Raw genomic sequence first — 72,089 nt, 5'->3', positions numbered from 1 at the left:
AACAAGAGTAACTTCCTTATTCCATTTTTTTCTTTCTTTCTTCTCTTGTTTTTCCTTGCTGGTTGTATGACAGGTAGAAGAAGCGGGGCTTCAACTTCCTTTGATTCTGAACCTGAGAGGACCTTCCTTATATTAAAGAGGGAAGCAAGAGAGAAAAGAGTTATTGGTGCTGAGGAAGAGGAGGAGTATTTTGAAACAAACATGGAAGAGAACATGGAGAACCATCATGAAGAAGAAGCTCACAACCATGCCAGAGAAGGTCCAGTAAATCATGATGGGCAAGAGAGGAGAGTCTTAGGCGCCTACATCAACCAAAATCCAGGAAATTGTGGCAGCAGCATCTGAAAGCCAACAATTCATGCCAACAATTTTGAGCTGAAACCTCAGCTCATCACACTCGTTCAGAACAATTGCTCATATGGAAGAAGTGCCCAAGAAGACCCTAACCAACATCTCAGCACATTCTTGAGGATATGTGATACTGTAAAGTCCAACGAGGTACACCCCGACATCTATAAACTACTCTTGTAAAGTCCAACGAGGTACACCCCCGACATTCTTGGAATCATTCCCCAAGGATAGCCTAACTACATGGGAGGAGGTCGTGAACAGATTCCTTGCAAGATTTTACCCTCCATAAAGAATCATTAGGCTGAGAGCTGAGGTACAAACTTTCAGACAACAAGATAGAGAAACACTCTATGAGGCCTGGGAGAGATTCAAAGATCTGACAAGAAGATGCCCACCAGAAATGTTCAATGAATGGGTACAACTACACATCTTTTATGAGGGACTATCCTATGAAGCAAAGAAGGCTATGGATCATTCTTCAGGAGGCTCACTCAACAAGAAGAAAACCATTGAAGAGGCCATAGATGTCATTGAAACTGTAGCTGAAATGAGTATTTCTATGCTTCAGAAAGGACTCAGAAAAAGGGAGTGCTAGAGCTCAACACTGTAGACGCTTTGTTAGCTCAGAACAAAGCAATTGTAGCTCAAATAGCAGCTCTAACAAAAAGGATGGAGGCTAACCAAGCCTAGGTTATTTAGGACCAAACGCCCCAACAAGAAGGGAATGCACCAGTGCACTTGCTGGTTAGTTGTGCGAAGTTGTGAAGTTATGTTTGGACCATGGTATTGTGCACAAGTTTTTGGCGCCGTTGCCGGGGATTGTTCGAGTTTGGACAACTGACGGTTCATCTTGTTGCTCAAATTAGGTAACTTTCTTTTCGTTTTCTTTTCACAAAAAAAATTGTTTTAAAAAATCTTTCAATATATATATATATATATAATTTTCTTTTGTTTTCGAAAATTATTTCAGAATTTTTAAGAATGAATTCTAGTGTTTCATGATGATTTGTTGAATCCTGGCTGGCTGTAAAGCCATGTCCAAATTCCTTTGGACTGAGGATTCAACTAATCACTTCAATGCATGTAATAGCATACTAAAGCTTGGCTGGCTATTAAGCCATGTCTAACCCTTGGATTGGAGCTTTAGGCTAACATTGAAAGATTCCTGGAATTCTTATTAAAAATTTTTGAATTTCTTATTTTCTTTTTCCTATATGTTTTTCAAAAAAAATATACAAAAATCCAAAAAAATTTTATAAAATCATAAAAATCAAAAAAATTATTGTGTTTCTTGTTTGAGTCTTGAGTCAATTCTTAAGTGTGGTGTCAATTGCATTTTTTTCTAAAATTTTTATGCATTTTTCGAAAATTCATGCATTCATAGTATTCTTCATGATCTTCAAGTTGTTCTTGGCCAGTCTTCTTGTTTGATCTTCATATTTTCTTGTTTTGTGTCTTTTCTTGTTTTTCATATGCATTCTTGCATTCATAGTGTCTATACATGAAAAATTTCTAAGTTTGGTGTCTTGTATATTTTCTTTTCTTGAAAACTTTTCAAAAATAAGTTCTTGATGTTCATCTTGACATTCAAGGTGTTCTTGGTGTTCATCTTGACATTCATAGTGTTCTTGCATGCATTGTGTGTTTTGATTCATAATTTTATGTTATGAGTCTTTTTCATGTTTTTCTCTCTCATCATTAAAAATTCAAAAATCAAAAAATATCTTTCCCTTTTCTTCTCATAAATTCGAAAATTTGAGTTGACTTTTTCAAAAATTTTGAAAATTTAGTTATTTCTTATGAGTCAAATCAAATTTTCAATTTGAAAATCTTATCTTTTTCAAAATCATTTTCAAAAATCAAATCTTTTCATTTTTCTTATTCATTTTCGAAAATTTTAAAAATATTTTTCAAAAATCTTTTTCTTAATTTTATATCATATTTTCGAAAATATCATCAAAAATTAATGTTTTGATTCAAAAATTTCAAGTTTGTTACTTACTTGTTAAGAAAGATTCAAACTTTAAGTTCTAGAATCATATCTTGTGATTTCTTGTGAATCAAGTCATTAATTGTGATTTTAAAAATCAAATCTTTTTCAAAACTAATTTCAACCATATCTTTTCAAAAATATCTTTTTATCTTATCTTTTTCAAATATCTTTTCTAACTTCTTATCTTCTTATCTTTTAAAAATTGATTTTCAAAATTTGTTTCAACTAACTAATTGACTTTTTGTTTGTTTCTTATCTTTTTCAAAACTACCTAACTAACTATCCCTCTCTAATTTTCGAAAATACCTCCCTCTTTTTCAAAAATTCTTTTTAATTAATTAATTATTTCAATTTTTAATTTTAATTTTAATTTTATCTTAATTTTCGAAAATCATTAACTATTTTTCAAAATTATTTTCGAAAACTCCTCCCTCTCATCTACTTCTATTTATTTAATTACTTACTTACACTTCTCCTCATCTCATATATCTGCTATCCTCACCCTTGTGTTTGGATTCTCCTCCCTTCTCTTTCCTTACATTACATTCTTTTCTTCTTCTACTCACAGAAAGGAATCTCTATACTAGTCCTTCAATTGAATGAGGACTCCCTTGAGTTTAAAACTCAAGGACATCCTTCTGTAAACATGGAAAAGAGGCACAGTAAGCTTCTCTCAGTACAGAGTCAACCAGAGCCCCCACAGTCAAACTCTAAGTTTGGTGTTGGGAGGCCACAACCAAACTCTAAGTTTGGTGTTGAACTCCCATATCCAAACTCTAAGTTTGGTGTTGGGGAGTCTCAACAATACTCTGAACATCTGTGAGGCACCATGAGAGCCCACTGTCAAGCTATTGACATTAAAGAAGCGCTTGTTGGGAGGCAACCCAATTTTTATTTATCTAATTTTATTTTTATTTTTGTTGTTCTTTCATGTTTTATTAGGTTCATGATCATGTGGAGTCACAAAATAAATAGAAAAATCAAAAACAGAATCAAAAACAGCAGAAGAAAAATCACACCCTGGAGGAAGGACTTACTGGCGTTTAAACACCAGTAAGGAGCATCTGGCTGGCGTTCAACGCCAGAACAGAGCATGGATCTGGCGTTGAACGCCCAAAACAAGCAGCATCCTGGCGTTCAGACGCCAGGAATGCACACTGAGGAAAGCTGGCGCTGAACGCCAGAAACAAGCATAGAACTGGCATTCAACGCCAGAAACATGCTGCAGATGGGCACTGAACGCCCAGAACAAGCATCAATTTGGCGTTTAAACGCCAGAATTGCATGCAAAGGCATTTTACATGCCTAATTGGTGTAGGGATGTAATTCCTTGACACCTCAGGATCTGTGGACCCCACAGGATTATCTCAGCATCTGTGGACCCCACAGGATCCCCACCTACCTCCACTCATACCCTTCCCTCTTCTCAATGTTCATCCTCTCTTAACACCCTTCCCCAAAACCCTTCACCAATCACCTGAAGCTCTCTTCCCTATTACCTATTCACCACTCACATCCACCCACTCTTCCCCATAAACCTACTTCATACACCCCACCTACCTTCAAAATTCAAAATCACTTTCCCACCCAAACCCACCCTAATGGCCGAAACTAACCCCTCTCCCTTCACTATATAAACCCCTCCATTCTTCTTCAATTTCACACAACACAACCCCCTCCTCCTCTTCTTGGTCGAAACACATCTCTCTCTCCCTCTCCTCCATTTCTTCTTCTTCTTCATCTATTCTTTCTTTTCTTGCTCGAGGGCGAGCAATATTCTAAGTTTGGTGTGGTAAAAGCATAAAGCTTTTTGTTTTTCCATTACCATGGCACCTAAGATCGGAGAATCCTCTAGAAAAGGGAAAGGGAAGACAAAAGCTTCCACCTCCGAGTCATGGGAGATGGAAAGATTCATCTCCAAAGCCCATCAAGACCACTTCTATGATGTTGTGGCCAAGAAGAAGGTGATCCCCAAGGTCCCTTTCAAACTCAAGAGAAATGAGTATCTGGAAATCCGACATGAAATCCAAAGAAGAGGTTGGGAAGTTCTAACAAAACCCATCCAACAAGTCAGAATTCTAATGGTTCAAGAGTTCTATGCTAATGCATGGATCACTAGGAACCATGATCAAAGTAAGAACCCGAACCCAAAGAATTATCTCACCATGGTTCGGGGAAAATACTTAGATTTTAGTCCGTAAAATGTGAGGGTGGCATTTAACTTGCCTATGATGCAAGGAGATGCACGCCCCTACACTAGAAGGGTCAACTTTGATCAAAGGTTGGACCAAGTCCTCATGGACATATGTGTGGAAGGAGCTCAATGGAAGATTGACTCAAAAGGCAAACCGGTTCAACTTAGAAGACTGGACCTCAAGCCTGTGGCTAGAGGATGGTTGGAGTTCATCCAACGCTCCATCATTCCCACTAGCAACCGATCTGAAGTTACTGTGGATCGAGTCATCATGATTCATAGCATCATGATTGGAGAGGAAGTAGAAGTTCATGAAGTCATCTCCCTTGAACTCTACAAAATAGCCGAAAAGCCCTCCCCCTTGGCAAGGCTAGCTTTCCCTCATCTTATTTGCCATCTATGTTACTCAGCTGGAGCTTTCATAGAAAGAGACATTCCCATTGAGGAAGAGAAGCCCATCACTAAGAAAAGGATGGAGCAAACAAGAGAGCCCACTCATGGAGCTCAAGAAACACGTGAGGAAGCTCATCATCAAGAAATCCCTAAGATACCTCAAAGGATGCACCTTCCTCCACAGAATTTCTGGGAGCAAATCAACACCTTCCTTGGAGAATTAAGTTCCAACATGGGACAACTAAGGGTGGAACATCAAGAGCACTCAATCATCCTCCATGAAATTAGAGAAGATCAAAGAGCTATGAGGGAGGAGCAACAAAGACAAGGAAGAGACATAGAAGAGCTCAAGGACATCATTGGTTCCTCAAGAAGAAAACGCCACCATCACTAAGGTGGACTCATTCCTTATTCTCAAATTTTCTATTTTTCGTTTTCTTCATGTTAAGTGCTTATCTATGTTAGTGTCTTATTACATGATCATTAGTATTTAGTAACTTTGTCTTAAAGTTATTAATGTCCTATGAATCCATCACCTCTCTTAAATGAAAAATGTTTTAATTCAAAAGAACAAGAAGTACATGAGTTTCGAATTTATCCTTGAACATAGTTTAATTATTTTGATGTGGAGACAATACTTTTTATTTTCTGAATGAATGCTTGAACAATGTATATGTCTTTTGAAGTTGATGTTTTAGAATGTTAAATATGTTGGCTCTTGAAAGAATGATGAACAGGAGACATGTTATTTAATAATCTAAAAAATCATAAAAATGATTCTTGAAGCAAGAAAAAGCAGTGAATACAAAAGCTTGCAGAAAAAAAAAGAAAGAAAAAAATGGCAAAAAAAAATAAAAAAAAAAAGAGAAAAAGCAAGCAGAAAAAGCCAAAAGCTCTTAAAACCAAAAGGCAAGAGCAAAAAGCCAATAGCCCTTAAAACCAAAAGGCAAGGGTAAATAAAAAGGATCCAAGGCTTTGCGCATCAGTGGATAGGAGGGCCTAAAGGAATAAAATCCTGGCCTAAGCAGCTAAACCAAGCTGTCCCTAACCATGTGCTTGTGGCGTGAAGGTGTCAAGTGAAAACTTGAGACTGAGCGGTTAAAGTCAAGGTCCAAAGCAAAAGAAGAGTGTGCTTAAGAACCCTGGACACCTCTAATTGGGGACTTTAGCAAAGCTAAGTCACAATCTGAAAAAGTTCACTTAATTATGTGTCTGTGGCATTTATGTATCCGGTGGTAATACTGGAAAACAAAGTGCTTAGGGCCACGGCCAAGACTCATAAAGTAGCTGTGTTCAAGAATCAACATACTGAACTAGGAGAATCAATAACACTATCTGAACTCTGAGTTCCTATAGATGCCAATCATTCTGAACCTCAATGGATAAAGTGAGATGCCAAAACTATTCAAGAGGCAAAAAGCTACAAGTCCTACTCATCTGATTGGAGCTATGTTTCATTGATATTTTGGAATTTATAGTATATTATCTTCTTTTTATCCTATTTGATTTTCAATTGCTTGGGGACAAGCAACAATTTAAGTTTGGTATTGTGATGAGTGGATAATTTATACGCTTTTTGGCATTGTTTTTAGTATGTTTTTAGTAGGATCTAGTTACTTTTAGGGATATTTTTATTAGTTTTTATGTTAAATTCACATTTCTGAACTTTACTATGAGTTTGTGTGTTTTTCTGTGATTTCAGGTATTTTCTGGCTGAAATTGAGGGACTTGAGCAAAAATCAGATTCAGAGGTTGAAGAAGGACTGCTGATGCTGTTGGATTCTGACCTCCCTGCACTCAAAGTGGATTCTCTGGAGCTACAGAACTCAAAATGGCGCTCTTCCAATTGCGTTGGAAAGTAGACATCCAGGGCTTTCCAGAAATATATAATAGTCATTACTTTGGCCGAGTTTAGATGACGCAAATGGGCGTTGAACGCTAGTTCTACCCTGCAGTCTGGAGTTAAACGCCAGAAACACGTCACGAACCAGAGTTGAACGCCAAAAACACGTTACAACTTGGCGTTCAACTCCAGAAGAAGCCTCTGCACGTGTAAACTTCAAGCTCAGCCCAAGCACACACCAAGTGGGCCCCAGAAGTGGATTTATGCATCAATTACTTACTTCTGTAAACCCTAGTAACTAGTTTAGTATAAATAGGACTTTTTACTATTGTATTTACATCTTCGGATCATCTTTGATCATTTTTATGCTATCTTAGACTTTCATGGGGGCTGGCCATTTGGCCATATGCCTAGACCATTATCACTTATGTATTTTCAAACGGTAGAGTTTCTGCACTCCATAGATTACGGTGTGGAGCTCTGCTGTTCCTCATGATTTAATGCAAAGTACTACTATTTTCTATTCAATTCAACTTATTCCGCTTCTAAGATATCCATTCGCACCCAAGAACATGATGAATGTGATGATTATGTGACGCTCATCATCATTCTCACTTATGAACGCGTGCCTAACAAACACTTCCGTTCTACATGCAACCAAGCTAGAATGAGTATCTCTTAGATATCTAATACAGGGGACCAAGTCCGAGTTATTAGTATCTTCGTGGTATAAGTTAGAACCCATGGATGGCCATTCCTGAGATCCGAAAAGTCTAAACCTTGTCTGTGGCATTCCGAGAAGGATCTGGGAAGGAATGGCTGTGACGAACTTCAAACTCGCGAGTGCTAGGCGTAGTGACAGACGCAAAAGGATAGTAAATCCTATTCCAGTATGATCGAGAACCTCCAGATGATTAGCCATGCCGTGACAGAGCATTTGGACCATTTTCACAGAGAGGATGGGATGTAGCCATTGACAACGGTGATGCCCTTACAGAAAGCTTGCCATAGAAAGGAGTAAGACTGATTGGATGAAGACAGCGGGAAAGCAGAGATTCAGAGGAACGAAAGCATCTCTATACGCTTATCTGAAATTCTCACCAATGAATTACATAAGTATTTCTATCTTTATTTTCTGTTTATTTATTATTATTATTCAAAAACTCCATAACCATTTGATATCCGCCTGACTGAGATTAACAAGATGACCATAGCTTGCTTCATACCAACAATCTCTGTGGGATCGACCCTTACTCACGTAAGGTTTTATTACTTGGACGACCCAGTGCACTTGCTGGTTAGTTGTGCGAAGTTGTGAAGTTATGTTTGGACCATGGTATTGTGCACCAGTTATTGCGCCATTGCCAGGGAGAGAACGAACAACAAATTTTGCAACCTCAGAGTAACAATTTCGCATACCAGTGGGGAAATCAACAAAACCACAACTAAGACCACAACAAGCCTTATTCATCAAATCAGCATTTCAACCACAACCCCAACCATCAAACAGGGAACCATAGACCCTACCATAACTCATAAAACACATCATACCATAGTAACCAGCCCACACACAACAACCTCAACCAAGATGTACCATCCTCAACTATGCAACGATGTGAAATCAAGAGCAACTTTGAGAAGATAGAAGCTGCAATAGCACAACTATCCTCACAAATTACAGGATCAGTCTCCACTCTCATGGACAGACAAGCACAAACTGACAGAAGGATAGATGCTAATCAAGAAGAATACAAGTCAAATATGAAAAATTAAGGCGCAGCAATCTCAAAGTTGAAAGCACAAGTGGGGATTTTATCCAAGGAAATCTCACTTCCCACACACATATTTCCTAGTGATACTATGGCCAACCCAAGGGGGGAATGCAAAGCCATTACTCTAAGAAGTGGAAAGGTTGTAGAAGAAGGAACCCCAAGTAAAGACAAACATGAAGAAGTTACAGCAAAGCATGGGAACAAAGATGAAGAAGAAATCCCTGCTCCACCTCTACCAAAACCAGTCTTGAAGCCTTATGTGCCAAAGGCACCATACCCACAAAGACTGGGAAAAGATGGGAAAGATGGCCAATTTTCTAAGTTCCTAGAGATCTTCAAGAGGCTCCAAATAAACATACCATTTGCTGAGGCATTAGAACAAATGCCACTCTATGCTAAATTTTTGAAGGAGCTTATAACCAAAAAGAGGAACTGGGAAGCAAAAGAAACCATAATATTGACTGAAGAATGCAGTGCCATCATACAGAAGAAGCTGCCTCAAAAGCTGAAGGACCCAGGGAGTTTCCAAATTCCCTGCATCATAGGAGACATCACCATTGAGAAGGCTTTGTGTGATTTAGGAGCTAGCATAAATCTTATGTCTATGACCATGATGAGAAGGATGAAGATTGAGGAGGCCAAGCCAACAAGAATGACACTCCAATTGGCTGACAGAACATTTAAGTTTCCACATGGAGTGGTGGAAGACCTGCTAGTAAAAGTAGGAGAGTTCATCTTTCTTGCTGATTTTGTTGTGCTGGACATGGAAGAAGAGGTCAATGATGTGCGGAAAACGATCCGACACAAAACTCACCGGCAAGTGCACCGGGTCGCATCAAGTAATAATAACTCACGTGAGTGAGGTCGATCCCACAGGGATTGAAGGATTGAACAATTTTAGTTTAGTGGTTGATTTAGTCAAGCGAATCAATTGTTGGTTGAGTGATTTGTGATTAACAGAAATTAAATTTGCATGAAAAGTAAAGGGAGAGGGGTAGATTGCAGAAAATTTAAGAGAACGGAAAATAAAAGTGCTGAATCTTAAAGAACAAGAAATTAAATTGCAGAAACTTAGATTGCAAGAAATGTAAATGACTGAATCTTAAGTTGCAAGAAATGTAAATGGCTTGAATTGTAAATGGGTTAGGGATGTGGAATTGCAGAAATTAAACACAGGAAAGTAAATTGCAACAAGCAGGGAAGTAAAGGATGAATTTAATTGCAGTAGATCTCAAACAGAAAATGTAAATTGCTTGAAGAAGCGTTCAACAGAGAAACTTAAAATAGAATCTCCAGATCTCAGGACCCAAGAGACTAGATAACCAAGTCTAGATCTCAATGCCTTCCTAGATCCAAATTCAGAATTTAATTGCAAGAAAATTAAAGATGCAGCAGTAGAAGAAAAGAAATGGAATCGCAACTTCTCAATGATGCAGTAAATCAAACAGAAGAAAATCTCAAGGTGAGATTGAGACAGAATTTCCTCAATTCTCCAACCCAAGATTCAAAACAAGTGTAAATGAAATGTAAAACAAGAAAACTAAGAGGAAGAGAATTCAATTCTCCTTCCCCAAAGACTCAGAATCTCCCAAAATAGCTCAAAACTAAAAGCTCTCTCCCAAAATTACTCCGTAAAAACTCAAAAGAAAAAAACTCTCTAAAAACTTCAAATCCTAAGCTATTTATATACTTTCTTCAAATGATCATTAAGCCTTGAATTGGGCCTTTAGCCTTGATGGAATTGGGATGATAGTAGCCTCTGTTGATTGCTCTTGGTGTTGGGAGGAAATCCATTAGTGAACCAGGCCATGAACCATTCACGTTTGAGCCAACGTTTGAGGCAAACGTTGACTCAAATGTTACTTGAGTGAGGCATTATGTAGCTAGGCCGTGTGCTGTCTTCCACGTTTGGCTCAACGTTTGAGGTCAAACGTGAGCTCAAACGTGGACCTCCCTTCTTGTATGCTTCTTGGGGGCTACTTTGTCCTCTTGTCGCGTTGCCAATTTTGTGCCCAATAGAGACTATTATATATGGTTGGAAAGCTCTGAATGTCAGCTTTCTAACCCACTTGGAATCACCTCAATTGGACATCTACAACTCAAGTTATTCTTGTTTGAAGTATGCCCCTTCATGCTGTTTGGTGCCAACGTTTGACCTCACGTTTGAGGCAAACGTTGGCGCAAACGTTGCCTTCCCAGGAGCTTCAATTATCTTCTCTTTTGGAGCCAACGTTTGACCTCACGTTTGAGGCAAACGTTGGCTCAAACGTTGCTTTCCAGGAGCTTCATTCTTCAGCCAACGTTTGACCTCAACGTTTGAGGCAAACGTTGGCGCAAACGTTGGCTTTTCCCCAGGGTGTTCTTCAACTGCTACTCACGTTTGAGTTGACGTTTGAGGCAAACGTTAGCTCAAATGTGAATTCCATTTTCTCACACTCATTCTTGCAACCTTCTTCCATAATGTTGGCACACCTTTTGTTTCCTTTCTTCACCTACAAGTAATCAAAATAACCAATCAAAGTATCACAAAATTCACAAGGTTTATAAATCAATTAATTATCAACTAAAGTTGGCTTGAACCTCATGATTTTGTATCAATTAAAAGGTGGTTGATTGATTTAAGGAAACCAAGCAATTCCAATTCAAATGGCTAATTTATAATGCAAGAAAGTGCATAAAATTGAATGAAAATAAAAGAAAAAGGCTAGTGAAACTAGGCTAAGATGACTTGTCATCACAACACCAAACTTAAAGCTTGCTTGTCCCCAAGAAAGAAAAGAATTATGCTCAAAGGTTCTTTCAATTTTGAATGGATTTGAAGAATTACATGTTCTGTCCGGTGAGTGAAGTGATTAAGTGTCAGTGGGGTGAACTCTAAATCATATGCTCATGCAAGGGCTTCAGTGCTCACTAGTCCTCACATATTGGGAGTCTTAGGTCTTAGGATTTTCATCCAAATGGTATCATGGAGATCTCTTTATATGTAGTCACCTTGAAGCAGCTTATAGTTTCTTTGCTTTGGCCTCGACTCTAAGTATCATGTCTCAAAGCGGCTCTTTAGATAAGCTTTCAATCAATACTCCTAAACCAGTTGGTTTTAAGGTATTAGGTGTTAAAGCACCCCTAAGGATTTACTTGCTCAAGCCTCTTTCTTTGACACAACTCAACCACAAGCATTTACTAGGCTAACAACTCTTTGAGTTTTGTTTCTTCTTTCGTTTTCTACCTAGTAATTGATGCTCAGAGCCTTGGGCCATGTTCTTTTTGCTTTTGTATTTTCTTTATTTTCTTTTGTTTTGTTTGCTGCTTCTTGGATCAATAGATTTTTGAGAATCTCCACAATACTTCTTTGAACTTCATGTCCTGCCTATGAGCTCCCATGCAAGTTTTTACAAGCATGCAACCTCAATGCATAATCATACAACTAGAACCACCACTTCTCCTAATCTTTTGCTTGCCTCAAAATTGTTTAATTCCTCAATCCTTCTTTTCAAAGAACTTTCATGTGATGCAATTTTTGAACATTGAGTGCAAACAAGTTTTGAAGAGAAAAATGTTGTGAATGATCAAGCATCTTGCTTATTGAATTACAGAAAAAACTATGCTATGCAGGCAGGCAGGGGTATTATGTAACTTTCAATTTAGCAGCATCTGATACAAAATAATCACTGAACAATACAACCTTTTGGAGTTCGCTTGCTTTCCTCTTCCTCATCATCATTGCCGATCTTCACATTCCTCTTTCTTCCTTTTGATAGATGATGCTTAATCCTTCCAAAAGTTTGTATGGTACCCTGCAGTGATATTGAAAGTTGCTTGTTCCCCAAGCACTTAGAAACAATGATTAGCATGCATGATTTATTTATGGGCTTTTGTACTTACTTTGGTGTGGGAACACCAAACTTAGTACCTTGCCAATGGTTTTCATGCATCAACTTAACCATGTGTAAAACTCTTTTTTTCTTTTTCAGAAGCAATAAAACTGAAAACTAGGAAACAGCAGAATAGTTAACTAGTTCATCCAACATGCTTGAAGCCAGCATTATGCAGAAAGTGAGAATGTGTTTTATGATGGGATTTTGGTGGAACACCAAACTTAGAATCCTTCATTCTCCTTTAGATTGTTTTGGTGTGCAACACCAAACTTAGCTTCTTGCAATATAGATAAAACTAATTAACCATTTTATTAAAATAGATATGAAGAGATGGTTACCTCCGGTTGGGTTGCCTCCCAACAAGCGCTCTTTTATTGTCACTAGCTTGACATCTTGCTCTTTGATTATGGAGGCTGGAAGTCATAATGCCTCAGTTTTTCTCCTCTTGCTGTAGGATTCCTTTCCTCCATGACTTGGGAGATTAGTGGCAGAAATTGCTTCTCTTGTGTAAGCAGGAGCATTGCATAGAGCCAGAAATTTCCAGGAAGACTTCACTTTGTTGCTAAAGCGAAGTTTCAATTATCTCAGGCAAAAATTCAAACAGTTAGTGGGTTAATTGAAAATTAAAGAACAGAAAAGAAAAAGTGCTTGATCTAGATCTCCACATCACTTAATCATTGTCAATCTAATCAATCCCCGGCAACGGCGCCAAAAACTTGATGTGCGGAAAACGATCCGACACAAAACTCACCGGCAAGTGCACCGGGTCGCATCAAGTAATAATAACTCACGTGAGTGAGGTCGATCCCACAGGGATTGAAGGATTGAGCAATTTTAGTTTAGTGGTTGATTTAGTCAAGCGAATCAATTGTTGGTTGAGTGATTTGTGATTAACAGAAATTAAATTTGCATGAAAAGTAAAGGGAGAGGGGTAGATTGCAGAAAATTTAAGAGAACGGAAAATAAAAGTGCTGAATCTTAAAGAACAAGAAATTAAATTGCAGAAACTTAGATTGCAAGAAATGTAAATGACTGAATCTTAAGTTGCAAGAAATGTAAATGGCTTGAATTGTAAATGGGTTAGGGATGTGGAATTGCAGAAATTAAACACAGGAAAGTAAATTGCAACAAGCAGGGAAGTAAAGGATGAATTTAATTGCAGTAGATCTCAAACAGAAAATGTAAATTGCTTGAAGAAGCGTTCAACAGAGAAACTTAAAATAGAATCTCCAGATCTCAAGACCCAAGAGACTAGATAACCAAGTCTAGATCTCAATGCCTTCCTAGATCCAAATTCAGAATTTAATTGCAAGAAAATTAAAGATGCAGCAGTAGAAGAAAAGAAATGGAATCGCAACTTCTCAATGATGCAGTAAATCAAACAGAAAAAAATCTCAAGGTGAGATTGAGACAGAATTTCCTCAATTCTCCAACCCAAGATTCAAAACAAGTGTAAATGAAATGTAAAACAAGAAAACTAAGAGGAAGAGAATTCAATTCTCCTTCCCCAAAGACTCAGAATCTCCCAAAATAGCTCAAAACCAAAAGCTCTCTCCCAAAATTACTCCGTAAAAACTCAAAAGAAAAAAAACTATCTAAAAACTTCAAATCCTAAGCTATTTATATACTTTCTTCAAATGATCATTAAGCCTTGAATTGGGCCTTTAGCCTTGATGGAATTGGGTTGATAGTAGCCTCTGTTGATTGTTCTTGGTGTTGGGAGGAAATCCATTAGTGAACCAGGCCATGAACCATTCACGTTTGAGCCAACGTTTGAGGCAAACGTTGACTCAAATGTTACTTGAGTGAGGCATTATGCAGCTAGGCCATGTGCTGTCTTCCACGTTTGGCTCAACGTTTGAGGTCAAACGTGAGCTCAAACGTGGACCTCCCTTCTTGTATGCTTCTTGGGGGCTACTTTGTCCTCTTGTCGCGTTGCCAATTTTGTGCCCAATAGAGACTATTATATATGGTTGGAAAGCTCTGAATGTCATCTTTCTAACCCACTTGGAATCACCTCAATTGGACATCTACAACTCAAGTTATTCTTATTTGAAGTATGCCCCTTCATGTTGTTTGGTGCCAACGTTTGACCTCACGTTTGAGGCAAACGTTGCCTTCCCAGGAGCTTCAATTCTCTTCTCTTTTGGAGCCAACGTTTGACCTCACGTTTGAGGAAAACGTTGGCTCAAACGTTGCTTTCCAGGAGCTTCATTCTTCAGCCAACGTTTGACCTCAACGTTTGAGGCAAACGTTGGCGCAAACGTTGGCTTTTCCCCAGGGTGTTCTTCAACTGCTACTCACGTTTGAGTTGACGTTTGAGGCAAACGTTAGCTCAAACGTGAATTCCATTTTCTCACACTCATTCTTGCAACCTTCTTCCATAATGTTGGCACACCTTTTGTTTCCTTTCTTCACCTACAAGTAATCAAAACAACCAATCAAAGTATCACAAAATTCACAAGGTTTATAAATCAATTAATTATCAACTAAAGTTGGCTTGAACCTCATGATTTTGTATCAATTAAAAGGTGGTTGATTGATTTAAGGAAACCAAGCAATTCCAATTCAAATGGCTAATTTATAATGCAAGAAAGTGCATAAAACTGAATGAAAATAAAAGAAAAAGGCTAGTGAAACTAGGCTAAGATGACTTGTCATCAGTCAACACCTCAATTATCATAGGAAGACCATTCCTAGCTACTGCTGGGCCATCATCGATGTGCAAAAAGGGGAACTAGTCTTGAGGTTGCATGAAGAGAAAATGGTCTTCAATGTCTTCAAAGCAATGAGTTACCCCAAGGAATCCATAGGAGAATGCATGCTGGTAGACACCATGGAACAAATAGTTCAAGAAGTCTTGGAAGAAGAACAAAGTCAAGACACCATTGAGCTGGAACAAGCACCAGATGGAGAATCACCACAAGCAACCATGAGAAACTCAATCATGCCAACCATTACAAGCAACAAAGATGCAGAGCCACCAAAACTGGAACTGAAAGCACTACCACCCAGCTTGAAGTATGCATATCTGGATGCTGACAACACCCAACCAGTGATCATAAATTCAAGTCTGAGTAAGGAACAAGAAGAAGAGCTCATCCAAGTGCTGAGACAACACAAGGATGCCATAGGCTAGACACTTGCAGATTTAAAAGGGATTAGTCTTTCAATGTGTATGCATAAGATCCTGCTTGAAGAAGATGCCAAACCTTCAAGACAATAACAAAGGAGGCTGAACCCAACTATGAATGAAGTGGTTCAAAAAGAAGTATTGAAACTATGGCAAGCAGGGGTGATATACCCTATCTCAAACAGCCCTTGGGTAAGCCCGGTGTAAGTAGTCCTGAAGAAGGGAGGGATCAATGTTGTGGCAAATGAGAAGAATGAATTGATACCCACAAGGACAGTGACCGGATGGCGTATGTGTATTGACTACTAGAAACTTAACGAAGCCACCCGGAAGGACCACTTTCCCTTACCTTTCATGGACCAGATGCTTGAAAGATTGGCAGGACATGAGTACTATTGCTTCCTAGATGGGTATTCGGGCTACAACCAAATTATTGTAGACCCCAAGGACCAGGAGAAAACTTCATTTACTTGTCCATATGGTGTTTTTGCCTATAGGAGAATGCCCTTTGGATTGTGCAATGCACCTGCAACATTCCAAAGGTGCATGCTCTCCATTTTTTCTGACATGATTGAGAAGTTCATAGAAGTATTCATGGATGACTTCTCTATATTTGGGGACTCATATTCTGATTTCCTATACCATCTTGCTCTTGTGCTAAAAAGGTGTCAAGAAACCAACCTTGTTTTAAACTAGCAGAAGTGCCATTTTATGGTGACTGAAGGGGTGGTTCTTGGTCACAAGATTTCAAAAGATGGTACAGAAGTGGACAAAGTAAAAGTTGAAGTAATTGAAAAATTACCTCCACCTTGCAATGTCAAAGCAATCAGAAGCTTTTTGGGACACATTGGGTTCTATAGGAGATTTATCAAAGATTTTTCAAAAATTGCAAAACCCCTTAGTAACCTACTTGTCTCAAATACTCCCTTTGTTTTTGATAGAGAGTGCATGATAGCCTTTGATGAACTTAAGAAGAAACTCTCCTCTGTACGTATTATAGCACCACCAAGCTGGGATCTTCCCTTTGAACTAATGTGTGATGCATCTGATTTTGCTGTTGGTGCTATTCTAGGACAGAGGAAAGACAAGCTAGTACATGTTGTTTACTATGCTAGCAAGGTTCTCAATGAGAATCAAAGGAACTACACCACCACGGGCAAAGAACTTTTAGCCCTAGTTTTTGCTTTTGACAAGTTTAGATCATATCTTATTGGCTCAAAAGTAATTGTGTTCATTGATCATGCAGCACTCAAATACTTGCTTACCAAACAAGAATCTAAACCCAGACTAATAAGGTGGATCTTGTTGCTCCAAGAAATTGATATTGAGATTAAAGATAGGAGCGGGGCAGAGAACAAGGTAGCTAACCACCTCTCAAGGATCCCACAAGAAGAAAAGACGCAACAAGTAGCAGTCAATAAAAGCTTTCCTGATGAACAATTGATGATGATTCGAGTAGCTCCTTGGTTTGCAGACGTAGCCAACTTCAAGGCTATTGGGGAGCTACCAACTAACATCAATAGGCACATGAGGAGGAAGCTAATCAAGGATGCCAAACACTACATTTGAGATGATCATTATTTATTCAAAAAGTGTTCTGATAGAATCCTAAGAAGGTGTATACCCCATGAGGAAGGGCAGGAAGTATTATGGCAGTGCCATGGATCTGCATATGGAGGTCACTTTAGTGGAGAAATGACAGCAACAAAAGTGCTTCAATTCGGATTTTACTGGCCAATGATGTTTAAAGATGCCAAGGAAATGGTGTCAAGATGTGACGAATGCTAAAGAGCTGGTAATCAAACCAAGAGAAATGAGATGCCGCAGCAATTCATACTAGAGTTGGAGTTGTTTGATGTATGGGGGATTGATTTCATGGGACCCTTCCCAACCTCCTACTCAAATAGCTACATATTGGTGGCTGTTAATTATGTCTCAAGATGGGTAGAAGCCATAGCCACTGCAACAAATGATAACAAGGTGGTGATAAGCTTCTTGAGAAGGAACATTTTTAGTAGATTTGGAGTCCCCAGAGCTCTCATTAGTGATGGAGGGACACACTTCTGCAATAAACAACGCGAGGCACTCCTTATCAGATATGGAGTGAAGCACAAAGTGGCAACCCCATACAACACACAGACCAACGGGTAAGCTGAAATTTCCAACAGAGAGCTAAAAAGAATCCTTGAAAAGACTGTTGGAAGCTCAAGAAAGGATTGGTCTAAGAAGCTGGATGATGCACTATGGGCCTACAGGACAGCCTATAAGACTCTCATTGGGATGTCTCCATACCAACTGGTATATGGCAAGGCTTGTCACTTGCCAGTTGAACTTGAACATAGAGCATTTTGGGCTCTAAAGATGTTAAACTATGAGAAGCAAGCTGCTGGAGAAAAGAGATTAATGCAACTCAATGAGCTGGAGGAGTTTAGGAATCAAGCATATGAGAATGCAAAAATCTACAAAGAGAACACAAAAAGGTGGCATGACCAAAAGATAGCAAGAAGGAAGTTTACTGAAGGACAGAAAGTGTTACTCTACAACTCAAGACTCAAGTTTTTCCCTGGAAAACTGAAGTCTAGATGGTCAGGACCTTTCACCATACTCAAGGTGTTTCCCTATGGTCATGTGGAGCTCATGGAGGACAAGACTCAGAGAACTTTTACTGTCAATGGCCATAGACTCAAACACTACTTGGGAAGCTCCTTAGAGGAGCAGGGAGAGAGCTACAAGCTCAGCTGAAAATGAAGAAATGTCAAGCTAATGACAACAAAGAAGCGCTAGTTGGGAGGCACCCCAACACTTTATCCTTTTTGATTTAGTTGCTTTTCTTAGAAGTAGTTTAAAAATTTTGTTGCATTAGGTAGTTTACATTTCAGTCTCTCCTTTATCTTACATTGCCATATTATGTAGTTTAGAATTACAGATTCGAATGTTGATTTTATCTTTGGTAGCTAGATTTTCTTTACATTTTTTCTATTCTAGAATTACAACTTGATGAAGGCATTGATCATAATAAGTGAATGGGCTGAAGACTAGCTAAAATGATAAGTTTGGTGTGGCCTCTCACCCACTTAATCTAGGCTTACAGATGTAACGACCCAATTTCTGGTAAGTCATGATCATACTAGAAACTGAGCGCTACCAACTTGTCTACCTAATTATTATCTATTATTTATTATATGAGCCTTATTCGTTGTTAAAAGCGTAGTTATTTTACGAGGTACTTTTTTTTAAAAAAAACGTTTGGATTAACAAACAGTATCATTCATAATCAATTCACAACTGATAATATATAAAACAATTATAAACAACCACACGTAAATACATCACAAGCAGTTGACAATATTCGGTGATCCAGCCTTTATTAGAGTATAGACTTTTAGTTAGAACACCCATAGACATAGCTAGATAATAACTATATACATATATATACATACAACATCCCAGGTCTTGACCTATTCAAGAAGTCCCTAAGCTGGCGCCCAGGCTAGCCTAGACTCTATACTCACCTAGTCCCTCTAAACTACTAAAGCGAGGGAAAGTATGTTCTAAGTCTTCAAAACTCAAGTCAGGTGGAACGTCATCAAAAGGTGAATCATCATCTTCTACTCCTCTGCACGATCAGACATTGCCATATGACATCACTCCAGTACCTCATCAAGTAGCCACATAACAACAACATTGTACGGAGGACTTAGGTTAAAGTTTGTAGATAAGCAGGGTGTAGACGTTGGCTGGCCTCACAGTATATACATATAAACAGGTAACAGAGTTCACTCTAGACTCAGAAGACTACCTAGAGCGAAATCCTCTTTGCAGAACAGTCATCAGCAAACTACGGAAGGGTACTCATGCTTCCATCTGAAGGGGGAAGGGAGAGAGAAGGGGTAAGAACTGGGGAGTTCTTAGTAGGGCCGGGGTTATTAGTTACGTTCATTAATTCCGTGTTGTTTAGCAGATAAATAGCAGAATACCAAGAAGCAGTAGACAGAAGAAACAGATAAATAGAGAAAATAGAGAAAACAAAAAGCAAAACACAAACAAAAGAATACAAGAAAACAAAACACAGACATCGAGAATAGAATGAAAACAAAGAAGGCATACATTTAAACAACAATCATAACAGAGGAAATGCGCAACCAAATATGATGCATGTCTAGCCCTAGTGCAGGTAATGAGCTCATCTGTCGGTTACATACCCGCTCCCGACGTTACCCAGCAACCTCTGTCTGGATAACGCTTTCCTGTTAGCAATATCCACTACAAGCAACCTTCGTCTTGTAGGGTATCCACTGCAAGCAACCTTTGTCTTGCAGGGCGGCACTTATTAGCCGATAGACGCCCAACAGACTCACTGTAAGCAACCTCTGTCTTACAGGAGCAACAACATACTCACTGTAAGCAACCTCTATCTTACAGGAGCAACAACACACTCACTATAAGCAACCTCTGTCTTACAGGAGCAACAACACACTCACTGTAAGCAACCTCTGTCTTACAAGAGAACACTCATCTCGATACCTCTGTAAGCAACCTCTGTTTTACAGCAAAGCGTTATAGCAAGGTATCCCAGAAAAGCGTTCTCAGTGGTCGTACCACCATCTATCTGACTGCTTCTCTGCAGCAGATTCTTACATAATAATTCTCATTATCATCATTCATTAACATTCTCATTATTCATCATCACTTTCACATTCTTATGCAGTACTTCTTTCTTTCTCTGTTCAATCATGCTATACAAACTCTACAGCTTTTACTTTTACAACATCTTAACTCAAACCATTTCTCTTTATCACATTACTCTTTTCTCTTTGTCTTTTTACTTTACTCTGATTACTCTTTTTTCTGTATCCCTTTATTCTTCTCTGGTTACTCTGTTCTCTGTGTTTCTTTACTCTGCTTTGATTTCTCTGCTTAACATATGTATTTAAAGCTTATGTAAATTTCGGTATGAATAGTTAGTCTGTTCCAAGTATAGGTTCATTAAGTCTATACTGAAACAGTTTAACTTTTCATATTATACCTAACCCTAGTCGGAACTCAAGAACTAACTATGTTGTCCTAGTTCGTTCACTAATCTCTGTCTATTTTTCTGTCATTAAAACTTTACAGACTTTTTCTTCGATTTTTATCTTTTCTTCAACTTTTTATCTTTTATTTATCTTTGCCTCACTAATATGTTTTTACCACTCTCTAAGTGTTTTATGAAAGTAATTATGAGATTCTGTGCTTAAAGTTGTCTTTCTAAAGCTTTTACAGAAAACTGCCTTTTCTGCATTATTTTATTATTTTTATTAAAATATTATTTTTAATTAAATATTATTATTTAATATTTTATTATTTTTTTATTATTTTATCATTAAATTTTTGAAAATTAACTTACTTTTACTTTTAACCTTTAAATTCACTTTTTACCACCCGTAACTTTTAATATTTCTACTTTTACCACCCTAACTTTCAGAAATTACCAAATAACCCCCCAAACACCAAATTAATTACTTCCTTGCCCTTTTATTAATCAAAAAGGTATTCTTCATTGTTCTTCACCACACTCAAAGTTTTTTTCATGTTCTTCATAAATTCTTCAGATTCCTTCTCTATTTTTACCCGTTTTTCAGTCTTTTCAGCAACCGATTTTTACTATAATTCATAATAAATTAGCAGCTACTAAAACCCCATCTTTTCTACATGATTTCAACACAAATTGAACCTCAATTTAAGCTTAGGATTTTGTTTTTCCAGCTGCTCAAGAACATGAACTTTAAAGCTTGAATTTCATCAAATTTCATCAAAATTTCACCAAATTTTTACCAAGAATCAATCATATATGCAACCAATTTTTAGCACAGCCAATTTATACAACATTTACACAACTCAAACACAAATAATCAACATTAATTTCGTGACACCCAACCTGGTTTTGCTGCTCCTAATTCAATTAAACTTTCAGGTGGTCCTTAAGCACTTTTTCCTCCTAAATCACATCAAGAAAACACATATTTAACCATGTTTCCTTGAAACCGAATCAAAAGAGAGATGGTGCAGCCAAATCACCTTGATTCCAGCCTTGATAAGTCATATGATCATGTAGAGAAAGAAGAGAGGATCATTTTGGTCGGATTGGAATTTTGATTTGAGTTTTAGTTCAGCAGAAATCAAGCTTTGAAGATTTGGAACTAAGAACTTTTCACTCTTTTTCTCTCTACCTATTTTCGGCCACAAAGTGAAAATGAGCCAGCCTTGAGGGTTTTGGGGGTGTAGGGTGAGTTGTGATTGGTTGGCTTGGAGGTGGATTAAAATATTATTAAAATATCTCAGGTGTATAACTACTAAAACTAGATGTATCGAAACACTTGCAAAAACATCTCTAAAAATTATTTTCTGAGCTACTAGCATAAATGAAACTAGTAACATATTTATTATGAGAATAAAACATGAATAATGAGGCCTTAGCATTGCTAAAGTCATCAGAGAGTGCTGGTGCTAAGCTGCACCAGTAAATTGTGAACCCGGTTAAACCGATTTTCTGTTTTTAACTAAAACTGATCAGGTAACCTTATAATATCATTCAAGAAGCTTCTAATACTAATATAATGATAATATCATCCTATTATCTCTCTTCTCTCATAAATCGGGTCCGGTTTGTCAAACTGAGACTATTTACGAAAAACCGAATCAAAACTCCTAACCGATACGGTTCAAAAACTAGGTTCTTCGTGACTGCGTTATTGAGCTTGCCTCATAAAAGGTTCTATCTTAAAGATGACATAATGACAATGAGGATTGAGATACTTGATGATATATCAGAGGTTCTCCCCTTACTAATCTTCCGGAGGATTTCGTGCCTTCGGAAAAGATCTCGCATACTCGAAAATCAGGGTTGTTACAACAGACAATTTATATCTTGATTTGAAGAGTAAGCCCAAGGATTAAGTTTAGTGTGGCCACCACCAAGAATCATCTAGCAGCCCAAGTCACTCAATTTGAAAGCACTTAATGCTTTAGGTAAAAACATGAATGTGGTTTAATGAGTTTAAAGGAATTGGAATCAAAATGAAATGAAAAGAATGATGTTACTCCACTCCTATGAACACATTAAATACACAATGATAAAATCAATTTATTGAGATGCCAAAGAATTAAGTTTGGTGTCCCAAGGGACACCCATCAGTTGCAATCCAATTCACTTTTGATGAGAAGGAATGTGAAAGGGTTCTTTTGTCATTACTAATGGGTTCAGTTTTATTTTAGGAGAGAAGATGGGGCCCACAAGGTAAACAACTCACAAATCAAGGAAGTCAAAGTGTACTTACACTTTGGAACTCAACACACACAGAAGACACAGTGAGAAACGAGTTAGTGCCTCTTCCCATGCTAGGCGCCACTCCCCAAGTGGGAAAACATTTATATTTTTATTTCCCACCCTTCCCACCACAACATTCACCCATTATAAAAGCCTCACCTCACCATCTCCTATCCCACTTCAACAACCCCAATCACAATTGACGAACATACGACCCCTTCCTTTCTCTTTTCATCCTTTACCATCTCTTTCCCTACTTTCTTTCTTTCTTTTTTCTTGATTGGGACAATCAAGTCCTAAGTTTGGTGTTGGAGTAAAACCTTGTTTTGCTTGTTCTTTCTTGCAACTCTATTTCACTTCCAAACACACTCTCTCAAACTCATGGCACCACCAAAAAGCTCAGCCTCGAAGAAAAGAAAAGTCAAGGAACCAACCTCTGGGTCCTTAAGCTCCTTCAATGACATTAAGTTCCTCTCCACATTCAACCAAAACTAATTCTATGGTTGGGTGAGTGAGAGGGAGATCATTCCAGAAGTTGGGTTCCAATTAGGGAGGAACGAGCACATTGAAATCAACATTGAGATCAACAATAGAGGTTGGTCACTTCTATGCAACCCACCAAGGAAAGTGGTAGAGAGCCTGGTGAAGAAATTCTATGCCAACGCAGTGCCTCAACCAGGGCAACACTATGGCTACATTAGCTATGTAAGGGGGAAGTCCATTGACTACAGTCCCTCTAGCATAGAAAGGATGCTCATGGTGAAGAGGACAAGCTCCACTCGGAGCTATGAAGAGAGAATGAAGCAGCAAGACCCTGGGTTTGATGAGATCCTAAATGAGATTTGTGTGATGCATGTGCGTTGGATCAATGACAAGGATGTGGTACCTAATCAATTGAGGAGAAGAGATTTGAGCCCCCAAACTAAAGGGTGGCTAGAATTTGTGAGAAGGTCCTAATCCCCACATCCAACACTTCAGAGGTGACCAAGGAGAGAGCTGTACTCATCTATAGCATCATGAAAGGAGAGAACATCAACGTGGGGGAGATGATTGCCAACCACATCAACAAAGTGCTGAAAAGCACCAGTGACAACACAAGGTTGGAATTCCCCAGCATTATACAGAGGCTATGTGATGAGGTTGAAGTTGAAAAAATTATTAATGAAGTGCTTGTGAAGCAAGAAAAGTTCATAACTTCCAAAAAGATGGCCAAGGTGGTAGCCGTGCACCCACTCCACAGGGCCAGAGAACGAAGAGCTCAGGCCCATGAACAACAACAACAACAACAACAAGAGGAAGAGGTAGAAGAGCAACCTCAATTCCTGGCACTTCAACTACCACCACAATATCAATATCAATAATTTCCAGAGGGATTCAACTGGGAGCAACTGCAAGGAGATGTACATCAAATGAAGGGAGATCTACACCACTTGAAGGAAGATGTCACTCAATTCAAGGAAACTCAACAACAACAATGGAGCCAAGTCAACCAAAACATCCAACAACTCTAAGGGAATTGAGAGCATATGAGGAAGGAGCAGCAAAAATAATTTGACTGGGGAGAGGTGCAAAGTGCACTGGACAAAATAGTAGAGCAAGGCAAATGGCAACAGAGGAACCTGGCTAAATTCAGACATCTCTATGATGCCAGAACCATATCCAGGAGGCAATATGACATTAACACACAAGCGAAGCTGAATCACTTGTGTAATGCCGCGGCCGCTCTGAACCTAGGATACCCAACCTTCATGCAAGGAATGGAAGAACTAAGTGCAAGACAAAAAGAAATCCTAGCCAAACATAAGGAGGATGAAAGGAATTACATGAGGAGGCTAGGATTTCGGAAACCCAAGGAGATTAAAGCACAAGAAGGCTCCTCCAAACCAGATGAAGGTGGTTCTTCCCCCTCCAAAAAGAAGGACAAAGGGAAGGGGCCAATGAACTAAAGATGAAGCTGCTCAAGGTTGTTGAGTCCCATGGTTGACACTTTCCAATTTCTGATTTCTTGTTTAAGTTTTTGCTTTATTTACTTTTTGAATAAATAATCATGCTAGGATAGTTTATGTTTTGTGCATAGTTTTTAATTCCTGTTTGAAGTCTTTATGAGTTCTTCTTTTCAAGGAAGAAAATGCCATGTATTTCAAGTCTTCATTCCAACAAAAATAAAAGTAGAGTTTGTCTCCATAAGAGTCACTGTGAGTTGTGCAAGAACAATGAGAAAGACCATGGTCAAGAAGGATTATGAAACAAACTAAGATATAAGTGACCAAGTGTAAGACCGTGAATGAAAAAAAAAAAAGAAAACGAGTCATGGAAAAGCAACTAGTCCTAGAAGGTATAACTAAGGGAAGGTTAAGGGGTGTTCCTTGAATATCCATAGAACCAAGAGGTAGTAGGCAATAAAGACCCAAGGCTCTGAGCATCAACTACTGAGATAGAAAAAGAAACATTAAAAAGCTCAAAAAAAAATCTTAGTAGATGCTTGTGGTGAAGATGTGTCAAGAAGAGACCTGGGCAAGTAAATTCTTAGGGGTGTCTCAACACCTAGTACCCTAAAACCAGCTGGTTTGGGAGTGCTAATTGTAAGCTTAATTAAAGGGTTGTCTTGAGACAAAACACTTAGAGTCGTGGTCAAGAAAGCAAAACAACCTTTACTACCTCAAGGTGACAATCAATAGAAAGGACCCCTAAAGCCTTGATGTTGGGATTTTTGCTAGTAAAGAATTTTATAAAAATAGTCGCGTTGTAGATATAGTTTCTAAACGAACAGAAATACCTTCGTGCAAACGTTTTGGTTGTCACAAGTAACAAACCCCTAAATAAATTGATAACCGAAGTATTTAAATCTCGGGTCGTCTTCTCAAGGAACTGCAGGGAAGTATGTTCTTATTATTGGTTATGAGTTTTGCAGATTGGGGTTTTAAAAATAAGGAACAAGTAATTAAATGACAAATAAAATAAATAAATAACTATAAAATAAACTCTTGGCAAGGTATGAGAAATTGGAAGTCCTATCCTACTTATCCTTATCAATGGTGATGAGAATTGAGTTTAATCCCACTTAGTTAACCTTTACTAAACAAAGGAAAGTCAAGTGGACTAATCAGTTTGATCCTCAGGTCCTACTCAATTCCTAAGGAAAGACTAGAGTTATTGGAATTCGATTTGATTAGCAAAAATAGCAATTATCAATCACGATGAGTTTGATAACTCAAGAGTTACCAATTACTTAACCAAAGCCAAAAGGGGAAAAATAAACTTACTCGAATAAAAATGTCTTCAGATTGGCAGCAATAGTAACATAAATAAAAGAAAGCAATCATAAACTGAAATACTTCAAATAACATTAACTAAGAGAATCATATGTAACATGGAAGAATTCATAAATTAAATTAAGAAAATAATAAAAAGGAATATTGAACCTGATAAAGAGTTGGAATACTTAACTTGAAATAATAAGAAATCCTAATCCTCAAACCTAAAAGAGAGGAGAGAACCTCTCTCTCTAAAAACTACATCTAAACCATAAAAAGTGAATAATTGAAGACCTCCTCATGAATGGATGCATTCCCCTACTTTATAACCTCTAATCTGTGCTTTCTGGACTTGGATCTGGGCCAAAAAGGCTTCAAAAATTGCTGGGAACGTTTTCTATAATTTCTGGTGCGTGGCGTCTGTCACGCGTCCGCGTGGGTCACGCGGTCGCGTCATCTGGAGTTTTCCTTGTCACGCGTTCGCTTCGGTCATACGTCCGCGTCATCTGGGTTCTGCTTAAGGCGCGCGTCCGCCTCAGTCATGCGTTCGCGTCGCTGCCTTTTCGCGCTGGGCATGCGATCGCGTCGTCCATGCATTCGCGCCGCTGCCTGTTTCTTCAAAAACTCCATTTTATGCTTTCCTTCCATTTTTGTATGTTTCTTTTTCCATCCTTTAACTCATTCCTGCCTTAAAGGATCTGAAACTTCTCAACACAGAAATCACGGCATCGAATAGTAATAAAGGATAATTAAAATAAATAATTTCAAAGCATAGGAAACATGTATTTTACATATATCACATAATAAGGAAGGGAAAGTAAAACCATGCAATTTACATGAATAAGTGGGTGAAGGATTGAATAAATCTCTTGAATTGAGCACAATATATGTCATAAAATATGGGTTTATCAACCTCCCCACACTTAAACAATAGCATGTCCTCATGCTAAGTCCAAGATAAAGATTAAGGTAAGGTTAAAGTGGTGGAATTTCATGCAATGCAATCTATCCTAAATGCAACTACCTAAATGGATCATGCAATTCTAATTGTCATTTACTTGTATATAAAACTTACTTGTAGTTAAATTAATTCACATTCTCAAGGAATCATATATGCATAGCCAACCTTAGATAATGTTAAAGCGCTTTTACAAGTGAGATGGGTAAAATATTTTACAAACTTACAAGACAATTAACAATTTAAGCAGAGATATATGGTGATGAGCTATTGAACCCTCACTGGGTTATGTGTTTACTCTCCGGTCACTCAGTGTTTATTGGGTTAATCACTCTATTCTTCTTTTAATCCTTACTTTCTATAACTTTGTTCTTCATCTAACCAATCAACAATTATAGAATATAGGCATACAAAAATCATGAGGTCTTTTCCAAGGTTGTAATGGGCCAAGGTAAGGGTAAGGGTATATGAATAAGGCTAAGTGAGCTAATAAGTGAATCCTTGATTAGTCTAAGATCTCACCCAATATACACATTTTGCAATTCAAAGTTTCTCAACATTTTTGCCCAACTTTTCTCACTTTGTGTTGCAAGCTCATGCATTAACTTTAATTTTATCCCATGTGCATTTATTTTGCAATTGGAAAATTTTTTGTATCCCCTTAATTAAATACCGAAAATAATTTTTTTTTTAATTTTGCACATGGTAATTCAATTAATTTCACATGAGCATGCTTCGCAAAATTTTTTTATTTTATTCTTTTTAACTTTCTACCTTTGTTTCTATCATCCATGTTCCCATAAAGTTTCCCATACTTAAATTATACACAATACCTTATCTTAAGCTAACCAAGGATTCAACTTGGGATATATTTGTTTTTCTGCATGAGGCTAGTAATGTGGTTTATAGAACAAGAGGGGATTAAAAAGCTCAAGGGGCTAACAAGGGTGATGTAAAAGGTAGGCTAATTTGGGATAAGTGAGGAAAGATTCAAATGATGGCCTCAATCACTTTCTTGGTATGTATCTATATTCTACAATCGGACACATAGATTAAAACAAAGTAAAGAACATCAGAATAAAAAGAAGGGCGAAACACACAGGAATAAAAATTATGGTTTAAATGTAACCATACAATTAAGCTCAAAACTCAGGTTGTGTGTTCTCTAGCTCAAAACTTATATATCAGTTATACATGTCATGTAAGTAAAAATTAAGAGTTCCCATTATTCTCAATGTAAAATTTTGGGTGGCTTTAAAGTTTTAGTGTTTCTCCTTGATGAAATGTTGTTAACTAACTAATATGTAATGCTATATATACAAGGTGTGTGGATTGTTTTTATTATGTTAAAGTCTCTAGTTTACTTCTTTTTTATTTTCAATTTAAACCAAACTATCATATGCTAAAAGGGGTAAACTGTACTAATTAATCCACATATTCTATAACTACTAAGTTAAAATTGCAACTAAACTAAATGGCTAAAACATGAACTAAAGTGCAAAATGTAGAAAACAGAGTAAAAACACATGAAAAGAACAATGTATAAGTACTGAAAAAATAAAAATAAAAATAAAGATAAAAATACAGAAAAATAAGCAAAATAAAATGAAAGAGTCTGTAGTGGTTCACCGAAGAATACGCCAGAGATGGCGACCTCCCCACACTTAAAATAAAGCATCGTCCTCGATGCTCACTCAAGCCGGGTGTGAAGGAGTGTCATCACTGGAAGGATGGGCTGCTGCAGTCGCGGTGGTGGTCTGAGGATCTGCAGACTGGATGAGGGTAGGAGGATCTGTCTGCTGTAGAGGAGGCTCTAACTGGATAGGAATCTCTGTATCGGCGGCCTGAAGCTGCTGTGGCTCCTTCTACTGTGGCGCAGCCTGCTGTGGTCCTGCCTGCTCCGCCTGGGCCTGTGTCTCCTCCTCATGAGCGCTCGCCTCTGCCTCAGATGTGTCAGAAGGGGTGTCAGGCTCGGAGGGGATGTCTCCGCCAGACCGGATCATCAACTTGAGGTGCTCATAGCGTCACTTGTTGCGATGCTCCATACGGTCCAATCGGGCGAAGAGGCGATGCACCAAATGGTAAATAGGCTCAGGAGCATGTGGGGGTGCAGTGGGTGGGGCAGGTGCAGCAGTGGAAGAAGAGGGGCCAGCTGAAGGTGTGGCTGTCTCATCAGAAGCAGTAAGGAATGAAGGTCTGTGGCCTAAAGCCAGAAAGTTCGTGCTGTGAGAAATGATCTTCTTGTAGTCCGCAGCAGGTGGCTTCTCATCAGCATCCTCCCAAGGCACGCCAGCTCGACGGCCTAGCTGGGTGACCAGATAAGGAAAGGGGAGGGTGCCTCTGACATGTACCCTGGCCATATAGTGCCGGATGAATTGTGGCAGGTACAGGTCCTTACCCTACATCACAAACCAGAGGAGGGTGATCATAGCAGCAGGCAGCTCCGTCTCATGAGTGCTTGGCATAAAAAAGTTACTCAGGATCTGGTGCCAGAGCCGAGCCTCATCATTCAAGTATATTCGCTTGATTCCTTTAGGCATGGTGGTGTTCTTACCTATGACCCATGGGACAGTAGAGTCAAGGGCTATCCTCTCCTTGACAGCATCCCAGTCAAATTTCAGAAAACGCATGTCCTCTTCAGCCTTTTGGTAACCGTCAGGCTGATCTGACTTTGGCTGAAGGCGCAGAATATCCTCAATGGCCTCTTCAGTGACCAGTATCTGTTTCCCTCTGAGGTGCACTGCATCCAGGGAAGTCTTGAAATAATTGCAATAGAATTCTCTTACCCAGGAAGCATTGACCTCCACTAAATCCCCATAGTGGTCCTCCAGATTCAGCCTGTGCACCGATTTAGCTCCTGAGATTCCAATTGCACTATTTATGTCCTCCAGATTGCGATTCGGGCACCATAATGGTCTTTCGGTGAATTTCCGGCGTGACTCAGCGACGGCCATGCTTATGTGGCACAGCCACTGCCATGTTGGACGTCAAAGTGTACAAATGACGTGAATTGTGTTGTAAAATTTCCCAATGTAGTCCCTGTCTTCATGTTTAAACCCTAAAACTTCGTTGGCCTCCCCTCAATGTGGTTCTCTCCATCAACGTTGTAGGAACCAATAGTTGTCCCCCATGAAAGGAACTGGGAGCCATGTTATAGGAAGTTCGAACCGGTCATCGTTGATGGAGTGATGAAGCAAAATACAACTTTCTACAAGACCCAACATTCACTATTCACTCCACTTCATAGCTTAAGAAAAAGGAGGCACCTTCTCTTCCTTCTAGGGTTCAAGGATTGGGGATGGGTAGTGGGTTACCCGATTTGAAAAACAAGAAAAAGGGGAAACAGAAGGCTCCCAAAGATGCCCACGTCAGCGAGGCACTCGACAAGCTGAGGGAGCAGACCAGGGAGGCTGTCAAGGGTCTCGAATTCATGGCTCCGTCATCGGCCGATGATTTCGGTAAGGATGCCATGATGGAGGATTGGGTCAAGCATTTTGAGGACCTTGCTGGCTCTCAGGTAACTAAGTTTACATCCTTCCATTCGTTTCCTTTAAAGTTGAAAGCTATGTTGTTGGGGAATGGTGCAATTGAAAATTGTTTATGCTAGTTTAAAGTTAAATCTTTGTTTCTTGTGCTGTGGTTTACAGTTTGAGTAAAATGGTTGAGTTCATGAAGTTGTGAAATGAGTAAGAGAGTCATGGATTTTACAGGCACCTTGTGTTTTGCTTCTTTTTTTATAGTGTCTTCTGTAAGCATTAAGCTTATCATTGGGGCATATAATTTTACCATAATTTTCTAGCCATGGCTCCCAGTTCCTCTCATGGGGGACAGCTATTGGTGTACACAACAGATGCAGAAGGAGACGTTGATGGAGAGAACCACATTGAGGGGAGGCCAACGAAGTTTTAAGGTTTAAACATGAAAACAGGGACTACATTGGGGAATTTTACAACACAATTCATGTCATCTGTATACTCTGACGTCCAACGTGGCAGTGGCTGTGCCACATAAGCATGACCGTCGCTGAGTCACGCCGGAAATTCACCGAAGGATCATTATGGTGCCCGGATCGCAATCTGGAGGACATAAATAGTGCAATTGGAATCTCAGGAGCTAAATTCATGCACGGGCTGAATCTGGGGGACCATTATGGGAATTTAGTCCATTGACCTCAGTCAAATTCCTCTCCAAGAAGAATCAGCCTCTTTGTTTGATCTGATCGGAGGTGTACTGTTGTAATTCTTCTGGAATTTTCAGAGTCCTCTCCAGGTATAGATTTCTGGAGGTAGCAAACACCGGATACTTGAGCTCACAGTATCGGTTTGCAAACTTAAATGGATCATTGGCAGGGAGGAGCTGGTCAGCCTTCTCCTGCGGGGTGAAGTGCTTCTCCCGCCAGGATTCATCATGCATAAGCTCTAGGAGAGACATAGAGGATTCACCTCTTTTCCGTTTGCCAGTTGTTGCCTTTCCTTTTCCCTTTCTTTGAGGGTCAGACATCCTAAAAAAAATCCAGGATATAATAAAATCAGGAAAACGAGTAGGCAAATAACAAGATAAGCATAAAGTGGCAAAGGAGCAGTAGAATAATGAAATGAGGTGAATAATTGTGCATTTTGGATTGTATAGGAGTTAGAAATCCGAGAAGAAAAATTTACAATCCAAAATGTAATAGAAATAGAATTCATGTTAATTAGAAAAAACTATAATCATGCCATGGTTAGAAGGTTAAAGAGGATAGTGAAAAAAAACCAAGAAGAGATGTTTGGAAAATTAGGTTGGTTAGGATTGAAAAAGAGGTTAGAAAGTTGAAAGCAGGGAGTTAGTAAAAAGAAAGTCAGAATAAGTGGCATGATGATCAGTTTCTAAGTAGCAAGAATTCACAATTATAAGCAACAGTCAACTCATATTCAAACAAGGAAATAAGGTTGATGATGATTCATATAGATATGGAAATAGCAAAATTTGGAATTGAATCATCAAAAATGCAATTTATTAACCAGGAGATTGAAAAGAATAAGAAAGCTTGTCCTTGGAGTTATGAATTGGTTTGGTAAAAGCTGAGTAAAGCAGAATTCAAATTGCCAAAACCAAAACATGAAGGAAAATCAGAACAGTTTACAAAAATTTGGGCAGCATTCCGGCTAAAATTGGATGTTCCCGGATAATAAACAGCAAGCAGAATAGTTCATATGAATTAAAATACAGCTGCAAATACAAATACGGAATATGAACACGAAAAACAGTGTAAAAAGCATCATGCAACAGTGAAGAACAGCATATGAACAGCAACAACATAAGAATTGTGAAATTGATAAAACAAGAAGCACGAACAGCGCAATTATCAGGCCTAAATCCACTAACCACATCTTAGCTACCTAACAACCTAGAATCCACTACAACATACATCTCTAACTAGCCTAGTTTTGAACGTAAACGGAAAAATGTGCAATTAACTACAAATTGAAAGAAGAGTGGCGTTTTGTGGAACCTGATAGGCGTATGAACGAAAGTAGGGCAGCGAGATGGCTGGGGGGTGGTGGCGGTGGTGACTGTAACAACCCTAGTTTTTGAAAATCAAATAATTAGTTATTTGTGATTTATTTTATTTGTTGATAATTTTATTTTAAGAAAATTATTTTACTAGAGGTAATTAAATAGAGTTTCATGATAATTGGAGTTTAAACTAATTAGAATTTTTATATAATCTTTATTGGATCTTTGGTATAATTAAAATTATAATTTTGGTAATTGGAAAATAAGAAAGAATTATATAATTTAATTTAAATAAATTCTATTATGAATGAATTATGTTCTATTTTATTAATTTGTACTCTTGGAGATTAATTTATTAGAAATGATTAGTTTGACTTTTATAAATGCTTTATGTTTAAGTCAGTCAATTTTTATGCACAATTTTTATTATAAGTAGTTATTTTATAAATTGAAATTAAAGTTTTGGTAATAGAAAAATAATGAAAAGTGATATCATTTAATTTGAATAATTAATATTTTGAGTTTAAATTATATTTTATGAAAATGAGATTAATATGCTTATTTTATAATTTATATTAAAAATAATTAATTTAACTTAGCAATATGTTGATAAATAATGTTCCTAAATATTTTTAATAGAATATATTTGATTTTAAAATTACTCTACCCTTCAATTTTATCAAAATATCTATTCATAGCTATCCACTATTCTTTTATAAAATCCTAATTTCTAACCCTAATTCCCAAATCAAACTCAGAAACCTAAATTCCTAAATTAAAAAACCCTAACCCTCACTCTCTCACCACACTCAGCCGCACCCCCACCCCCTTTCCTTTCCTAAACGTAAACATCACACACACACAATTGAGAAAGAAACAGAGAAAGGGAGAGATGCTGCTCCGCTGCCGCCGTGACGTGACCACCGGACTGCCGCACTCTGCGCGGTCCAGCTCGCTGCCGCCGCGTCTCGCCTGCACCGTCGCCTCCACTGAGTGGTTGCCGTCATCGTGCGAGAAAGGTGACAGAGCTCCCGAGGGGTCGTTGAGCCACTACGGTCGCCGTTGTGTTGGCTGTCCTCACCGCCGTTGGACCCATCGCACGCGTAGTCGTCCAAAGAGCGCCGCTGACCATCGCTGCTACCACTAGGGTTTATCGTCGTTGCTCTGCCTTGCTATTGCCATCAGAGCCGCCGCTGAGGAAGGGAGCCCGAACATCGTCGCTGGCAAGGAGGCTTGGCCGTCGCCGAACGGAACACGATGGTACTGAGAGGCATCACCGTTGATGATGCCAAAGCTCGAAAAGGGCTGTGGCGCGGTCGCCGAACCACTGCGCCGCTGTAGCTGTCCCCGGGAAGGTTGTTGGAGCTTGCCGAGGGTACTGTTCTAATTCTAAAGAAATTTATCCATGTCACTACTCATTTTTATCTCCTATTCTGTCTCTGCCTCTGAATTCTGCAAGTTGCCTGAGCCTTCTGCCACCGGGAACCAACGTTCGAGCTGCCCAGGAAACCACCATTAGAACCACTACTATTTTGCTGCCACCGAGGTCGTTGGTGCTTATCAATAGTACTATTCTGGTTCTGAATCGATTAGTTCATGCCACTGCTGCTGCTGAGAAGTGATCAGAAATGCCGCTGCTGTTGATTCGGTTCAAGGTTGTTGCCACTGCGAATTAAAAATAAAAGAAGGCTTTGTTGCATTTGAATATCGAATTTCGGCTAATCGAGGTAGGGGATTTATTTTTAAAGTTAAACGTTTTTAATTTAGAATACCTACAAAGTTATTGGATAAATGCAAATGGTTAATAATGGTTAAGAATTTCTTAATTAACATGAATGACTTGAAATACATTTGAAATTAGTTAGTCGTTGTGATTATTCTGAGCTATGATTGAACTTAGATGCTGTTGTGAATAATGATTAACTTAGTGTAACTTATTAAATTGAAATATGCCGAGTTAATTATTGAACAGCTGTTGTATGGATAATTGATAAATTGAGTTTGGATTGCTGCTGTGAATGTAATTGGTTTTGTTGTTATGAGAGACTAATTGATAGAAATAAGCTTGGGTTGAGGTTGTGAAATTTGGATTAAGTTTGATGATGTTTTAGTGTTTTAATTGGAGTATTGAATTCAGGTTATGGCTGTGAATGTCTTTGGGCTTTGTTGTGAGTGTTTGAAGCTATAATTGATATTGGTTTTTTTTATTTTGATGGAATTGTTGAAAAGTTCTGATTCTATGTGATTATACTGAATTAGTTGAGTTGTGTGGCTATATTCTGGTTATTGAGAGTAAGTGCTTGTTGTTATTTTTAGTTATCTGATGTATCGGATTGGCTGTGGAATTGACTTGTGACTGGTTGGAATTGGTTTTGGTAGTTGTTAATGTTGGTTCATGATTAATTAGAATTAAGTTTGAGAACTGCTAAAAGATTGAAGCTTGATTATTAAAGTGACTTTTTTTTATGAAATCTGAATTTAGAGATAAAATCAGTAACTCTAAAAGTATAAGGATAACTTGTGATAATTGGAAACTATATGGAGCAGGATTTTTGGGTGAACATATTATAAGAGAACTGAAATTTTGTAAATAATACATACTCTACGTGTTTTGGTGTCAATATTGCTAAGATTTTGGTTAAGTTAGGTGATAATGTGTTTTGGGTATTTGGAAAGTGAAAAACTGTTAGTCCTTTGGTTAAAGTAATTTATGAATTGATCAAATTGAAGTTGAATTGATGGAGTATGTAGAAGTTGCAGATTATGGATGAATTGTTAACTATTGCGGATTGTTAAATTTCTGATTGATTGAGAATTTGCTGTGATAATTGTTGAGAAAGGTTTGATGAGATATTGAGAAAGAGGGAACCCGTAAGGGTGGTTAAGTCTGAGTTTTAGGGGAGGTGCTGTCGAAATTTTATAAAAACCTGAGGTTTTAATTGAAAAGTAATTTTAAAAGAATTGAACTTGGAAAATTATATTATTGGAGTTTTATTTAGGTAAGAAAAGAATTATACTATTTTGAATTTGAATTACCAAGGTTTATGTTCAAGTTTGAATTATTTATAAAAGAAGTTATGTTTTGAGATTTATTCAATATGAAGAGAGTTATGCTTGGGGTTTGAAATAAAGGATTACTTTTTAGAAGTTTAATGAATATATAATATTTGAATTTGAATGGTAAAGAGAGATGGTTTTTGAGTCCTTGGGAAGTTAGTAAACTTGAAAAAGAGTTTTATTTGGTTACTTTTAGTAAGAGGGTGATGCTTTGAAAAGTATTTAGCAAATTTAAAATAAATGATTTTCTTGAGTCTTTTGAAAGAAAATTAAACTAGAAAATAGTTTTAAAATTGGTTCGAGTTAAGAGGTTGCAAAAGTGGAAGTCGTAAAGTTTGTACAACATGATTGAATAAAGAAAGAGAGAGATATTGTATAAGAATATATAACTGGAGATGAATAACGAGAATGATAACTTATGATGATAATTACACTGATTCTTTTGAGGAAAGGTATTCTGTTTATGAAATTGTTGGCAAGGACGTGGGTTTTGTCCCGCTTGCGTATTTATGATTATTAAAGAGAATAAAAAGTAGAGGACCTGTTGAAAGGTCATTTGTTGCCTGAGGCAACCCAAGAGATGTGTTTATTCATTTGTTGCGTTAAAGCAACGCCAGATATACTTGTATGATCATCTGCTGCATTGAGGCAGTCAGATAGATGGTGGTGCGACCACTGAGAACGCTTTCCTGTGGTACAGATCCATATTTTAATTCTGTAAGGCAGAGTGGTTATTTCCTGCTACAGAAGTACCGTGACCACCTGTTCCATTTCTGTAGTGGCAGAAGGGTTATTTTCTGTATACAGAAGTTGTGTCAGCATACATCCCTGCAGTGGCAGATGTGTTATTTCCTGCGTGCAGTGGACCCTGTGGTGGCAGAGGGGTTATTTCCTGTACACAAGGGTATAGCTAATAGGAAAGCCATATCCGGCTAGTAATGCTGGGTTATGTCGGCAGCGGGTAGAAACCGACAAATGAGCTCATTACCTGCACTAGGGCTAGACATGTATCATCCTTATCTGCGCATCTGTATTTGATTGTGTTTGCTTGTTTTATTTCTTTGTAATTTGTGCTGCTTGTCTTGTTGTGATTTTTTTGTATGTTGAATTAAATCTCTTGCTTGTACTTTTAGTTTCTGAATGTTTTAAAGAGATTAATAAATGACGTAGTGATTGAGAATTAATTAAGTGGCTGAAAAATGATTGATATAATTAATCTTGTCATTGAGATCTGTTTTGAGTTTAGAGTCTTCGAAAAAGGTGATCAATTAGTTAAAGTAAAGCTAAGAGTATATCCAAAAGGTTTGATGAAATATAGTTTCCTTGAGTATGTTAATTATTTGCATTTTATTTTATTACTTTTACGGCATTCCCATTCCCTACTGAGAATGTGTGGTTTGTTCTCACCCCAAAATCTTCTACCTTTTCAGTAACACAGGTTCGAAGAACGGTGTGAAGCTGCGGGCTATTATAGAATTTATTTATGAGTTAATTGTGAGTTAATTTGCTTTCATAGAGTTCCCTCGCCCTTATTGCTTAAGATTTTTATTTTATACAGAGGGATAGGATTTGTATCTGAGTTTTATTTGAAATCTTTTGTATGATAGATATTATTATTAATAATTATGTGATTATTGTTACTTAGTGATCTTGAATATATGATTTTGATAAACCAAAAACAAAATATTTCTAGAATTTTCTTAAAAACTGAAACACAATATCGAACTAAAGGCTCAATAGTAAATAGTTAATAAAGGAAAGCAGGTTAGTAATGGCTTACTTTTGGTACGATCATGACGTTTTGGAAGTTGGGTCGTTACAGTGACTGACGCGGCGGTGCAGGCAGTTGGCGCGGCGGTGGTCAGCTGTCCGGTGGTAGGGGTTTCGGGTAGGGGTAATGGGAGGGGTAGGGGTTAAGGGGGAAGGATGGGAGGGGGTGAGGGTGGTGGTGGGAGGTGCGGTTGTGATGTGGGTGGCGGTGGCTGGCCGCGGTGGTGGAAGAGAGAAGAGAAGAGAGAGAGAGAAGAAGGAGAGAGAAGGAAGAAGGAGTGGGGGATGGTTGGCGCGATGGGTTTGGGTGGTCGGCGCTGGGGCGGCGGTCTGGTGTGGGTGGTGGTGAAGGGTGCAGAGGGGTTGGTTTGATGGGTATTTAATGGAGCCATCAGCAAGTTGGAGACATATTCGGGTTGGTTTGACTTCTTCAGTTAAACCAAGCTTTCTGATAGTGGATGCAGGTATTAGATTGATAATTGCCCCAAGATCACATAAATCTGTCTTGGTGCAATTACCCTCTAATGTGCATGGTATCATGAAGCTCCCGGGATCTTTAAGCTTTTCTGGGAAGCTTTTCAGAATGACTGCACTGCATTCTTCAGTGAGGAGAACTCTTTCAGTTTCTCTTCAATCCTTCTTATGACTCAAGATCTCTTTCATGAACTTGGCATAAGAAGGTATTTGCTCAAGTGCCTCTGCAAATGAAATCTTTATTTCAAGAGTCCTGAGATACTCTGCAAAGCGAGCAAATTGCCTATCCTGCTCCTCTTGGCGGAGTTTTTGAGGATAAGGTATTTTGGCTATGTATTCTTCAACCTTGGTTGCTGCAGGTTTATTTCCTACAGAGGTGGTTGGAGAAGCCTTTTTAGAGGGGTTGTTATCAGCACTTGTGTGTGTCTGATCCCTCACTGGCGTTTGAATGCCAGGGGTGGAAGCTGGATTGGCGTCGGATGTAACAACCCTAGTTTTTGAAAATTAAATAATTAGTTATTTGTGATTTATTTTATTTGTTGATAATTTTATTTTAAGGAAATTATTTTACTAAAGGTAATTAAATGGAGTTTCATAATAATTGAAGTTTAAATTAATTAGAAATTTTATATAATCTTTATTAGATATTTGGTATAATTGAAATTATAATTTTGATAATTGAAAAATAAGAAAAATTGTATAATTTAATTTAAATAAATTCTATTTTGAATGAATTATGTTATTAATTTGAACTCTTAGAAATTAATTTATTAGAAATGATTAGATTAATTTTTATAAATACTTTAAGTTTACATCAATTAATATTTATGTACAATTTTTATTATAATTAATGATTTTATGAATTGAAATTAAAGTCTAGTGATAGAAAAATAATGAGAAGTTATATCATTTAATTTGAATGATTAATATTGAGTTTGAACTATATTTTGTAATTATATGATTAATATGTTCATTTTATATTCTAAATTACAAATGATTGATTGAACTTAGCAATATGTTGATAAATAATGTTCCTAAATATTTTTAATAGAGTATATTTGATTCTAAAATTACTCTACTATTCAATTTTATCAAAATATCTATTCATATCTATCCATATTACTTTATAAAATCCCTAATTCCTAAATTCCCAAATTAAACTAGAAACCTAAATCCCTAAATTAAGAAACCTAACCCTAATTTTTCCCTTTCCCCAGACCGCAGCCCCCACCCCCTTCCTAAACCTAACGTAGAAACGGAATTAGACAGGGAGAGATAGGAAATCAGAGTGTGATCCAAGGAAGGAGAGGAGGGAGACACCGTCGCCACGCAGCCACCGTTCAGTCGCCAGAGCCACCGCTGGGGGTTCTTCGCCGTCACCGTCGTCGCTATCCACGCGAGTTGCAGCGCTGCGAAGTCCAGCCACCGCGACCTCCGTGGAGCCCGCATTGCTGTCACCGCCGTTGGACCCATCGCACGCGTAGTCGTCCAAGGAGCACCGCTGACCATCGCTGCTGCCACTAGGGTTTACCGCCGTTGCTCTGCCTTGCTAATGCCATCAGAGCCGCCGGTGAGGAAGGGAGCCCGAACGCCGTCGCTGGGAAGGAGGCTTGGCCGTCGCCAGACAGAACGCGATGGTACTGAGAGGCATCACCGTTGATGACGCCAAAGCTTGACAAGGGCGCCGTCGCCGAACCACCGCGCCGCCATGTCGCTGTCGCCGTCGAGGGAAGCCACCACCATCGCTTGGGAAGAACCCGAAGAGTGAGAGGGAGACTGCAGAGAAAACGCAACCGCCAGAGAGGAAAATAGCATTGCTGCCATCGCCGTCGTCACCGTAGATGTCACCGTCGCTGCCATGTGAGGAAGGAAGAAGTTGCCCTGCCACCACCTGAGCTTGCTATTGCATTCGTCCGTACTGCTACCGCTGCTTCTTCGTTCTGTTACTACTTTCTAATTGTTGTAAGACATTTGTGTTCTGAATCTTCACTTGATGTTTTTGTTTATTCCACTGCCATTTTATTAGCCTTGCTTTGTTCCAATTTGATTTTGTCCTAAACTTCCAGAATTGTTACTTTTATCCGATTTGAATTCATAGTTTTTGCTTGCTACCGTGGCCACCTCACATCGCTGGCTCTGTTTGAAAATGGCTGCTACTTCTGGAATCCCAGATCGGAGAGGAGATGAGAGGAGGCGTTTAACCTTGACATTGTTGCTGCCGTGGAAATAGGTGCTGGAAACTGCTAATGGAGCAGCTGTGTTTAGTGATTTTTGCGAGTTTCGATATTGAGGTAGGGGATTTAACGTTTTTAATTTAGAATGCCCACCAAGTTATTTGAATAAGTGCAAATGGTTAACAATGGTTTAGAATTTCTTAATTGTCATGAATGACCTGAAATGCATTTGAAATTTGTTAGTTGTGAATATTTTGAGCTGTGACTGGAATTAAATGTGGCTGTGAATGGTGATTCATTTGATAATACTTGTTAAATTGAAATTTGATGAGTTAAGTATTGAAAAGTTGTCGTAATGTTAATTGATGAACTGAGTTAGATTTGTGTTTGGTTTGGGATTATTGTGATGATGGTTGAGGTTGTGAAATTTGGAGTGAGTTTGATGATGTGTTAGTGCTTCCATTGGATTATTGAATTCAGGTTAAGGCTGCGAATGTCTTTGGGCTTTGTTGTGAGTGTTTGAAGTTGTAATTGATATTGTTTTCTCTGATATGGATGGAATTGAGTTGAATTATAACTGTAGTTGGTGATTGATTTGATGATTGTGCGTACTGAATGTTGTAAGAGATAGAATAAATGGTGTTACTTTTGTTGCTGAGCTTGCTGGTGTGAATTGACGAGTTATTGTGTGTTTGAATGATGATGAGTGTATATGGAAAATTATGCTTGGCATAGTGTAGAAAAGAAAAGGTTTGATGATGCTTAAGTACTTGACATCGTGTGAATTATTGATTCTGGGTTCTTGGGCTGTGTTGGCAATGAAGACAATTTTGAATAACTGGAAAGAGGTTAAACGTATGATTTTGGAAGGGTTATAAGTTCAAATGTGGTTTTTGATAAGTAAGGTTGTTGAAAATGCTTAAGGCAGAATTTCTGCATACATGACAGTAGAAAGAATCAATTTCTGGGAGCATCCCAGGTCATATACTAGAATGAAACTATTTTTGCATGAAACTTTACTGTGTTTTGAGCATCTCATAAAAAATTCAGAATTTATTGATAAGTATTTTGGGAGAAATGAATTTTTGAAGATTGATGGTTTCTGCAGAAAATTCTGTTTCTTTACTGCAGAAGCACCAACTTCCAACTCACTTAACTTTCAATTCTGGTAAGTATTTGAGCTGAAACCAACGGCATTTTCAAGCTTCCTGTGTCCACAATCTTCATTTTAAATTTCATGTCAATATCCTATTTAACCAAGTAGATATGTTGAAAAGAGTATGGATAACTCACTGGATTTTTGGAAACCGAATTCTAAAAGGCCTGGCTGTGTTTCTCACTTCATAATTTTTCCATATGACATGGTATTAATCTGGAATTTGATTCAATAAAAAGCTAAAAGTGTCTTGTTTGAGGTCGTGACTTTTGAAAGGCATTGGGTGAAAACTGGATTTTTAAGGAATTTATCAAACTTACTACTTGCTGCTGTTTTTCTGTATTTTCTTAGGAAACAATAACAGAATTTTAAAAGAGATGGTACTAGTTTTTATTGTGACCAAATTACCTCAACACCAAGTTTCTTGGAATACTAGTTTATTGAGTTTAATTTTGAAAGAATCCTATGATAAATGAAAGTTAGTTACAAATTGATGAGGTGAAAGTTGAATTGATCGGTTATGTGGGAATTGTGGGTTATGACTGAACTGTTGGCTATTGTAAATTGTGAATTTTCTGACTGATTTGAGAACCTCTTATTTGGTAATTGTTGAGGAAAGGGGGAGATTTGTTGAGAAAGAGGGAACCCGAAAGGGTGGCTAAGTCCGAGTTTTAGGGGAGGTGCTGCCGAAATTTTATAAAATTTGAAGTTTTATTTGAAAAGTTATTTTAGAAGGTTTGAATTTGGAAGGTTATGTTATTTAAGTTTTATCTATTGATTAAAGTATTATGTATGAGCTGAATTTATTATGAAAACAATTTTATTTAGTTAAGAAAAGAATTATAATATTTTGAATTTGAATTTCTAAGGAAGGGTTTATGTTTCGAACTTGAATTATTTAAGAAAGAAATTATGTTTTAAATTTGATTCAATATAGAAAGAGTTTTATTTGATTACTTCTAATGAAAGGTTATGTTTTGAAAAGTGTTTAATGAATTTAAAAATAAATGATTTTCTTGAGTCTTTGATAGAGAACTAGAATGAAAGATATTGCATAAGAATGTGAATGTGATGATGAATAAAGAGAATGATAATGAATGATGATAATGAGGATGATTATGTGATGATCTGCTGCGTGAAGGCAGTCAGATAGATGGTGGTACGACCACTGAGAGTGCTTCCCTGAGATACTTAGCTATAATGCTATTCTGTAAGTCAGAGGACTCTTACAGAGGTATCGAGAAAACACAACTGGCATATACTCTTGTAAATCAAAGGACTCTTACAGTGAGTGTGTGTGTGCGTGCTCCTGTAAGTCAAAGGACTCTTACAGTGAGTGTGTTGGGCAGATATAAGTTAACTAGCTCTGCCATGCAAGTCAAAGGACTCTTGTAGTGGGTTGCTAGTGCCGCCCTGCAAGTCAAAGGACTCTTGCAGTGGTTTGCCTCACAAGTCAATGGACTCTTGCGAGGGGCATTGCCAACAGGGAAGCCTTACCTGGTCAAAGGACTCCGGGTAACGTCGGGAGCGGGTATGTAACCGACAAATGAGCTCATTACCTGCACTAGGGCTAGACATGCATCATCCTTGTTTGCGCATTTGCATTTGGTTGGGTTTGCACATTGTACTTCCCTGTGATTGTGCTGTTTGTCTTGCTGTGACTTGTTTGTATGTTGAACTGAATCTCTTGCTTGTACTATTAGTTTGTGAATGTATTAAATTGATTAAGAATTGATGTTTTGATTGAGAATTAATTATGTGACTGATAGATGGTTAATGTGACTAGTTTCATATTTAGAATTTGTTTGAGTTTAGAGATTTTGAAGGAGGTAATTTAATTAGCCAAAGTAAAACCAAAAGTATTTTCAAAAAAAAAAAAAAAGTTTGATAAAAATATAGTTTCCTTGAGTATGTTAATTATTTGCATGTTAATCATTACTTTTACGGCATTCCTATTCCCTACTGAGAACGTGTGGTTTGTTCTCACCCCAAAATCTTCCACCCTTTCAGTGACACAGGTTTTGAGGATTCAGTTTGAAGCTGCGGGCGATTCTAGAATTTATTTACGAGTTAAAGTTATGACTTGAGTTTCTTTCATAGAATTCCCTCGCCCTTACTGCTTAAGGTTTTATTTTATGCAGAGGGATAGGAGTTGTACCTGAATTTTATTTAAATTCTTTTGTATAATATTACTATTATTAATAACTATGTGATTATTATTACTTGGTGATGTTTGCTATATGATTTCAATTAATACAAACAAAAATTTCTGGTATTTTTACTAAAATTGAATCGCGATATCAAACTAAAGGCTTAATAGTAAATAGTTAATAAGGAAAACAGGTCAGTAACGTCTTACTTTTGGTACGATCATGACGTATTGGAAGTTGGGTCGTTACAATATGGTATCAGAGCAGTTCGTTCCTGTTAGAGCCTTGGGAAAGGACTGACTATGCTTCATTGCATACTCTGAGTATCTGTCATGCTTTGTGACTTGTTCTGGTAACAAGAGTTTGTGTTTTATTTGCATGACTGTCTGATGATTAACGCTATTAGTTTACCATTGCATTCCTCATGGTATTAGGTCTGGCCAACTTAATACTAATGATTTATGTATATGGGAACACTAATGGGTTATCATAGACGAAATAGAAGTTATAAGTGATGCGATTAACGGGGTTTGGAAGCGTTAGAGGTTATGAAGTTAGCTTTGATTCGACGTATAATCTTTACTCGTGCCACATGAACTCGTGCCATCCTTTTCTTCGTTGCTTTCATTGGAATTCTCTGGTTTGAATTTCCTCCTTAGAATGTGATTTGATTGTTTTCCAACCATACCTTGTCATTCTTGTATACCTTTGCTTGCCTATGAATCTGATGTCTTACGTAACTTTTTGAATATTCATTCTTGAGAAATGCCTATGCTTCTTTCATATATTCTATTTTATTTGATTTAAGTTCGGATTTATTTTATTCTAGCAATTTTCGAGGGCGAAAATTTTTTTAAGGTGGGTAGAATGTAACAACCCTAGTTTTTGAAAATTAAATAATTAGTTATTTGTGATTTATTTTATTTGTTGATAATTTTATTTTAAGGAAATTATTTTACTAAAGGTAATTAAATGGAGTTTCATAATAATTGAAGTTTAAATTAATTAGAAATTTTATATAATTTTTATTAGATATTTGGTATAATTGAAATTATAATTTTGATAATTGAAAAATAAGAAAAATTGTATAATTTAATTTAAATAAATTCTATTTTGAATGAATTATGTTATTAATTTGAACTCTTAGAAATTAATTTATTAGAAATGATTAGATTAATTTTTATAAATACTTTAAGTTTACATCAATTAATATTTATGTACAATTTTTATTATAATTAATGATTTTATGAATTGAAATTAAAGTCTAGTGATAGAAAAATAATGAGAAGTTATATCATTTAATTTGAATGATTAATATTGAGTTTGAACTATATTTTATAATTATATGATTAATATGTTCATTTTATATTTTAAATTAGAAATGATTGATTGAACTTAGCAATATGTTGATAAATAATATTCCTAAATATTTTTAATAGAGTATATTTGATTTTAAAATTACTCTACTATTCAATTTTATCAAAATATCTATTCATATCTATCCATATTACTTTATAAAATCCCTAATTCCTAAATTCCCAAATCAAACTCAGAAACCTAAATTCCTAAATTAAGAAACCTAACCCTAATTTTTCCCTTTCCCCAGCTTCTGACCGCAGCCCCCACCCCCTTCCTAAACCTAACGTAGAAACGGAATTAGACAGGGAGAGATAGGAAATCAGAGTGTGATCCAAGGAAGGAGAGAAGGGAGACACCGTCGCCACGCAGCCACCGTTCAGTCGCCAGAGCCGCCGCTGGGGGTTCTTCGCCGTCACCGTCGTCGCTATCCACGCGAGTTGCAGCGCTGCGAAGTCCAGCCACCGCGACCTCTGTGGAGCCCGCGTTGCTGTCACCGCCGTTGGACCCATCGCACGCGTAGTCGTCCAAGGAGCACCGCTGACCATCGCTGCTGCCACTAGGGTTTACCGCTGTTGCTCTGCCTTGCTAATGCCATCAGAGCCGCCGGTGAGGAAGGGAGCCCGAACGCCGTCGCTGGGAAGGAGGCTTGGCCATCGCCAGACAGAACGCGATGGTACTGAGAGGCATCACCGTTGATGACGCCAAAGCTTGACAAGGGCTGTAGCGCCGTCGCCGAACCACCGCGCCGCCATGTCGCTGTCGCCGTCGAGGGAAGCCACCACCATCGCTTGGGAAGAACCCGAAGAGTGAGAGGGAGCCTGCAGAGAAAACGCAACCGCCAGAGAGGAAAATAGCATTGCTGCCATCGCCGTCGTCACCGTAGATGTCACCGTCGCTGCCATGTGAGGAAGGAGGAAGTTGCCCTGCCACCACCTGAGCTTGCTATTGCAGTCGTCCGTACTGCTACCGCTGCTTCTTCGTTCTGTTACTACCTTCTAAATGTTGTAAGACATTTGTGTTCTGAATCTTCACTTGATGTTTTTGTTTATTCCACTGCCATTTTATTAGCCTTGCTTTGTTCCAATTTGATTTTTTCCTAAACTTCCAGAATTGTTACTTTTATCCGATTTGAATTCATGGTTTTTGCTTGCTACCGTGGCCACCTCACATCGCTGCTGGCTCTGTTTGAAAATGGCTGCTACTTCTGGAATCCCAGATCGGAGAGGAGAGGAGAGGAGGCATTTAACCTTGTCATTGTTGCTGCCGTGGAAATAGGTGCTGGAAACTGCTAATGGAGCAGCTGTGTTTAGTGATTTTTGCGAGTTTCGATATTGAGGTAGGGGATTTAACGTTTTTAATTTAGAATGCCCACCAAGTTATTTGAATAAGTGCAAATGGTTAACAATGGTTTAGAATTTCTTAATTGTCATGAATGACCTGAAATGCATTTGAAATTTGTTAGTTGTGAATATTTTGAGCTGTGACTGGAATTAAATGTGGCTGTGAATGGTGATTCATTTGATAATACTTGTTAAATTGAAATTTGATGAGTTAAGTATTGAAAAGTTGTCGTAATGTTAATTGATGAACTGAGTTAGATTTGTGTTTGGTTTGGGATTATTGTGATGATGGTTGAGGTTGTGAAATTTGGAGTGAGTTTGATGATGTGTTAGTGCTTCCATTGAATTATTGAATTCAGGTTAACGCTGCGAATGTCTTTGGGCTTTGTTGTGAGTGTTTGAAGTTGTAATTGATATTGTTTTCTCTGATATGGATGGAATTGAGTTGAATTATAACTGTAGTTGGTGATTGATTTGATGATTGTGCGTACTGAATGTTGTAAGGGATAGAATAAATGGTGTTACTTTTGTTGCTGAGCTTGCTGGTGTGAATTGATGAGTTATTGTGTGTTTGAATGATGATGAGTGTATATGGAAAATTATGCTTGGCATAGTGTAGAAAAGAAAAGGTTTGATGATGCTTAAGTACTTGACATCGTGTGAATTATTGATTCTGGGTTCATGGGCTGTGTTGGCAATGAAGACAATTTTGAATAATTGGAAAGAGGTTAAACGTATGATTTTGGAAGGGTTATAAGTTCAAATGTGGTTTTTGATAAGTAAGGTTGTTGAAAATGCTTAAGGCAGAATTTCTGCATACATGACAGTAGAAAGAATCAATTTCTGGGAGCATCCCAGGTCATATACTAGAATGAAACTATTTTTGCATGAAACTTTACTGTGTTTTGAGCATCTCATAAAAAATTCAGAATTTATTGATGAGTATTTTGGGAGAAATGAATTTTTGAAGATTGATGGTTTCTGCAGAAAATTCTGTTTCTTTACTGCAGAAGCACCAACTTCCAACTAACTTAACTTTCAATTCTGGTAAGTATTTGAGCTGAAACTAACGGCATTTTCAAGCTTCCTGTGTCCACAATCTTCATTTTAAATTTCATGTCAATATCCTATTTAACCAAATAGATATGTTGAAAAGAGTATGGATAACTCACTGGATTTTTGGAAACCGAATTCTAAAAGGCCTGGCTGTGTTTCTCACTTCATAACTTTTTCATATGACATGGTATTAATCTGGAATTTGATTCAATAAAAAGCTAAAAGAGTCTTGTTTGATGTCGTGAATTTTGAAAGGCATTGGGTGAAAACTGGATTTTTAAGGAATTTATCAAACTTACTACTTGCTGCTGTTTTTCTGCATTTTCTTAGGAAACAATAACAGAATTTTAAGAGAGATGGTACAAGTTTTTATTGTGACCAAATTACCTCAACACCAAGTTTCATGGAATACTAGTTTATTGAGTTTAATTTTGAAAGAATCTTATGATAAATGAAAGTTAGTTACGAATTGATGAGGTGAAAGTTGAATTGATGGGTTATGTGGGAATTGTGGGTTATGACTGAACTGTTGGCTATTGTAAATTGTGAATTTTCTGACTGATTTGAGAACCTCTTATTTGGTAATTGTTGAGGAAAGGGGGAGATTTGTTGAGAAAGAGGGAACCCGTAAGGGTGGCTAAGTCCGAGTTTTAGGGGAGGTGCTGCCGAAATTTTATAAAATTTGAAGTTTTATTTGAAAAGTTATTTTAGAAGGTTTGAATTTGGAAGGTTATGTTATTTAAGTTTTATCTATTGATTAAAGTATTATGTATGAGCTGAATTTATTATGAAAACAATTTTATTTAGTTAAGAAAAGAATTATAATATTTTGAATTTGAATTACTAAGGAAGGGTTTATGTTTCGAACTTGAATTATTTAAGAAAGAAATTATGTTTTAAATTTGATTCAATATAGAAAGAGTTTTATTTGATTACTTCTAATGAAAGATTATGTTTTGAAAAGTGTTTAATGAATTTAAAAATAAATGATTTTCTTGAGTCTTTGATAGAGAACTAGAATGAAAGATATTGCATAAGAATGTGATGATGAATAAAGAGAATGATAATGAATGATGATAATGAGGATGATTATGTGATGATCTGCTGCGTGAAGGCAGTCAGATAGATGGTGGTACGACCACTGAGAGTGCTTCCCTGGGATACTTAGCTATAATGCTATTCTGTAAGTCAGAGGACTCTTACAGAGGTATCGAGAAAACACAACTGGCATATACTCTTGTAAGTCAAAGGACTCTTACAGTGTGTGTGTGTGTGTGTGCTCCTGTAAGTCAAAGGACTCTTGCAGTGGTTTGCCTCACAAGTCAAAGGACTCTTGCGAGGGGCATTGCCAACAGGGAAGCCTTACCTGGTCAAAGGACTCCGGGTAACGTCGGGAGCGGGTATGTAACTGACAAATGAGCTCATTACCTGCACTAGAGCTAGACATGCATCATCCTTGTTTGCGCATTTGCATTTGGTTGTGTTTGCACATTGTACTTCCCTGTGATTGTGCTGTTTGTCTTGCTGTGACTTGTTTGTATGTTGAACTGAATCTCTTGCTTGTACTATTAGTTTGTGAATGTATTAAATTGATTAAGAATTGATGTTTTGATTGAGAATTAATTATGTGACTGATAGATGGTTAATGTGACTAGTTTCATATTTAGAATTTGTTTGAGTTTAGAGATTTTGAAGGAGGTAATTTAATTAGCCAAAGTAAAACCAAAAGTATTTTCAAAAAAAAAAAAAGTTTGATAAAAATATAGTTTTCTTGAGTATGTTAATTATTTGCATGTTAATCATTACTTTTATGGCATTCCCATTCCCTACTGAGAACGTGTGGTTTGTTCTCACCCCAAAATCTTCCACCCTTTCAGTGACCCAGGTTTTGAAGATTCATTTTGAAGCTGCGGGCGATTCTAGAATTTATTTACGAGTTAAAGTTATGACTTGAGTTTCTTTCATAGAATTCCCTCGCCCTTACTGCTTAAGGTTTTATTTTATGCAGAGGGATAGGAGTTGTACCTGAATTTTATTTAAATTCTTTTGTATAATATTACTATTATTAATAACTATGTGATTATTATTACTTGGTGATGTTTGCTATATGATTTCAATTAATAAAAAACAAAAATTTCTAGTATTTTTACTAAAATTGAATCGCGATATCGAACTAAAGGCTTAATAGTAAATAGTTAATAAGGAAAACAGGTCAGTAACGCCTTACTTTTGGTACGATCATGACGTATTGGAAGTTGGGTCGTTACATTGGACGCCAGAGTTGAGCTTCCTTTGGGCGTTTAACGCCGACTCCTTGCTTGTTTGTGGCGTTTGAACACCAGAACTGAGCATGGGTTGGGAGTTTAACACAAGCTCTCCATCCTTTTCTGGCATTCCTTTTCTGGCATTTGAGCGCCAGAATCATTCCTCTCTGGGCTCTTACTGTCCTCAGAGGGATTTTGGATGATATTTTGCTCATCCTCTGTCAGTTGTACTTTCCTTGGCTTTCTGCTACTCTGAAGTGAGGTATTTAATGTTTTCCCACTTCTTAATTGAAATGCCTTGCACTCTTCTGTTATCTGCTTTGATAACTGCTGTTTTGTCTGATTCAACTGTGCCTCCATATTTTTATTAGCATTTTTAGTGTCTTGTAGCATCTCCTTGAATTCTACTAGCTATTTTGTTAGAAAGCACAATTGTTGATTGAGTTCAGCAACTTGTTCTGGAGGACCAAGTTCAGTAGATACTGCTTTGGCTTCTTCTTTTATGGAGGACCCATTACTTATGTACAGATGCTGGTTTTTGACAACTATATCAATAAGCTCTTGAGCCTTTTCAATAGTTTTGCTGCACCATGACAATGAGCTGAGGATTTAGCTCAAAACTGCCTGCTTTTATGGAGGGTATACAGATACTACTCCCATATGCAGCAGTAGTGGGGTTAGCATATGACTCCAGAGTCCTTCTGGACTGTTCATTTCCACTTTGATCCATGATGGAGAAAAGGAGATGATGTGAATTACAAGTAAAATATGTTTTTATTTTTTTTGTTTTTCTTTTATTTAATTAAAAATAACCAAAAAAATAAAATAAAATAAAGTAAAATAATTAGAAAATAAAATATAGATTACAAAAATTAAAAAAAAGAAAATAAAAAGAAATTTGAATGTTGAATTGACTAATTATTTGAAAAGATTTGAAAATTTTTGAATATGATTTTTGAATAAGATTTTGAATTTTGAAAAGATTTGATTTTTAAAATAAAAATCTGAATTTTTAAAGGTAATTTTCGAAAATCAGTTAAAATAAAGGGAAAAGATATTTTTGAATTCAATGAGGAAAGAAAAAAACAATAAAAAAACACAAAACTTAAATTTTTAGATCCAATGCTCTTTATTTTCAAAAATTTTGGAGGGAAAACACCAAGGAACACCAAACTTAAAAATTTTAAGATCAAAATACAAAGAAGACTCAAGAACACCTTGAAGACTCACAAGAACAAGATTCAAAGATTCAAGAACATAAAAGGGAACACCAAACTTAAAACTTTTAGAAAACTAAGAATAACTTTTCGAAAATTAAAGAAAAATAACAAGAGAACACCAAACTTAAAAGTTTGGCACCAGATTTAATCAAAGAAAAATTATTTTTGAAAAAGTTTTAAAAGAAAAATTCCTAATTACCAGAAACATAAACACAACGCTCTAGCGAATTGAGTTATAAATTTAAAGTGTTTTAATAAGGTATTTAATTTATAAAATTTTTTTTGAAAACTGATATTTTGAAAAAGCACTAGAAAAACAAGAAAAATCACAAAACAAGAAAAACTAAAGATCAAACAAGGAAAATAAACAAGAACAACTTAAAGATTAAGAAAGAACAATGAATATAAATTCGAAAATTTAAAAGAAAATAAAAACATGCAATTGACACCAAACTTAAAATATGAAACTAAACTCAAACAGGAAAACTCAATTATTAGTTTGTAAAAATTTTTGAAAAATTTAAAAAGAGAAAATAAGAATTTAAAAAAATTCAACCAAAAACAATGATAGAAGACTCTAAACCAAAAAAAAAGAAAAAATTTCCTAATCTAAGCAACAAAATAAACCATCAGTTGTCCAAACTCAAACAATCCCTGGCAACGGCGCCAAAAACTTGGTGCACGAATTGTAAATCACACATTTCACAACTCGTACCACTAACCAGCAAGTGCACTGGGTCGTCCAAGTAATACCTTACGTGAGTAAGGGTCGAATCCCACGGAGATTGTTGGCTTGAAGTAATCTATGGTTATCTTGTAATTCTTAGTCAGGATATCAATTATAATTATCAGTTTGGATTGCGAAAAATGAAAGAGCATGAATTAAATACTTGTTATGCAGTAATGGAGAATATGTTGGAGTTTTGGAGATGCTTTGTCTTCTGAATCTCTGCTTTCTTACTGTCATCTTCTTCACGCACGCAAGGTTCCTCCTATGGCAAGCTGTGTGTTGGTGGATCACCGTTGTCAATGGCTACCATCCGTCCTCTTAGTGAAAATGGTCCAAATGCATTGTCACCACACGGCTAATCATCTGTCGGTTCTCACTCATGCTGGAATAGGATCCATTGATCCTTTTGCGTCTGTCACTACGCCCAACCCTTGTGAGTTTGAAGCTTGTCACAGTCATTCAATCCCTGAATCCTACTCAGTATACCACAGACAAGGTTTAGACTTTTCGGATTCTCAAGAATGCTGCCAATGGATTCTAGCTTATACCACGAAGATTCTAATTAAGGAATCCAAGAGATACTCATTCAATCGAAGGTCGAACGGAGGTGGTTGTTCGGCACGCGTTCATAGGTTGAGAATGGTGATGAGTGTCACGGATCATCACATCCATCATATTGAAGTGCAAATGAACATCTTAGATAGAAACAAGCGTGTTTGAATAGAAAACAGAAATAATTGCATTAATTCATCGAGACACAGCAGAGCTCCTCACCCCCAACAATGGAGTGGCACTTGAAACCACATGCCAACTTCTTCCTGCAGCCTCCAACCTTCAATCAAGCCCACTCCAACTCATTCAAGACACACTCATCAATTAATCAAGGCCACAAGAAGCATCTAGAATGGTTTATTTTTATTTCATTTTAATTTGCTTTTAATTTCATTTAAGTTTGTAATTAGGAGAGCCTATATAAAGGCCTTAGTTTCATAGAATGAGTCATGGCTGGATTGGGGGAAGTCTTCGGACCCTCTCTATTCACCATCAATTTCTTCTCTTTTCTTACTTACTTTGTAAATAATTTAGTTATGAATTACTAACTCTTTCTATTGGGAAAGAGAGGTCTATTGTTTTTCAATGGATTGATTGTTTTTATTCTTCTTCTTCTCTTCATCTCTCTTTGATTTACTAGAAAGAATTTCGTTCTTCATGATAGCATTCAATTATCTTGGAAAAGAGATTGAATGTAATTGGGTTTTATGGGAACCTTGGAAGAGGAAACATAGAACCATGCTTGAAATTCTTTCTTACACTTGAATAGGATTTGGGTTTTGGTGTTTGGATATGGTGACATATAATTCTCCCTCTACTTGAACCTAGGAAAGTATGTGGTATAATTAGGGAACAAGCTTCATCTCTTCTCATGAGCAATTAGACCAAGGAATTGGCTATTGATCAAGATTTGAGAGATTGAGTCACCAAGGGATTGGGGCTCAATCAATCATGATTGCCAAGAGGTCAATGAGTTGCATGATTGAAAATGAGATGAAATCAATTAATCCGGAGAATGCAATATCTCTTGATCCCAATGTTTATTTTATCTTTCTTTCTTTTATTTACTTTATAGTTATTTACTTTTCTGCACTTTACATTTCCAGCACTTTACTTTCTTGTACTTTACTTTCTTTGCTATTTACTTTCTTGCACTTTATTGCTTTCCTTTACTTTCATGTCATTTACATTTCCTTGTTGCTTATCACTTCAAAATTGAATCGTCTAACTAGGATAATTAATTAACTATAGTTTGCCTTAATCCGTTAATCTCTGTGGGATTCGACCCCACTCCTAGTAGGTTATTACTTGACGATATTTGGTGCGCTTGCCAAAGAACGGATTCATCACTCATTTTATAATGGGGTGTGAATTCCGGTCATCAAATTTTATGGCGCCGTTGCCGGGGATTGGCTTAAATTTGACAGTGATTAAATCAATTGGAGAGCTAGATTAAGCAATTTAAATTCCTTGTTATTTTATCTTGTTTAGCATTTTTATTTTCTTTTATTTTGAGTTCTATCTCTTTCTTCTTTGATTGTTTTATCATTCGCATTTTCACTCTTCTAACTGTTTGAGTAATTGCACCACTCACACTAACATTCACTCTAACAAAAGTAACTTCCTTATTCCATTTTTTTCTTTCTTTCTTCTCTTGTTTTGCCTTGCTAGTTGTATGACAGGTAGAAGAAGCGGGGCTTCAACTTCCTTTGATTCTGAACCTGAGAGGACCTTCCTTAGACTAAAGAGGGAAGCAAGAGAGAAAAGAGTTATTGGCGCTGAGGAAGAGGAGGAGTATTTTGAAACAAATATGGAAGAGAACATGGAGAACCATCATGAAGAAGAAGCTCACAACCATGCCAGAGAAGGTCCAGTAAATCATGATGGGCAAGAGAGGAGAGTCTTAGGCTCCTACATCAACCCAAATCCAGGAAATTATGGCAGCAGCATCTTAAAGCCAACAATTCATGCCAACAATTTTGAGCTGAAACCTCAGCTCATCACACTCGTTCAGAACAATTGCTCATATGGAGGAAGTGCCCAAGAAGACCCTAACCAACATCTCAGCACATTCTTGAGGATATGTGATACTGTAAAGTCCAACGAGGTACACCCCGACATCTATAAACTACTCTTGTAAAGTTCAACGAGGTACACCCCCGACATTCTTGGAATCATTCCCCAAAGATAGCCTAACCACATGGGAGGAGGTCATGAACAGATTCCTTGCAAGATTTTACCCTCCATAAAGAATCATTAGGCTGAGAGCTGAGGTACAAACTTTCAGACAACAAGATAGAGAAACACTCTATGAGGCTTGGGAAAGATTCAAAGATCTGACAAGAAGATGCCCACCAGAAATGTTCAATGAATGGGTACAACTACACATCTTTTATGAGGGACTATCCTATGAAGCAAAGAAGGCTATGGATCATTCTTCAGGAGGCTCACTCAACAAGAAGAAAACCATTGAAGAGGCCATAGATGTCATTGAAACTGTAGCTGAAATGAGTATTTCTATGCTTCAGAAAGGACTCAGAAAAAGGGAGTGCTAGAGCTCAACACTGTAGACGCTTTGTTAGCTCAGAACAAAGCAATTGCAGCTCAAATAGCAGCTCTAACAAAAAGGATGGAGGCTAACCAAGCCTAGGTTATTCAGGACCAAACGCCCCAACAAGAAGGGAATGCACCAGGATCTGAAGGTGACTGGGAACAAGCAAATTATATGAACAATTCATCCAGACCACCATATGACCCACACTCTAAGACATACAACCTAGGTTGGAAGAATCACCAAAACTTTGGGTGGGTGATGAGCGGATAATTTATACGCTTTTTGGCATTGTTTTTAGTATGTTTTTAGTAGGATCTAGTTACTTTTAGGGATATTTTTATTAGTTTTTATGTTAAATTTACATTTCTGGACTTTACTATGAGTTTGTGTATTTTTCTGTGATTTCAGGTATTTTCTGGCTGAAATTGAGGGACTTGAGCAAAAATCAGATTCAGAGATTGAAGAAGGACTGCTGATACTATTGGATTCTGACCTCCCTGCACTCAAAGTGGATTCTCTGGAGCTACAGAACTCAAAATGGCGCGCTTCCAATTGCGTTGGAAAGTAGACATCTAGGGCTTTCTAGCAATATATAATAATCATTACTTTGGCCAAGTTTAGACGACGCAAAAGGGCATTGAATGCCAGTTCTACGCTGCAGCCTGGAGTTAAACGCCAGAAACACGTCACGAACCAGAGTTGAACGCCAAAAACATGTTACAACTTGGCGTTCAACTCCAGAAGAAGCCTCTGCACCTGTAAACTTCAAGCTCAGCCCAAGCACACACTAAGTGGGCCCCGGAAGTGGATTTATGCATCAATTACTTACTTCTGTAAACCCTAGTAACTAGTTTAGTATAAATAGGACTTTTTACTATTGTATTTACATCTTCGGATCATCTTTGATCATTTTTATGCTATCTTAGACTTTCATGGGGGCTGGCCATTCGGCCATATGCCTGGACCATTATCACTTATGTATTTTCAAACGGTAGAGTTTCTGCACTCCATAGATTAAGGTGTGGAGCTCTGCTATTCCTCATGATTTAATGCAAAGTACTACTATTTTCTATTCAATTCAACTTATTCCGCTTCTAAGATATCCATTCGCACCCAAGAACATGATGAATGTGATGATTATGTGACGCTCATCATCATTCTCACTTATGAACACGTGCCTAACAAACACTTCCGTTATACATGCAACCAAGCTAGAATGAGTATCTCTTATATATCTAATACAGGGGACCGAGTCCGAGTTATTAGTATCTTCGTGGTATAAGTTAGAACCCATGGATGGCCATTCCTGTGATCCGGAAAGTCTAAACCTTGTCTGTGGTATTCCGAGAAGGATCTGGGAAGGAATGGCTGTGACGAACTTCAAACTCGCGAGTGCTGGGCGTAGTGACAGACGCAAAAGGATAGTAAATCCTATTCCAGTATGATCGAGAACCTCCAGATGATTAGCCATGCCGTGACAGAGCATTTGGACCATTTTCACAGAGAGGATGGGATGTAGCCATTGACAACGGTGATGCCCTTACAGAAAGCTTGCCATAGAAAGGAGTAAGACTGATTGGATGAAAACAGCGGGAAAGCAGAGATTCAGAGGAACGAAAGCATCTCTATACGCTTATCTGAAATTCTCACCAATGAATTATATAAGTATTTCTATCTTTATTTTCTGTTTATTTATTATTATTATTCGAAAACTCCATAACCATTTGATATCCTCCTGACTGAGATTAACAAGATGACCATAGCTTGCTTCATACCAACAATCTCCGTGGGATCGACCCTTACTCACGTAAGGTTTTATTACTTGGACGACCCAGTGCACTTGCTGGTTAGTTGTGCGAAGTTGTGAAGTTATGTTTGGACCATGGTATTGTGCACAAGTTTTTGGCGCCGTTGTCGGGAGTTGTTCGAGTTTGGACAACTGACGGTTCATCTTGTTGCTCAAATTAGGTAACTTATTTTTCGTTTTCTTTTCACAAAAAAATTGTTTTAAAAAATCTTTCAAATATATATATATATATATATAATTTTCTTTTGTTTTTGAAAATTATTTCAGAATTTTTAAGAATGAATTCTAGTGTTTCATGATGATTTGTTGAATCCTGGCTGGCTGTAAAGCCATGTCCAAATTCCTTTGGACTGAGGATTCAACTAATCACTTCAATGCATGTAATATCATACTAAAGCTTGGCTGGCTATTAAGCCATGTCTAACCCTTGGATTGGAGCTTTAGGCTAACATTGAAAGATTCCTGGAATTCTTATTAAAAATTTTTGAATTTCTTATTTTCTTTTTCCTATATGTTTTTCGAAAAAAATATACAAAAATCCAAAAAAATTTTATAAAATCATAAAAATCAAAAAAAATATTTTGTGTTTCTTGTTTGAGTCTTGAGTCAATTCTTAAGTGTGGTGTCAATTGCATTTTTTTCTAAAATTTTTATGCATTTTTCGAAAATTCATGCATTCATAGTGTTCTTCATGATCTTCAAGTTGTTCTTGGCCAGTCTTCTTGTTTGATCTTCATATTTTCTTGTTTTGTGTCTTTTCTTGTTTTTCATATGCATTCTTGCATTCATAGTGTCTATACATGAAAAATTTCTAAGTTTGGTGTCTTGCATGTTTTCTTTTCTTGAAAATTTTTCAAAAATAAGTTCTTGATGTTCATCTTGACATTCAAGGTGTTCTTGGTGTTCATCTTGACATTCATAGTGTTCTTGCATGCATTGTGTGTTTTGATTCATAATTTTTATGTTATGAGTCTTTTTCATGTTTTTCTCTCTCATCATTAAAAATTCAAAAATAAAAAAATATCTTTCCCTTTTCTTCTCATAAATTCGAAAATTTGAGTTGACTTTTTCAAAAATTTTTAAAATTTAGTTATTTCTTATGAGTCAAATCAAATTTTCAATTTGAAAATCTTATCTTTTTCAAAATCATTTTGAAAAATCAAATCTTTTCATTTTTCTTATTCATTTTCGAAAATTTTAAAAATATTTTTCAAAAATCTTTTTCTTAATTTTATATCATATTTTCGAAAATATCATCAAAAATTAATGTTTTGATTCAAAAATTTCAAGTTTGTTACTTACTTGTTAAGAAAGATTCAAACTTTAAGTTCTAGAATCATATCTTGTGATTTCTTGTGAATCAAGTCATTAATTGTGATTTTAAAAATCAAATCTTTTTCAAAACTAATTTCAACCATATCTTTTCAAAAATATCTTTATATCTTATCTTTTTCAAATATCTTTTCTAACTTCTTATCTTCTTATCTTTTAAAAATTGATTTTCAAAATTTGTTTTAACTAACTAATTGACTTTTTGTTTGTTTCTTATCTTTTTCAAAACTACCTAACTAACTACCCCTCTCTAATTTTCGAAAATACCTCCCTCTTTTTCAAAAATTCTTTTTAATTAATTAATTGTTTCAATTTTTAATTTTAATTTTAATTTTATCTTAATTTTCAAAAATCATTAACTATTTTTCAAAATTATTTTCGAAAACTCCTCCCTCTCATCTTCTTCTATTTATTTAATTACTTACTTATACTTCTCCTCATCTCATATATTTGCTATCCTCACCCTTGTGTTTGGATTCTCCTCCCTTCTCTTTCCTTACATTACATTCTTTTCTTCTTCTACTCACACAAAGGAATCTCTATACTAGTCTTTCAATTGAATGAGGACTCCCTTGAGTTTAAAACTCAAGGACATCCTTCTGTAAACATGGAAAAGAGGCACAGCAAGCTTCTCTCAGTACAGAGTCAACCAGAGCCCCCACAGTCAAACTCTAAGTTTGGTGTTGGGAGGCCACAACCAAACTCTAGGTTTGGTGTTGAACTACCATATCCAAACTCTAAGTTTGGTGTTGAGGAGTCTCAACAATACTCTGAACATCTGTGAGGCTCCATGAGAGCCCACTGTCAAGGTATTGACATTAAAGAAGCGCTTGTTGGGAGGCAACCCAATTTTTATTTATCTAATTTTATTTTTATTTTTGTTGTTTTTTCATGTTTAATTAGGTTCATGATCATGTGGAGTCACAAAATAAATAGAAAAATCAAAAACAGAATCAAAAACAGCAGAAGAAAAATCACACCCTGGAGGAAGGACTTACTGGCGTTTAAATGCCAGTAAGGAGCATCTGGCTGGCGTTCAACGCCAGAACAGAGTATGGATCTGGCGTTGATCGTCCAAAACAAGCAGCATCCTGGCGTTCAGACGCCGGGAATGCACACTGAGGAAAGCTGGCGCTGAACGCCAGAAACAAGCATAGAACTGGCATTCAACGCCAGAAACATGCTGCAGATGGGCACTGAACGCCCAGAACAAGCATCAATTCAGCGTTTAAATGCCAGAATTACATGCAAAGGCATTTTACATGCCTAATTGGTGTAGGGATGTAATTCCTTGACACCTCAGGATCTGTGGACCCCACAGGATCATCTCAGCATCTGTGGACCCCACAGGATCCCCACCTACCTCTACTCATACTCTTCCGTCTTCTCAATGTTCATCCTCTCTTAACACCCTTCCCCAAAACCCTTCACCAATCACCTGAAGCTCTCTTTCCTATTACCTATTCACCACTCACATCCACCCACTCTTCCCCATAAACCTACTTCATACACCCCACCTACCTTCAAAATTCAAAATCACTTTCCCACCCAAACCCACTCTAAATGGCCGAACCTAACCCCTCTCCCTTCACTATATAAACCCCTCCATTCTTCTTCAATTTCACACAACACAACCCCCTCCTCCTCTTCTTGGCCGAAACACATCTCTCTCTCCCTCTCCTCCATTTCTTCTTCTTCTTCATCTATTCTTTCTTTTCTTGCTCGAGGGCGAGCAATATTCTAAGTTTGGTGTGGTAAAAGCATAAAGCTTTTTGTTTTTCCATTACCATGGCACCTAAGACCGGAGAATCCTCTAGAAAAGGGAAAGGGAAGACAAAAGCTTCCACCTCCGAGTCATGGGAGATGGAAAGATTCATCTCCAAAGCCCATCAAGACCACTTCTATGATGTTGTGGCCAAGAAGAAGGTGATCCCCGAGGTCCCTTTCAAACTCAAGAGAAATGAGTATCTGGAAATCCGACATGAAATCCAAAGAAGAGGTTGGGAAGTTCTAACAAAACCCATCCAACAAGTCAGAATTCTAATGGTTCAATAGTTCTATGCTAATGCATGGATCACTAGGAACCATGATCAAAGTAAGAACCCGAACCCAAAGAATTATCTCACCATGGTTCGGGGAAAATACTTAGATTTTAGTCCGGAAAATGTGAGGGTGGCATTTAACTTGCCTATGATGCAAGGAGATGCACGCCCCTACACTAGAAGGGTCAACTTTGATCAAAGGTTGGACCAAGTCCTCATGGACATAAGTGTGGAAGGAGCTCAATGGAAGATTGACTCAAAAGGCAAACCGGTTCAACTTAGAAGACTGGACCTCAAGCCTGTGGCTAGAGGATGGTTGGAGTTCATCCAACGCTCTATCATTCCCACTAGCAACCGATCTGAAGTTACTGTGGATCGAGTCATCATGATTTATAGCATCATGATTGGAGAGGAAGTAGAAGTTCATGAAGTCATCTCCCTTGAACTCTACAAAATAGCTGAAAAGCCCTCCCCCTTGGCAAGGCTAGCTTTCCCTCATCTTATTTGCCATCTATGTTACTCAGCTGGAGCTTTCATAGAAAGAGACATTCCCATTGAGGAAGAGAAGCCCATCACTAAGAAAAGGATGGAGCAAACAAGAGAGCCCACTCATGGAGCTCAAGAAACACATGAAGAAGCTCATCATCAAGAAATCCCTGAGATACCTCAAAGGATGCACCTTCCTCCATAGAATTTCTGGGAGCAAATCAACACCTCCCTAGGAGAATTAAGTTCCAACATGGGACAACTAAGGGTGGAACATCAAGAGCACTCAATCATCCTCCATGAAATTAGAGAAGATCAAAGAGCTATGAGGGAGGAGTAACAAAGACAAGGAAGAGACATAGAAGAGCTCAAGGACATCATTGGTTCCTCAAGAAGAAAATGCCACCATCACTAAGGTGGACTCATTCCTTGTTCTCAAATTTTCTATTTTTCGTTTTTTTCATGTTAAGTGCTTATCTATGTTAGTGTCTTATTACATGATCATTAGTATTTAGTAACTTTGTCTTAAAGTTATGAATGTCCTATGAATCTATCACCTCTCTTAAATGAAAAATGTTTTAATTCAAAAGAACAAGAAGTACATGAGTTTCGAATTTATCCTTGAACATAGTTTAATTATTTTGATGTGGAGACTATACTTTTTGTTTTCTGAATGAATGCTTGAACAGTGCATATGTCTTTTGAAGTTGATGTTTTAGAATGTTAAATATGTTGGCTCTTGAAAGAATGATGAACAGGAGACATGTTATTTAATAATCTGAAAAATCATAAAAATGATTCTTGAAGCAAGAAAAAGCAGTGAATACAAAAGCTTGCAGAAAAAAAAAAAGAAAGAAAAAAATGGCAAAAAAAAAAAAGTGAAAAAGCCAAAAAGCTCTTAAAACCAAAAGGCAAGAGCAAAAAGCCAATAACCCTTAAAACCAAAAGGCAAGGGTAAATAAAAAGGATCCCAAGGCTTTGAGCATCAGTGGATAGGAGGGCCTAAAGGAATAAAATCCTGGCCTAAGCAGCTAAACCAAGCTGTCCCTAACCATGTGCTTGTGGCGTGAAGGTGTCAAGTGAAAACTTGAGACTGAGCGGTTAAAGTCAAGGTCCAAAGCAAAAGAAGAGTGTGCTTAAGAACCCTGGACACCTCTAATTGGGGACTTTAGCAAAGCTGAGTCACAATCTGAAAAAGTTCACCCAATTATGTGTTTGTGGCATTTATGTATCCGGTGGTAATATTGGAAAACAAAGTACTTAGGGCCACGGCCAAGACTCATAAAGTAGCTGTGTTCAAGAATCAACATACTGAACTAGGAGAATCAATAACACTATCTAAACTCTGAGTTCCTATAGATGCCAATCATTCTGAACCTCAATGGATAAAGTGAGATTCCAAAATTATTCAAGAGGCAAAAAGCTACAAGTCCTGCTCATCTGATTGGAGCTATGTTTCATTGATATTTTGGAATTTATAGTATATTATCTTCTTTTTATCCTATTTGATTTTCAGTTGCTTGGGGACAAGCAACAATTTAAGTTTGGTGTTGTGATGAGCGGATAATTTATACGCTTTTTGGCATTATTTTTAGTATATTTTTAGTAGGATCTAGTTACTTTTAGGGATATTTTTATTAGTTTTTATGTTAAATTCACATTTCTGGACTTTACTATGAGTTTGTGTGTTTTTCTGTGATTTCAGGTATTTTCTGGCTGAAATTGAGGGACATGAGCAAAAATCAGATTCAGAGGTTGAAGAAGGACTGCTGATGCTGTTGGATTCTGACCTCCCTGCACTCAAAGTGGATTCTCCGGAGCTACAAAACTCAAAATGGCGCGCTTTCAATTGCGTTGGAAAGTAGACATCCAGGGCTTTCCAGAAATATATAATAGTCATTACTTTGGCCGAGTTTAGATGACGCAAATGGGCGTTGAACGCCAGTTCTATGCTGTAGTCTAGAGTTAAACGCCAGAAACACGTCACGAACCAGAGTTGAACGCCAAAACCACGTTACAACTTGGCGTTCAACTCCAGAAGAAGCCTCTGCACGTGTAAACTTCAAACTCAGCCCAAGCACACACCAAGTGGGCCCCGGAAGTGGATTTATGCATCAATTACTTACTTCTGTAAACCCTAGTAACTAGTTTAGTATAAATAGGACTTTTTACTATTGTATTTACATCTTCAGATCATCTTTGATCATTTTTATGCTATCTTAGACTTTCATGGGGGCTGGCCATTCGGCCATATGCCTGGACCATTATCACTTATGTATTTTCAAACGGTAGAGTTTCTGCACTCCATAGATTAAGGTGTGGAGCTCTGCTATTCCTCATGATTTAATGCAAAGTACTACTATTTTCTATTCAATTCAACTTATTCCGCTTCTAAGATATCCATTCACACCCAAGAACATGATGAATGTGATGATTATGTGACGCGACGCTCATCATCATTCTCACTTATGAACGTGTGCCTAACAAACACTTCCGTTCTACATGCAACTAAGCTAGAATGAGTATCTCTTAGATATCTAATACAGGGGACCGAGTCCGAGTTATTAGTATCTTCATGGTATAAGTAAGAACCCATGGATGGCCATTCCTGAGATCCGGAAAGTCTAAACCTTGTCTGTGGTATTCCGAGAAGGATCTGGAAAGGAATGGCTGTAACGAAATTCAAACTCGCGAGTGCTGGGCGTAGTGACAGACGCAAAAGGATAGTAAATCCTATTCCAGTATGATCGAGAACCTCCAGATGATTAGCCATGCCGTGACAGAGCATTTGGACCATTTTCACAGAGAGGATGGGATGTAGCCATTGACAACGGTGATGCCCTTACAGAAAGCTTGCCATAGAAAGGAGTAAGACTGATTGGATGAAGACAGCGGGAAAACAGAGATTCAGAGGAACGAAAGCATCTCTATACGCTTATCTGAAATTCTCACCAATGAATTACATAAGTATTTCTATCTTTATTTTCTGTTTATTTATTATTATTATTCAAAAACTCCATAACCATTTGATATCCGCCTGATTGAGATTAACAAGATGACCATAGCTTGCTTCATACCAACAATCTCCGTGGGATCGACCCTTACTCACGTAAGGTTTTATTACTTGGACGACCCAATGCACTTGCTGGTTAGTTGTGCGAAGTTGTGAAGTTATGTTTGGACCATGGTATTGTGCACCAGTTATTGGCGCCATTGCCAGGGAGAGAACGAACAACAAATTTTGCAACCTCAGAGTAACAATTTCGCATACCAGTGGGGAGATCAACAAAACCACAACCAAGACCACAACAAGCCTTATTCATCAAATCAGCATTTCAACCACAACCCCAACCATCAAACAGGGAACCATAGACCCTACCATAACTCACAAAACACATCATACCATAGTAACCAGCCCACACACAACAACCTCAACCAAGATGTACCATCCTCAACTATGCAACCATGTGAAATCAAGAGCAACTTTGAGAAGATAGAAGCTGCAATAGCACAACTATCCTTACAAATTACAGGATCAGTCTCCACTCTCATGGACAGACAAGCACAAACTGACAGAAGGATAGATGCTAATCAAGAGGAATACAAGTCAAATATGAAAAATCAAGGCGCAGCAATCTCAAAGTTGAAAGCACAAGTGGTGATTTTATCCAAGAAAATCCCACTTCCCACACACACATTTCCTAGTGATACTATGGCCAACCCAAGGGGGGAATGCAAAGCCATTACTCTAAGAAGTGGAAAGGTTGTAGAAGAAGGAACCCCAAGTAAAGACAAACATGAAGAAGTTACAGCAAAGCATGGGAACAAAGATGAAGAAGAAATCCCTGCTCCACCTCCACCAAAACTAGTCTTGAAGCCTTATGTGCCAAAGGCACCATACCCACAAAGACTGAGAAAAGATGGGAAGGATGGCTAGTTTTCTAAGTTCCTAGAGATCTTCAAGAGGCTCCAAATAAACATACAATTTGCTGAGGCATTAGAACAAATGCCATTCTATGCTAAATTTTTGAAGGAGCTTATAACCAAAAAGAGGAACTGGGAAGCAAAAGAAACCATAATATTGACTGAAGAATGCAGCGCCATCATACAGAAGAAGCTGCCTCAAAAGCTAAAGGACCCAGGGAGTTTCCAAATTCCCTGCATCATAGGAGACATCACCATTGAGAAGGCTTTGTGTGATTTGGGAGCTAGCATAAATCTTATGTCTATGACCATGATGAGAAGGATGAAGATTGAGGAGGCCAAGCCAACAAGAATGGCACTCCAATTGGCTGACAGAACATTTAAGTTTCCACATGGAGTGGTGGAAGACCTGCTAGTGAAAGTAGGAGAGTTCATCTTTCTTGCTGATTTTGTTGTGCTGGACATGGAAGAAGAGGTCAACACCTCGATTATCATAGGAAGACCATTCCTAGCTACTGCTGGAGCCATCATCAATGTGCAAAAAGGGGAACTAGTCTTGAGGTTGCATGAAGAGAAAATGGTCTTCAATGTCTTCAAAGCAATGAGTTACCCCAAGGAATCCATAGGAGAATGCATGCTGGTAGACACCATGGAACAAATAGTTCAAGAAGTCTTGGAAGAAGAACAAAGTCGAGACACCATTGAGCTGGAACAAGCACCAGATGGAGAATCACCACAAGCAACCATGAGAAACTCAATCATGCCAACCATTACAAGCAACAAAGATGCAGAGCCACCAAAACTGGAACTGAAAGCACTACCACCCAGCTTGAAGTATGCATATCTGGATGCTGACAACACCTAACCAGTGATCATAGATTCAAGTCTGAGTAAGGAACAAGAAGAAGAGCTCATCCAAGTGCTGAGACAACACAAGGATGCCATAGGCTAGACACTTGCAGATTTAAAATGGATTAGTCTTTGAATGTGTATGCATAAGATCTTGCTTGAAGAAGATGCCAAACCTTCAAGACAACAACAAAGGAGGCTGAACCCAACTATGAATGAAGTGGTTCAGAAAGAAGTATTGAAACTATGGCAAGCAGGGGTGATATACCCTATCTCAGACAGCCCTTGGATAAGCCTGGTGTAAGTAGTCCCGAAGAAGGGAGGGATCAATGTTGTGGCAAATGAGAAGAATGAATTGATACCCACAAGGACAGTGACCGGATGGCGTATGTGCATTGACTACCGGAAACTTAATGAAGCCACCCGGAAGGACCACTTTCCCTTACCTTTCATGGACCAGATGCTTGAAAGATTGGTAGGACATGAGTACTATTGCTTCCTAGATGGGTATTCGGGCTACAACCAAATTATTGTAGACCCCAAGGACCAGGAGAAAACTTCATTTACTTGTCCATATGGTGTTTTTGCCTATAGGAGAATGCCCTTTGGATTGTGCAATGCACCTGCAACATTCCAAAGGTGCATGCTCTCCATTTTTTCTGACATGATTGAGAAGTTCATAGAAGTATTCATGGATGACTTCTCTATATTTGGAGACTCATATTCTGATTTCCTATACCATCTTGCTCTTGTGCTAAAAAGGTGTCAAGAAACCAACCTAGTTTTAAACTGGGAGAAGTGCCATTTTGTGGTGACTGAAGGGGTGGTTCTTGGTCACAAGATTTCAAAAGATGGTATAGAAGTGGACAAAGCAAAAGTTGAAGTAATTGAAAAATTACCTCCACCTTGCAATGTCAAAGCAATCAGAAGCTTTTTGGGACACATTGGGTTCTATAGGAGATTTATCAAAGATTTTTCAAAAATTGCAAAACCCCTTAGTAACCTACTTGTCTCAAATACTCCCTTTGTTTTTGATAGAGAGTGCATGATAGCCTTTGATGAACTTAAGAAGAAACTCTCCTCTGTACCTATTATAGCACCACCAAGCTGGGATCTTCCCTTTGAACTAATGTGTGATGCATCTGATTTTGCTGTTGGTGCTATTCTAGGACAGAGGAAAGACAAGCTAGTACATGTTGTTTACTATGCTAGCAAGGTTCTCAATGAGAATCAAAGGAACTACACCACCACGGAGAAAGAACTTTTAGCCATAGTTTTTGCTTTTGACAAGTTTAGATCATATCTTATTGGCTCAAAAGTAATTGTGTTCACTGATCATGCAGCACTCAAATACTTGCTTACCAAACAAGAATCTAAACCCAGACTAATAAGGTGGATCTTGTTGCTCCAAGAAATTGATATTGAGATTAAAGATAGGAGCGGAGCAGAGAACAAGGTAGCTGACCACCTCTCAAGGATCCCACAAGAAGAAAAGACGCAACAAGTAGCAGTCAATAAAAGCTTTCCTGATGAACAATTGATGATGATTCGAGTAGCTCATTGGTTTGCAGACATAGCCAACTTCAAGGCTATTGGGGAGCTACCAACTAACATCAATAGGCACATGAGGAGGAAGCTAATCAAGGATGCAAAACACTACATTTGGGATGATCATTATTTATTCAAAAAGTGTTCTGATAGAATCCTAAGAAGGTGTATACCCCATGGGGAAGGGCAGGAAGTATTATGGCAGTGCCATGGATCTGCATATGGAGGTCACTTTAGTGGAGAAATGACAGCAGCAAAAGTGCTTCAATTCGGATTTTACTGGCCAATGATGTTTAAAGATGCCAAGGAAATGGTGTCAAGATGTGACGAATGCCAAAGAGCTGGTAATCAAACCAAGAGAAATGAGATGCCGCAGCAATTCATACTAGAGTTGGAGTTGTTTGATGTATGGGGGATTGATTTCATGGGACCCTTCCCAACCTCCTACTCAAATAGCTACATATTGGTGTGATGGTATTTTTGTGGAAAAACGAATTTCCCAAAACACCAAAAACTCACCGGCAAGTGTACCGGGTCGTATCAAGTAGTAAAACTCACTTAGAGTGAGGTCGATCCCACAGGGATTGATGGATCAAGCAACTTTAGTGGGTGATTAGTTTAGTCAAGCTAACATTGAGTGATTTGAGTGACAATTGAAACAACAGAAAGTAAATGACAAGAAGAATTAAAGTGCAAAAAGTAATATTGGACAGAAGCTTAAAGAGCAAGAAATATAAATTGCAAGAATCTTAAATGACAAGAAATGTAAATTGCATGAAATATAAAGGGGAGTGGGTGCTGGAAATTAAAGAAAGCAATAGATCAAGCAACTGGAAATTTAAAGTGCAGAAAATATAAAAGGAACTGGGTGCTGGGAGCAATGTAAACAGAGAAGTAAAATTGCAGTGAATAAGAACTTAGAGCAATTACAGGAAATGTAAATTGGAAGCAATACAACAGAAAGTAAAAATGCTTGAAAGATTTTAAAAACAAAAAAGCAGTGCTTAAGTTGCAGCAATTTAAAAGTGGTTGAAAATCTCAGGAGTGGAAGAGACTAGATAACAAGTCTAGATCTCAAATCCTTCCTTGATCCAACAAGAATAATTGCAAATTGAAAATGGAAGAGTAAATTGCAGAAGAAGAACAAGAGAAGTTGCAGATAGAGAATGAAAACAGAATTCCTTCCAATCTCAATCCAAAATTTCAAAACAGAAAAGAAAATTTAGAGAGAAAGCAAAATGAAAACTAAAGAGTGCACAACTCCCTATTGGAGCTAGCCTCCTTTCTAATCAAGCTCCTCTTTTGAAAATGAGAGTGATGCCTTTATATGGGCTTTTTAAAAAATAAAATGAAATTGAAATGAAAAACAAATTAAATGAAAATCCTAATTCTAGCTTGTTCTTGTGCCTTTGAGTGATGATGTGGGCTTTTCTTGCTTTGGATTTGAAGAGAGATGGGTTTGGTTGGCCTTGATTCAATTTGGTGAAGAATTGAATTTAAATGGAATTTTGGTTGAATTTTGGCCCATGGGTGACACTCCCAGGGGATGGCTCAGTTGAAATAGTGAACTGAGCTTTGTGTGCTGATTGTTCATGCTTCCTTGATTTGGTCATGGGCCACGCTTTTAAAAGCGTGGCCTAAGGCTCCAAAGTGTGCTCCAACTTCAAAGTGTGCCCCAAAGCTCTTTTTTTTCTCCTTTTTAGCTTATTTTGTGCTTCTTTTTCTTCTTATTTCCTACCAAATTTATAAAATTAAAAGATCAAGGAAATATACCATTTAAGCATAAAAGAATGTAATATTTAAGCACTAATTATCAATTTCTTGTATGAAAAAGCATAGAAAAACATGACATGGTGACATGTCATCATGGTGGCTGTTAATTATGTCTCAAGATGGGTAGAAGCCATAGCCACTGCAACAAATGATAACAAGGTGGTGATAAACTTCTTGAGAAGGAACATTTTTAGTAGATTTGGAGTCCCCAGAGCTCTCATTAGTGATGGAGGGACACACTTCTGCAATAAACAACGCGAGGCACTCCTTTTCAGATATGGAGTGAAGCACAAAGTGGCAACCCCATACAACCCATAGACCAACGGGTAAGCTGAAATTTCCAACAGAGAGCTAAAAAGAATCCTTGAAAAGACTGTTGGAAGCTCAAGAAAGGATTGGTCTAAGAAGCTGGATGATGCACTATGGGCCTACAGGACAGCCTATAAGACTCTCATTAGGATGTCTCCATACCAACTGGTATATGGCAAGGCTTGTCACTTGCCAGTTGAACTTGAACATAGAGCATTTTGGGCTCTAAAGATGTTAAACTATGATGAGCAAGCTGCTGGAGAAAAGAGATTAATGCAACTCAATGAGCTGGAGGAGTTTAGGAATCAAGCATATGACCAAAAGATAGCAAGAAGGAAGTTCACTGAAGGACAGAAAGTGTTACTCTACAACTCAAGACTCAAGTTTTTCCCTGGAAAACTGAAGTCTAGATGGTCAGGACCTTTCACCATACTTAAGGTGTTTTCCTATGGTCATGTGGAGCTCATGGAGGACAAGACTCAGAAACTTTTACTGTCAATGGCCATAGACTCAAACACTACTTAGGAAGCTCCTTAGAGGAGCAGGGAGAGAGCTACAAGCTCAGCTGAAAATGAAGAAATGTCAAGCTAATGACAACACAGAAGCGCTTGTTGGGAGGCACCCCAACACTTTATCCTTTTTGATTTAGTTGCTTTTCTTAGAAGTAGTTTAAAAATTTTGTTGCATTAGGTAGTTTACATTTCAGTCTCTCCTTTATCTTACATTGCCATATTATGTAGTTTACAATTACAGATTCGAATGTTGATTTTATCTTTGGTAGCTAGATTTTCTTTACATTTTTTCTATTCTGGAATTGCAACTTGATGAAGGCATTGATCATAATAAGTGAATGGGCTGAAGACTAGCTAAAATGATAAGTTTGGTGTGGCCTCTCACCCACTTAATCTAGGCTTACAGATGTAATGACCCAATTTCTGGTACGTCATGATCATACTAGAAACTGAGCGCTACCAACTTGTCTACCTAATTATTATCTATTATTTATTATATGAGCCTTATTCGTTGTTAAAAGCGTAGTTATTTTACGAGGTACTTTTTTTTAAAAAAACGTTTGGATTAACAAACAGTATCATTCATAATCAATTCACAACTGATAATATATAAAACAATTATAAACAACCACACGTAAATACATCACAAGCAGTTGACAATATTCGGTGATCCAGCCTTTATTAGAGTATAGACTTTTAGTTAGAACACCCCTAGACATAGCTAGATAATAACTATATACATATATATACATACAACATCCCAGGTCCTGACCTGTTCAAGAAGTCCCTAAGCTGGCGCCCAGGCTAGCCTAGACTCTATACTCACTTAGTCCCTCTAAACTACTAAAGCGAGGGAAAGTATGTTCTAAGTCTTCAAAACTCAAGTCAGGTGGAACGTCATCAAAAGGTGAATCATCATCTTCTACTCCTCTGCACGATCAGACATTGCCATATGACATCACTCCAGTACCTCATCAAGTAGCCACATAACAGCAACATCGTACGGAGGACTTAGGTTAAAGTTTGTAGATAAGCAGGGTGCAGACGTTGGCTGGCCTCACAGTATATACATATAAACAGGTAACGGAGTTCACTCTAGACTCAGAAGGCTACCTAGAGCGGAATCCTCTTTGCAGAACAGTCATCAGCAAACTACGGAAGGGTACTCATGCTTCCATCTGAAGGGGGAAGGGAGAGAGAAGGGGTAAGAACTGGGGAGTTCTTAGTAGGGCCGGGGTTATTAGTTACGTTCATTAATTCCGTGTTGTTTAGCAGATAAATAGCAGAATACCGAGAAGCAGTAGACAGAAGAAACAGATAAATAGAGAAAATAGAGAAAACAAAAAGCAAAACACAAACAAAAGAATACAAGAAAACAAAACACAGACACAGAGAATAGAATGAAAACAAAGAAGGCATACATTTAAACAACAATCATAACAGAGGAAATGCGCAACCAAATATGATGCATGTCTAGCCCTAGTGCAGGTAATGAGCTCATCTGTCGGTTACATACCCGCTCCCGACGTTACCCAGCAACCTCTGTCTGGATAAGGCTTTCCTGTTGGCAGTATCCACTACAAGCAACCTTTGTCTTGTAGGGCGGCACTTATTAGCCGATATACGCCCAACAGACTCACTGTAAGCAACCTCTGTCTTACAGGAGCAACAACATACTCACTGTAAGCAACCTCTGTCTTACAGGAGCAACAACACACTCACTGTAAGCAACCTCTGTCTTACAGGAGCACACTCATCTCGATACCTCTGTAAGCAACCTCTGTCTTACAGCAAAGCATTATAGCAAGGTATCCCAGAAAAGCGTTCTCAGTGGTCGTACCACCATCTATCTGACTGCCTCTCTGCAGCAGATTCTTCCATAATCATTCTCATTATCATCATTCATTAACATTCTCATTATTCATCATCACTTTCACATTCTTATGCAGTACTTCTTTCTTTCTCTGTTCAATCATGCTATACAAACTCTACAGCTTTTACTTTTACAACATCTTAACTCAAACCATTTCTCTTTATCACATTACTCTTTTCTCTTTGTCTTTTTACTTTGCTCTGATTACTCTTTTCTCTGTATTCCTTTATTCTTCTCTGGTTACTCTGTTCTCTGTGTTTCTTTACTCTGCTTTGATTTCTCTGCTTAACATATGTATTTAAAGCTTATGTAAATTTCGGTATGAATAGTTAGTCTGTTCCAAGTATAGGTTCATTAAGTCTATACTGAAACAGTTTAACTTTTCATATTATACCTAACCCTAGTCGGAACTCAAGAACTAACTATGTTGTCCTAGTTCGTTCACTAATCTCTTTCTATTTTTCTGTCATTAAAACTTTACAGACTTTTTCTTCGATTTTTATCTTTTTTTTCAACTTTTTATCTTTTATTTATCTTTGCCTCACTAATATGTTTTTACCACTCCCTAAGTGTTTTATGAAAGTAATTATGAGATTCTGTGCTTAAAGTTGTCTTTCTAAAGCTTTTACAGAAGACTGCCTTTTCTGCATTATTTTATTATTTTTATTAAAATATTATTTTTAATTAAATATTATTATTTAATATTTTATTATTTTTTTATTATTTTATCATTAAATTTTTGAAAATTAACTTACTTTTACTTTTAACCTTTAAATTCACTTTTTACCACCCGTAACTTTTAATATTTCTACTTTTACCACCCTAACTTTTAGAAATTACCAAATAACCCCCAAACACCAAATTAATTACTTCCTTGCCCTTTTATGAATCAAAAAGGTGTTCTTCATTGTTCTTCACCACACTCAAAGTGTTCTTCATGTTCTTCATAAATTCTTCAGATTCCTTCTCTGTTTTTACCCGTTTTTCAGTCTTTTCAGCAACCGATTTTTATTATAATTCATAATAAATTAGCAGCCACTAAAACCCCATCTTTTCTACATGATATCAACACAAATTGAACCTTAATTTAAGCTTAGGGTTTCGTTTTTCCAGCTGCCCAAGAACATGAACTTTAAAGCTTGAATTTCATCAAATTTCATCAAAATTTCACCAAATTTTCACCAAGAATCAATCATATATGCAACCAATT

The 72,089-nt window shown here is 37.5% G+C and overlaps 2 long non-coding RNA genes across 4 annotated transcripts; both read left to right on the top strand.

The window, feature by feature from the left end:
- The first annotated feature begins 39,026 nt into the window (after positions 1–39,026).
- On the top strand, positions 39,027–44,321 carry LOC148573937 (uncharacterized). Of its 2 annotated transcripts, XR_015905310.1 has the most exons (3): positions 39,044–39,831; positions 39,968–40,160; positions 43,210–44,321. It is a non-coding gene; the product is annotated as an uncharacterized LOC148573937 (long non-coding RNA). The 2 variants fall into 2 exon arrangements; XR_015905309.1 differs by lacking the exon at positions 43,210–44,321 and having other exon boundaries at positions 39,027–39,831; positions 39,968–43,081.
- Positions 44,322–44,646: 325 nt separating this feature from the next.
- Positions 44,647–55,501, top strand: LOC110268833 (uncharacterized). Of its 2 annotated transcripts, XR_015905311.1 has the most exons (3): positions 44,647–46,044; positions 53,542–54,675; positions 54,833–55,501. It is a non-coding gene; the product is annotated as an uncharacterized LOC110268833 (long non-coding RNA). The 2 variants fall into 2 exon arrangements; XR_015905312.1 differs by lacking the exons at positions 53,542–54,675; positions 54,833–55,501 and adding an exon at positions 48,982–49,247.
- Positions 55,502–72,089: the final 16,588 nt, after the last annotated feature.

The sequence above is a fragment of the Arachis ipaensis genome, chromosome B2 (genome assembly GCF_059453495.1).
Source record: "Arachis ipaensis isolate K30076 ecotype BB chromosome B2, ASM5945349v1, whole genome shotgun sequence".
Classification (NCBI taxonomy): Eukaryota; Viridiplantae; Streptophyta; class Magnoliopsida; order Fabales; family Fabaceae; genus Arachis; species Arachis ipaensis.
The sequence above is the reverse complement of the archived record's forward strand: the minus strand, read 5'-3'. Positions and strand labels throughout refer to the sequence as shown.